Source organism: Stegostoma tigrinum, unplaced genomic scaffold (assembly GCF_030684315.1).
Source record: "Stegostoma tigrinum isolate sSteTig4 unplaced genomic scaffold, sSteTig4.hap1 scaffold_53, whole genome shotgun sequence".
Classification (NCBI taxonomy): Eukaryota; Metazoa; Chordata; class Chondrichthyes; order Orectolobiformes; family Stegostomatidae; genus Stegostoma; species Stegostoma tigrinum.
Window position 1 is genome coordinate 2,737,188 of NW_026728461.1, and position 60,246 is coordinate 2,797,433.

The 60,246-nt window shown below is 42.8% G+C and overlaps 2 long non-coding RNA genes and 1 other non-coding gene across 3 annotated transcripts; 2 read left to right on the top strand and 1 right to left on the bottom strand.

Moving 5' to 3' along the window:
• Positions 1–10,599: 10,599 nt before the first annotated feature.
• LOC132208767 (U2 spliceosomal RNA) lies at positions 10,600–10,791 on the top strand. The gene has a single exon (XR_009444916.1). It is a non-coding gene; the product is annotated as a U2 spliceosomal RNA (small nuclear RNA).
• Positions 10,792–13,116: 2,325 nt separating this feature from the next.
• Positions 13,117–30,461, bottom strand: LOC132208741 (uncharacterized). Its single transcript, XR_009444872.1, has 4 exons — positions 30,281–30,461; positions 26,477–26,630; positions 20,469–20,568; positions 13,117–14,835 (listed from the first exon to the last, which is right to left on the bottom strand). It is a non-coding gene; the product is annotated as an uncharacterized LOC132208741 (long non-coding RNA).
• Positions 30,462–39,376: 8,915 nt separating this feature from the next.
• Positions 39,377–45,498, top strand: LOC132208761 (uncharacterized). The gene is made up of 3 exons (XR_009444905.1): positions 39,377–39,878; positions 41,237–41,310; positions 45,305–45,498. It is a non-coding gene; the product is annotated as an uncharacterized LOC132208761 (long non-coding RNA).
• The last annotated feature ends 14,748 nt before the right edge of the window (positions 45,499–60,246 follow it).

Here is a 60,246-nt window from a genome sequence, read left to right on the forward strand (position 1 = left end):
ATGTCACATGAGTTCACACATCCAACTGTTCCTTAGGAACCCAGGGTGGATCAATTCAGCATTTGGCCCTGCTCTACAGCCCCTTGAGCCCCCTACATATTGAAAGGAGAAGGCCATTGAGACCCTACAGTCACTTACATGAAAACAGACTGAGGTAACATGACAAGCAAATGGAGCTAGGCTGTACAGATAGTCTGCTTCACGCTGTTCAACGTGCCTCCATTGTTCATGGTACACATGCAGTACTTTAATGCAGCTTTACAGTTGTGTGGTGGGAAGCCTAATGCTTTGTGCAAAATCACAAGTGGCATCCTCTGAAAAGACATGCTTGCGTTCTCTATGGAGATCAGAATCTGGTTGGTCTGGGTAATGTCACAAAGAGGGTATTATGGCTGCTGTCAGGATTGTGAACAACATGGCGTTCAGTGTAGGGTCACAGATTAATGTGGGGAGAGTTCATTCAGAGCCTGCGCTTCTCTCTGAATCACTGTGGGGCTCTATGTCATTTTACATGTAAAATCCACATGTATTTACATGGGTCACGTATGGGATTTCTGACCCTATCAATTTCTTTTGTGGATATAAGAGTTCATCACCAACTTTGTAATTTTAATGCAGTAATCTCTGATTCTCTCACAGCACAACATATTAAACACTCACTTTCTTCACTCGCTCCTCATGGTACCATCATCTCAGGGATTAGACTGGTGATGACCATTTGTACCGTGTCTGTGGCAAGGAGTTCTTTCATTACAAAAGGGATCAAGCCTATGCACAGTGCCCATAAATAGTCTTTCATCAAGGCTGTACATGTGCAGACATATGGTTTTATTCATGTACATGAATCATCTTACAATGAAGGACAACATACCATTTACTTCTCTCATGACTGATACCCCTGCATGTACTAATTTTGGTGACCTATGATCAAGGACATACAGGCCCTTTCGTGACCACAACACATCCCAACCTCACATCATCTAATCATTACAAAATGAGATGTATGCTGTTGCTGGCCACATTCAAATTGTTTGTATGCCTTTTAAATTACTGTGGTCCAAACACTGATTCATGTGATACCCTAAATGTAGCAGCATTCAGCCTGGAAAAGGGCTCCATTCTCTGTAATGTCTCAACTAAACAATTCTCAATCCAGGTAGTATATTCCACCTTACCTCTCAACTCTAATTTTATTCACTCACCTCTGTGCAACCATATCAAAATTATTCTGTAAATTCAAATACACCACTCCCACTGGTTCTCATGTGTGGATGCTTCAACTGTTATATACATATTACTCAGTCGTACATGCACTGGGCAAAGGATCACAACACACAGGAATTGCCAAAACAAATAGGAAAGTACATCAACTTCAGTCGATAATCTAGTTTTCTCTATTTTTACATCTCATCACCCATATTCTCTCTCTCTCTTTCTCTCTATCTCATACATACATGACATAAATAAAGTTAATGAATACTCCAATCTTTCTCCATGTTTTATCTCTCAAAGCTCCCTCTTTCAGTTTAAATGTATTGTTTGCATTTGGATGTGACATGATGACAATTGAGTAATGAAACTAAAAAAAACATCATGAGGAAGGAACTGGCTAGAGTTAATAGGAATAGAATCTTAGGGAAGATGGTGGAGTAGCAATGGAAGACATTTCCGGGGATAATTTGGACACACATCTGAAATTTTTGGATGTTTCAATTAACATAAACTGCACAGGTTTACCAAAGATAACTTCCATTTCCTGAATCTAAGTTGACTCTGCCAAGTCATATCATGATTTCCCAAGTGTCTAGTTTTTACAGCCCTCAAAAAAGGTTCCATATTTTCCTCGTAACAGATATCAAGTTGTCCAAAATTTATTTTTATTTTGATTTCCCTCTCACTCCAGTTTTTTTTTTAATGTGCGTTACAACAGCTACTTCCATTCTGCAGGAACTGGCAATTCCTGAATCTGAAGAATTTTGAATGGTAATCAATAATTCTTTCTCGTAGTTACAAGTTTTAAATGACATTTGGACAAGTTCATGAACAGGAAACAGTTGGAGAGATATGGGTCAAGCCCAGGCAGATGGGACTAGGATAGTTTGGGATTATGTTTGACATGGACTGGTTGGGCTGAAGAGCTGTCTGACCCTGTAACTCCTTCACAAGCTTTTTCCCCACCTCCATGTATTCTCTGGGACATACCAGAGCAAAGTACCAAACTTCAGTTCAATTAGTTTTGAGCAATTCCTCTTTATTAATTCTAATCTCCCACAGTTTCTCATTTTCACAGTCACTGTCCTGTAGAATTTCTGAAAGATTTCCTATATCTTATTCTGTGGAGACAGAATTAATGTATTCACTCAGCAGTGGGTCAGTGGGGGTTGGGGTGAAGAGAGATGGCCTCTGTCAACAAGTGAACACATCAGAGCACTGCACTTAGGAGATGATGGACATGGCACCACTGCTACTTGGAAAGTTCTAGAATCTAAACAGTTCAAGGAAACTGTCATTTGATGGCCATCGACGGGTTATGCTGAAACCATTGACACAAAGCTGTGACCAGCTCATTTTAGAATCAAACTGGCTCCACACTTTACAACTGACATAGGTCGAGGTAGAGATAAGAATAAGTACACAATCAAAATTTTAGTAACTGCAAGTGTGGCCAGAAGAGAAATGCGACTGGAAAGGAGCAGATTATGCTTTAATCATAAACAGCACTGAGGCAGAAGTGAAGACTGGGAATATTATTGGTGATAAAGGGAATACTGTGATATAAATCAGCTCAGGACAAAATGGGCCAACGGTGTTTATGAACACTTTTATTCTTCCTCAGATGTTTGTTAAGCGAAGGTGAAAAAAACCCTCGAATAAGAATTGAGTTTGTAATTGAAAGTGAATACAATAGTTTCCTTCTTTGCCAAATACAGAGCTTAGAAATTGAGTCGCTGGTCACAGAATAAATGAATGGGCAGAGATAGAGAGACTTACCGGGAACACCAACAATAGCGAGGATGGGATAGTAACCAGCTTGAATAATCATCAGTACAGCTTCTATCGACAATGTTAAAGGCGCCCAATTGATAGAAAGATAGAAAAGGCCAGAGGATAAACTCCTGTCCATTGTTGGAACATTCCAATCTATTCCTCTCAGATTCTTATACATTGTTGTCACATTCCCGGCTGTGGTTCTGAGATTCTGATCCATAATTTGGAACATCCCAATCTGCTGGTCACAGATTCTGATCTCTCCACATCTCTGGAGCTGCTGATCCCAATTGTGTTGATTATGCCACAGCCACAGATACTGTGGGATAACGCATTGGGAGAAACCCCTTATTAATAGAAGAGGGAAACCCTCCAGTGACACAGTTAGTATCCATGGAGACTGACATTAATTCGAGTCACTGAACAAACAGCTCCCGTTAACCCCTTCCACTCTGACACTTTTAATGTAACAACAATACCTGGTTTGGGTGACATTGCCTGCTATTGGACTCAATGCCCATCTCCAATTCCTCTCACAATGATAGAGACAGAGGAGAAAGTTGATACTTTCTCTGCACAGGCTCAATGATTCTGCCGTGTTATCCACATGTGTGACGTATGTAACCATTTTCCTGAGAGCCAAATGAGAGGTTGTTATTTCACCAAAGTCTCCTCCACCACAACAACTGCCAATCTAAACACTGTCTCTGGCCACGACAACCTGGAGAAAGACAGGAAATGTGGGTTTTGCTGAACTTTCCTCTCACTGCTCTAATAAGGCAACATTTTATCTTTAACACAATATTTTCAATAATTTGCTTCTAAAGTTGCAAACAATTTTTTTGCAGTTTATACAGCCTTTCCTGACCAATTTTTTTAGCCTGAGCCCAAAAGTAAACATTACATTTCCAATAGCTTTGCTTATTGGGAGGAAAGGGTCAGAGACAATGTCTATGTGATTGATTAAGAAACAGTAAGGAAGAGGGGACAGTGGCTGTGCAGTCTGGACAGGATGAACTTGATATTGCCCATTAGGCAATTTCTTCTTCATAGATGGAATAAAACAAAATGCAGAGAAAGAGACAGAATAAATTTGGCTGAAGGAATGGCGACTGACAAGGTGAACAAAACACGATAGGTTGCAACGGAACGGAGGAGAAATGATTTTATATACACTGTTTAATCAGCGTATGTGTGTAGACATATAAGATTGTTCACATATGCTCAACACACTCAGGGTTATTAATGAAGATATGATGTACACAATATGGCATAGACGATGTGACCTTGTCTTGTTTGTGTCTTGTTAACATTGCATTCAGTTGAGGGAACCCATCTCCCCCATTCATAACTTTATTTACTCCCATTGTACATCTGCTTCTCTTTCAACACAATTAAAAGCCGATTTGTATTTTGCACGGCACCCCAACACCCTCTGTTTTCTGTTAGCCCTCCTCCACCTCTCGTAAGGTATTAAAAAGGCCACTTCCCGAACCTGTTCAGTTCTGAAAAAGGGTCTTGCTGGACTTAAAGCCTTAACCCTGTTTCTCTGTCTCCACCGATGCATCTCGACCTGCTGAATTTCTCCAGAAATGAATCAGCACTGACTGAATTTTCAACAAAACAAAGAACCATGCATGCTGGAAATCTGAAAAATGAAAAATTGCTGCAGAAACTGGAAGCTTTGAAAAGGCATCACTGGGTCCAACAGCTTAACTTTGCTTTCACTCTACAGACACTGCCAGACCTGCTGAGTTTCTTCAGCAAATTGTGTTTTTGAATAAATCCCAAAAACGTGTGTCAAAGTTGCTCAAACACCCTGTCCAACATGGATCACCAAACACTGAGAAGTGAGTGACAGTGCAAGGTGAAAAAATTACTTGGTTCTGAAACTACATAACTCTAGCCTCACTGACAGTACAGAGCTCTTAATCATGGTCAGGGAGAGAAACATTCACTTTAAAAACCTTCCGACAATGTGGAAACAAGCCCACCAGCCTAACAAATCCACACCGACTCTCACAGCATGCCATCCAGACCCAGCCCCCTATTACTCACCTAATCCACACAATGGGCACTTTAGCATGGGCAATTCACCGAGCCTGCACAGCTTAGGTCTGTGGGTGGAAAGTGGACCACCTGGAGGACACCCACGCAAACATGGGAGAACATGCAAACTCCACACAGTCACCTGAGGGTAGAATTGAGCCGACATCACAGGGGCTGTGAGGCAGCAGTGTTAACCACTGAGCCACTGTGCCACCCAAAGATGTTCCTACTGGAAAGGGAAAGGTTCAGATGAATATGTTAAAGGGTTTTGAGCAACGTGACAAATTGGAGATGTGACACCATGGAGAGACTGTCAGTAGAATGAGAATATTAAAATGTAAGTGTTACCACATCAGAAAATAGAGTAGGTCACTGCGTACAAGGGCAATGGGGACTCAGTCTGAACTGGGGAACATTACATTGCACTTATTGCAGCTCAAAACTGGGCATCCATGTCGTGATGGAAACCACAGCAGCAGCAGCAGAAGCAGAATTGTATTCCACCAGAATCTGTGACTCTTTGTCCCGGATAATCCCTCAGTCTATGATTCCCATGAAGCTGATCAATGGTTCAGTGACGAGTGCAGGCAAACATGCCGGGGTCAGAACCATGCGTACCTGAAACTGATGCCAACCCATTATAGCGACTGCATTCAACTGCTTGCATTACAAACAGCAGAACTAATGCATTACAGACAGGGTGGAAGGATTGCAACTATTCTGCTACAACCAGTCATGAATGGTGATGGGGGCAGCAGGAACTGCCGATGCTAGAATTTGAGATAACAAGCTGTGGAGTTGGATGAACACAGCAGGCCAGGCAGCATCAGAGGAGCAGGAAAGCTGATGTTTCAGGTCTGGACCCTTCTTCAGAAAAAAAGTAGGGGAACAGAGCTCTGAAATAGAGAGAGGGGGAGGCAGTGATAGAAGGTAGATAGTGGAGCAGATAGGTGGAGAGAGGATGGACAGGTCAAGGAGTTGGGGATAAAGCCAGTAAAGGTGAGGTAGGTAGGGAGATTTGACGGGGGTTGGTCAGTGAGGAGGGAGGGGCGAGTAGTGGGAGGGAAGACGGACAGGTCGAGGAGGCAGGAATGAGACTAGTAGAGGTGAGGTTAGTGTAGGTGGGAAGTGGGGGTGGGGGTTGGTCAGTGAGGGGGGAGTGTAGGTGCTCCACAAAGCAGTCTCCAAGCATTCGAGATAACACGGTGTGAAGCTGGATGAACACAGCAGGCCAAGCAGATTCAGGGGAGCAGGAAATTTTGACGTTTCAGATCGGGACCCTTATTCAAAAATGGGTGAGAGGAAGGGGATTCTGAAATAAATAGGGAGACAGGGAGGCGGATAGAAGGTGGACAAAGGAGAAGATAGGGTGAAAGGAGACAGACAGGTCAAAGAGTTGGGGTTCAAACCAGTGAAGGTGACTGTAGGTGTGGAGTTAAGGGGAGATAGGTCAGTCCAGGGAGGATGGATAGGTTGGGAGGGTGTTGCGTGAGGATAGTGGATAGGGGATGGGGGTGGGGCTTGAGAAGGGAGGAATGGTTAGGGAGGCAGGGACTAGCTGGGCTGGTTTTGGCATGTGGTCGAGGGAAGGGAGATTTTGAAGCTTGTGAAATCCACATTGATACCCTTGGGCTGCAGGGTTCCCAAGCGAAATATGAGATGCAGTTCCTGCATCTTTCGGGTGGCATCATTGTGGCAATGCAGGAGGCCCAGGATGGACATGCCATCCGAGGAGTTGGGGGGGTTGGAAATTGAAATGGTTCGCAATTGGGAGGTGTAGTTGTTTGTTGCGAACAGAGGATAGGTGTTCCACAAAGCGGTCCCCAAGCCTCCGTATAGTTTCCTCAATGTAGAGGAGGCCACAACGGGAACAGCGGATACAGTGTATAACATTGACAGATGTGCAGGTGAACATCTGTTTGATGTGAAAAGTCTTCCTCGGGCCTGGGATGGGGGTGAAGGGGGAGATATAGGGGCAGGCATGGCACTTGCTTCGGTTGCAGGGAAACATGCCCGGGGTGGTGGGGCTGGAGGGGAGTGTGGAGCGGACAAGGGAGTCACAGAGAGAGCGGTCCTTCCGGAAAGCAGATAAGGGCAGGAACGGAAAAATGTCTTTGGTGGTGGGGTCGGATTGCAGATGGCAGAAATGTCAGACGAAGATGCGTTGGATTTGGAGGTTGGTCATGTGGTATGTAAGGATAATGGGTATTCAATTTTGGTTATTATTGCGAATAGGGGGTGTGAGGGATGAGTTGCGGGAAATGCGGGAGACATGGTCGAGGGTATTTTTGATCACTGTGGAGGGGAAGTTGCGGTTTTTGAAAAAAGAGGACATCTGGGATGTTTGGGAGTATCATAGGCCGAGACATCTTTGTCAAAGATCATCAGTCTCCTTCGCTTTGTGCAGAACATCTTCAGTTTCACCAACCTGACCTTACAATTAATATCCCTCAGTTCCTGAATCATTCTGATCAATCTCCTTTCAATCACTCCACAGACCCTCACTTCCTTGGTGCACACCACCTGTTTGTGCAGACCCGAATGCTCTGTGTTCAAGTGGGTGATGTTATCACACACGGGCAATTGCTCAGTGACATCACCCTGAATCCTGGGCATTTCATGAACTGTGGGTTTCCTCTGATCCCAGTGGCTCTGATATCTTTTGAGCTGCAGACTCCAGCATTTGATTTTAAAGTTGAAGACAATGAAATTATTTCATTATTTTCAACCAGTAATGTACACATTTTGTATCAGAGATAATAGGAACTGCAGATGCTGGAGAATCCGAGATAACAAAGTGTGGAGCTGGATGAACACAGCAGGCGAAGCAACATCTTAGGAGCACAAAAGCTGACGTTTCGGGCTTGGATCCTTCATCAGAAAAGCGGAATGGGGAGAGGGTTCTGATATAAATAGGGAGTGAGGGAGAGGCGGATCAAAGATGGATTGAGGAGAAGATAGCTGGAGAGGCAAAGGTGGCAGAAAAACTGCTCAATGTCCTAACGTGACTGTCATTCGTGGATGTGTGGGTGAATGAGGACAAAGGTGAGCCCCTTACTGAGGACTAACCGTTTGACCTCAGTCAGTGGGAGGTCTGGGGGATGGTGAAAATTCGGCAGAGCTCAGCGTGGCTGTCTCCTCTGGGGCTGCTGGCTGTGGAGGCTCTGGGCTGTTTGGCCTGCTGTATTCATCCAGCTCCACATTTTGTTATCTCATGTACACATTTTGCTTCACATACTGTTCCCAGTCATCTGACTCTGGTGTTGGTGTGATGTAAATCATGTCCCACTAACATGAGGATTTTGCAGAGGTGACAAAGAAGGTTGGTGAAGACAGAGCGGGTAAAAACTGTTTGGATGCACTTTGGAAAGGTGTTTGAAAAGGTTCCTCATGGTAGACTGGTTAGATCACATGGAATCCAGTGGAAGCTAATGGTTTGGATCCAAGACTGGCTTGAAGGCAGGAGGCACAGAGTGATGGCGGAGTATTATATTTCAGACTGGAGACCTGTGACCTGTGGTGTGTCACAAGAATCAGTGCTGGGACACTGCTTAGCCATAACTTTATATAAATGATTTAGATGGAAGCATAGGAGGGATGGTTAGTAAGTTTGCCGATGGCCCCAAAATTCATGTTGTTGTGGATAGTGAAGAATGTTATCTCAGAGTACAACGGGACCTTGATCAGATGGGCCTGAGTGACAGATAGAGTTCAGATAAATGTGATGTGATGCGATTTGGTAAGGCAAACTAGGGCAGGACTTACAAGTTAATGGTAAGGCCTTGGGGAGTGTCACCAAACAGAGACATTGGGGTGCAGATGCAAAATTCCTTGAAAGCGGAGCCACAGTTAGACAGGGTGGTGAAGAAGGCATTTGGCACGCTTGCTTTTATTGATCAATGTATTGAGTATCGGAGTTTGGACGTTATAATGCAGGTGTACAGAACATTGCCACTTTTCGAATACTGCATTCAGTTATAATATCCCTGCTACAGGAAAATTGTTTAACTGAAAGGTTTCAGGAAAAAAAAATTTACAAGAGTGGTGCTTGGATTGAATAGTTTGAGCGACAGGAAGAGGTGGCTGAATAGGCCGGAGCTGATTCCCTGTAACGTCATAGGCTGAGGCGTGACCTTACAGAGGTTTATAAAATCATGAGGGGCTTGGATGGGGTGAATTGTCAATATCTTTTTCTCAAGGAAAGGAATCCAAACCTGAGAGCATGGTTTAAGTTGACAGGCGAAAGGTTTAAAAGGGACCTGAGGGACAGTTTTACATGTAGAGAATGCTGCATGTACGGAGGAGGTGGTACAATCCCAGCTCTTAAACAGCATCAGGATTGGTAAATGAATAGGAAGGGGACGGAGGGATAGGGGCCAAATGTTGGCAAATGGGACTAAAATAACTTAGGATATCTGGTTCGAATAGACAAGTTGCAGCAATCAGTCTGTTTCCATCCTTTATATCTCTGCAGCTCTTGGATCTTAATTTGCAATTCTAAATTACCAGATTGTAATTGGAATGTTTGGAGTCGAAGCCAAACCATTTGTGACTTTTCAAGGTACTGAACTTAATATCCAGCAGCATCACGCTGCTCATTTCCGTGAAGGGCGGGGAGTGACGTTAGGGATGTTGGAGTGGTTTGGGGACCAGAGTTCATATATTCCAGGTCAGATGGATTAGTCTAAGAAATTCTGTTTGTAACTGTGACCCAGTACTTCCTGACAGGGATATTACTTGATCAGAATTAGAATTTGTTTCAAGTATTTGATTTGATTTGGGAAGAGGCAGGCATTTTTATGCATTGCTAACAGTTCAGTTTGCTTAGTGCACAGAATAGAATGGCATAAAAATCAGACCCTTTTAGCAACTGCAGGCACATTGACACTGCAGGCAGTTACACATTCCAAAGAAACAGACGGGGTGGGATGGATTTGGAGGGAGGGGATAGTGATTCGCCTTTTTTTTGTAACAAAGAGTCACATTTATCAAGGGAGGGGGACCCACCATCTTCAGCGAGTGGTTCCTGCCGGCTGTGCACTGTCTGAGAGGGCGCTGGAAGCAGAATTATTCATGGCCCTCAGGAGAGAGTTGAATGATGAGAGATTTACAGGGCATCGGGAAGGACTGGTGAAGTTACCCGTACAGACAGCTGATGCAGAGAGTGACAGGCTGAAGCACCTTCCTCTGTGCTGGGACATTCTCTGAGCGTGCCGTTCTCTGCCGATTGTTGCTGCAATCTCACTGACCCGCTGCTAGTCATGGAGCTGGTTGATGAGGCTTGTTGGTGACGTCAGCTCTGCCCTACCTCATCTGATTGGTACATTTTCGATGATCTACATTCACTACGAAGATGTTTTCTAGAAAAGTGATGAAAAAGCACTGGTGCAAACTGACTTCTTTGCCCTGGTTAAGAAACCCAGGAGTTTGGGAACAACAGTAAAAACTGTCAGCAGTGATTTACAAGTCTTTGCACACAGTCAGGCTGGTGGAAAATAGGATCAAGTGTTTATTATACCAAGTGTTCACAGTTGGTGGCTATCTCATGTGTGGAAACATGGCCTTGCTTTTAGTGGTTTTGGTGTGAAGACAACACCACAGAAAAAGCATTTGTCCCTATCAGCTTTAATATCTGATATGTCCTTTGCCTAAGGACCCTATATTAAACTGATTTTTGGAGCAGGGAGTTGGAATATGAACTTTCTCCATGCATTATTGTGGTATTGCAGTGTTCCCAGGAATGATGAAGTCTTATTAAACCAATTTTAAAAGCAGACTGATCAAAACTTGAAAAATCCTAGGTCCAAACACCTTGTTATCTCAGATTCTCCAGCATTTGAAGTTCCTACTATCCTCGATATGCTGGGATATGCTCAATGCTCTGGAACCATAATCATGGAATTCCTACAGTGTGGAAACAGGCCCTTCAGCCCAACAAGTCCACACCAAACCTCACAGCATCCCAGCCAGATCTATAACCCTCCTAATGTACCCCTCCCTGAATACAACAGGCAATTTAGCACAGCCAATCGACCTAACCTGCACATCTTTGGACTGTGGGAGTAAACTCACACAGACATGGGGAGAATGTGCAAACTCCACACAGGCAGTCGCCCAAGGCTGGAATCGAACCCGGGTCCGAGTGCTGTGAGGCAGCAGTGCTAACCACTGAGCCACCGTGCCACTAAAATGCTTTCTCTCAGTACTTTCACCCAACTTTCTCTAAATATGCTTGTTCCAAGGTAAACGTTAATCTCTCCTTTTCTGCATGTTCAGCACTTACTCTGAATATTATTGCCTCATCCCTGGTACATGCTGCACCTTCCCACCAACACCATCCCTGAATATTCACACATGGCATCAGAAGTAAAAGAAAATCACCTGCCAACACTACCTCATTACAAATAGCATTTCAGAAAAAAATGCTATCAAAGTATTCACTAATTTTGAACTTGATGATGATGACTTGGATGTATTGAATGAGAGATTTTGGGAACACTGTGAGCCAGGAAAGGATATGGTGTATACAACGCACATTTTTCATTTGAGTGCAAAGGCAACCAATCAAACAGATGTGCATGTGGCTGCTTTATTTTTCGCAAGTCGAGGCCTGTGAGTTTAATCAGATTACTGACTCACTGATGTGGGACACAACTGTGAATGACCAAGTCAGTGGCATATTACGCCGAAAGCCATTTCTCACATTAGCCAGACCAATAGATATTTGCGGATCTAGCAAAATGAGCCAGAGTGAAATAAAAATGCTCCATCAAGATGCAGAATTGCCTGCCCACAAAGTACATTGTTGCTGTCAGAACTCTACATGCTTTTCAGCACCTGAGGCATGTTCTGCTCAGGGCCTGGCACAATATCTCTGCCTTTCCCTGGCATTTTTGCACTTTGATGTCTCAACTCGGACCTAATGTCCCACAGTGCTCCTGTCTTGCCTGGTTGCTTATCACAGGCATAAGCCAGGCAGCTTAGCATTGTTATTACCAGCAGTCAGTCAAGGGCTGATCAGCAGCTGTGGCAACTAATGCATTTTTTTCAACCAAATGGTCACGTCTACAAGTCTCAGGGAAACAGTTCTCAGTCAGGGCAAGGGAGACAGGATTCAGTCAGGGGATCCTGACACAGCATGTCCAAGGAATCATTTGATATCAGCCCAGGGACCTTGACAGTGTCAGTCAGCCATTGGGGCAATCAGGATCAGGGAATCTGTATCACTACAGTACAGAGAGGCGGCCACACTCACTACTAATTACATTCTCAAAATGCTGCAATAGACTTGTTGAGCCTGAATTATGTTCATCAATCCAAGCTGACCCTGTCCATTCCTGCCATTGGAAGTCAGTTTGATGAAATGCTCAAGGTTTTCGGGAGTTTGGGAGGTTCAAGTCCATAGCTCCCTGAAGTAGCAGCACAAGTAGATAAGATGGTGAAGAATTTCGCTTTCATGGTAAACAGCCTCAGGATATGGTCAACGTGGATGTCTGGTTCCTAAGTGGCATGTCAGAGCATGCACTATTTGTACGAGAATTACTATGGTTTCAACCACGAAATGGCCACAACTTGATCAAAAGAGAAAGTGACCATCAAGCAGTTTGAACCATCAGCTGTCAAATAAATTAAGACAGAGTTAAACGTATTGGCAGGAGTTTTTTTTACATTTTTTAAAAAAAAATTCATTCATGGGATGATCACATCACTGGATAGGAATGGCAGTTTCCTTCCCTAAAGGCCGTTGGTGAACAGATGGGTTTTTTCCAACAAAGACAATGGATTCACAGTCATCATCAAATTCTTATTTCCAGATGGATTCACACCTAGGTCCCCAGAACTGTATCTCAGCCTCTAGGGAAGTGATGGACAGAAGACTAAATAGAAAATATGTACTAGAAATCATACAATGTCTTGGTTTATGTTTCCATCATGAGATCCATCGCTGCTATGGACACCAGGTAAAGAGCTGAAGAGACTGCAATGCCCCCAGGCAGAGTCACAGCGGTCACCAGGTTTCATAGCTGACTGGGAAAATGCAATCAGGGATTATAGGACATGACTCAGCCCAATCCTATGTTTGGATTTAAAACTTTCCTTTGATTTTTATCCACAAAATGAAAGATTACATTGTTTCCAATAAACAAATGTCTGTGGAGAGCAACAGAATCCGTCATTGTAAAGGTGTGCAGACCTATCTAACAAATAAAGGGCCATCGAGATCATCACAGAATTCCTACAGTGTGGAAGATGGCCATTCAGTCAATATCAACCCTGCAAAGAGCATCCCACCCAGTCTCACACCCTACCCAATGCCTGCATTTTGCACACAAGATACTATGGGCAATTTAGCATAGTCAATCTACATAATTTGCACAGTTTTGGACTGTGGGAGGAAACCAGAGCATCTGGAGGAAACTCACGCAGACAGTGTCTGGGTAAGACACTCTTTGTCAGGTCAGTGCGGACATGATGGGCTAAATGGTCTGCTCCCACACTGGAGGGATTCTATGATCTCCAGCAACAAGCCCAAAACACATGGTTTTTGAATCTACTATAACAATGTGTGGAGCTGGATGAACACAACAGGTCAAGCAGCATCTCAGGAGCACAAAAGCTGACGTTTCAGGCCTTGACCCTTCTCTAGGCCCGAAAAGTCAGCTTTTGTGCTCCTGAGATGCTGCTTGGCCTGCTGTGTTCATCCAGCTCCACACTTCGTTGTCTTGGATTCTCCAGCATCTGCAGTTCCCATTATCACTGATACTATTTTTGATTCTACTGTTAGCTATATTCAAACCAATCAACTTATTCAGAAATTTGCTAGCAGTTAACCAGTCCTGATGAACCAGCAAGTCCCTTTTCACATATCATGCAGGTGGATAGTCTTTAGTCAGTGCGAATGTGTCGACGTGTTGTGACAACGTGACTATTTCCAAGCTCTACCTTACACAACTGTTAGTGTGACATTTTATTCACAATACCAGCACCTTTAATTGAGCAGGGATCGGTAACATCTGTACAAACAGCCCAAAACCATGGTTCATTTGATAGTGAGAGTGACAGCAAAGTTCTTCAACTGTTGTTGTCTGTGAACTCGCTGGTGTGTTAACAGTTTGGATGACAATGAATCCCTTCCCACACTCAGAGCTCATGAAAGGTCTCTCCCCAGAGTGAACTCGCTGGTGTATCAGCGGGGAATTCGAATCAGCAAAGCCTTTCCCTCATGCAGAACAGGTCAATGGTCTCTCTCCAGTGTGACTCTGGTGGTCAGTTTCTAGCTGGGATGGATGAAGAAATTCCTTCCTGCAATCTGCACATTTCCACACTGTCTCCCAGTGTCACTGCACTGGTGTTCGGACATTTCAGATGAATCTTCACAGACTCTTCAACACACACACCATGTGCATTTCTCCCCAATGTGAGTGCTGCGTTTTCCTTCATTGTTCAAAACCCTGAGATAATTGGGTTGTGATAAACAAAGTGACCGTCAGACCTGGATGTGGACCTGTTAAAATTCTCCAACTGCAGACTATACTTTCAAACAGAAAGTTAAGTGTAGCGAGTAAGAAACCAGAAGGACACAGATTGTGAAACTGAGAAATTCTCTGGGCATGTGTGGAGCGATACTTGGGGAAAATACTGGATCACCATTAGAACAAATTCATTCATAAATATCCTCCAGGTAAGGGATCCAGTCAGTGTTTGCATAAAACTACCAAAAGAGAGGTGGGGGAAGCCAGCGAGGAAGGACAGTCATTGTATAGATCTGTAACTCAACCTTTCGATCCCTCTGAAAGACTAAGAATAGTGCAGAAGTAAAATTGCGGGAATCTGAAATGAAAACAAAAAATGCTTCATCAGCATTGTACAGCACAAAACAATCCCTTTGGTCCCAGTTGTCCATGCTGACTAGATATCCCAAATTAATCTAATCCCATTTGCAAGCATTTGACCTATACTCTGCGACACCCTTCCTATTCACATCCAACATTTAAAAGGTATCTGGATGGGTAACTGTACCAGCTTCCACCAGTTCCTCTGGCAGCTCATTCTACACAGGCACCACCCACTTTCCCTTTTAAAAAAAACAAATTCGCTGGAAAAGCTCAGCAGGCCTGTAGCATCTGTTAAGGAGGAAAAAAAGTTAACATTTCAGGACCGGTGACCCTTCCTCAGAACCCGAAACTCTTCTCTCCTCCACAGATGCTGCCAAACCTGCTAGGCTTTTCCAGCAAATTTGTTTTTTTTTAGATTTAAGGCATCTGCAGTTCTTTTGGTTCCCTTTTCAGACTTTCCCTCTCGGCTAAAGCCAATGTTTTAGTTCTAGTCTCCCCTAACCTGGGAAAACAATCTTGGCCATTCACCCTACGCCCACCATAATTTTAACAACCTCTATAAGGTCACCCCTCAGCCTTCAATGCTCCAGGGAAAATAGACCCAGCATATTCAACTTCTCCCTACAGCTCAAAATTCCACCTCTTGCAACATCCTTGTAAATCTTTTCTGCACCCTGCCAAGTTCAACAGCATCATTCCTATAGCAGGGAGACCAGAACTGAACACAGTATTCCAAAAGCAGCATAATCAATGCCTTGTTCAGCCTATAACATTGACCTCCCAACTCCTACGCTCAATGCACTGACCAATAAATGCAAGCAGAGCAAATATCATCTTCACTACCTTCTGTACCTGCAATTCACCTTCAAGGAACTGTGCACATGCACCCCAAGGAGTCCCTGTTGCATAACAGTCCCCAGGGCCTCATCATTAACTGTTTAAGTCCTGCGCTGATTTGCATTACCATAATGCAATCGCTCACATTTATCTGAACTAAACTTATTTCTATCACTCCTTGGCACATCAACCCATGTGATTATGTTCCCATTGTGCTTGGGAAGTAAACGCCTTTGCTGTCTACTACAACAACAATTTTAGTGTCATCTGCAAACTTACTAACCATTCCTCCAATATTCATTCCGCATGATTTGCATCAATGATTAAAAAAAAGCAGTGGACCCAGCACCGATCCTTGCAGCACACTGCTGTTCATAGTCATCTAGACTGAATCCACTCTCCCCCAGCTGACCATGATCTTGTCTCCTACCTTCAAGCCAATTTTGTTTCAAATAGCTAACTCTCCCTGGGTTCCATTTGATCTAATCTTGCTAACCAATCTGTCATGTGGAGCTTTGGTGAATGCCTTGCTGAAGTCCATAATAGACAATGTCCACTGCTTTGCCTTCTTCAATCTTCTTTGTCACTTCTTCAAAAAACTCAATCAAGTTAATGAGACAAGATTTCCTACTCACAAAGCCATGTTGACTATCCCTAATCAGTCTTTGCTTCTCTAAACACATGCAAATCCTGTCCCTCAGAATCCCCACCAGCAACTTACCCACCACTGACATCAGGCTCAACGGTCGATGGTCCCGTGGCTTTTCCTTAAAGAATGACACCACATTAGCCACCCGGCCTTCTGGCACTTCACTAGTGTCAGTGATACAAATACCTCAGCAAGGGGCCAGCAATTACTTCCCCAGCTTCTCCCAGAGTTTGTCGGTAACACCTGATCAGGTGCCAGGAACCTATCCACCTTTATGCATTTTAAGACATCCAGCACCTAGATCTCTGTAATATAGACACTTCTCACGACTCACTATTTATGTTTCCAAGCTCTCTCACTTCCATATCCTTCTCTGCAGTAAATACTAATGCGAAATACTCATTCACTATCTCAGCCTGCAGTTCCACACAGACAGCCTTGTTGATCTTTAAAGGGGCCCTATTTTCTCCCTAGTTGCTTTTTTGTCCCAAATGAAGTTTCAGAATCTCTTGGGATTCCCCTTAACTTGATTTGCCAAAGATAGCTCATGTCTCCTTTTTGCCGTCCTGATTTCTCAAGTATAATCCTACTGCCCTTGTACTTCGAGGGATTGACCTAATTCCTGCTGTCAATACCCGACATGTGCTGCCGCCTTTTTCTTGACCACAGCCTCAATTTCTCCAGTCAGCCAGTATCCCCTAAATTTACCAGCCTTGCCCTTCACATGAACAGGAACATATTGTGTCTGGGCTCTCCTTATTTTAGTTTTGAAGACCTCCCACTTTCCAAGCATTCCTTGACCTGCATATTACCTCTCTGGATCATCTTTTGCAAGTTCTTGCCCAACAATGTCAAAGTTGGCCTTACTCCAATTTAGAATTTTGAAATGTATATTAAATAAATAAGTTTTATTTTAAACTGATCACATCTGCCTGCATCTGGCATATACTCCTCTAAACCTCTCTTGTCTATGTCCTAATTCAAATGTCTTTTAAACAAACAACGTGGCTGTACCTGTATCTGCCACTTCCTCTGAAAGTTTGTTCCACACATGGAAAACTCCGTAAAAATAAAAGTTTCCCTCATGTCTTTTTAAATATGTCTTTCTCCTCTCACCTTACACACATGTCCGCTTGTCTTGAAATCAGCCAACCTTGTGAATAAACCCTTGCTATTTGCATAATCTGTGCCCTCATGATTTTATGAACCTCCAAGGCCACTCGTTAACCCATTATGCTGCAGTAAGAAAAGTGCCAGCTTTGGCCGTCTATTTGATAATCAAGCCCTCCATTCCTGGCAACATCCCAGCAAGTCTATTCTGAACTGTCTCCAGTTTAATAATAATGTCCTTCCTGTAACAGGGCGACCAGAGCTGCACACAATACCTCAAATGAAGCCAAAACAATGTCCTGTACAACCTCAACATAACATCCCAACTCTGAGACTCTAAGGTCTGAGCAATGAAAGCAAGTGAGCTAAACAACTTATTAATCACTCTGTCTACTTGTCTACATAAACTTCAAAGAATTATGCACTTGAATCTCAGCATTTCTCTGTTCCACAACACTACCCTGGGTGCAACCATCAATTGTGCAAGTCCTACCCTGTTCATTTTACCAAAATACAATGTCTCACATTTATTCAAATTGAACTTCATCCTCCACTCCTCAACCCATTGACATAATTGATCAAGATCTTGCTGTCATCTTCGATAACCTTCACAGACCACTATACCAACATTTCATACCACTAATTCTAGTATCATCTGCAAACTTACTAATCTTGTCCCTTAAATTCTCATCCAAATCATTAATATAAATGAGAAACAAAAGTGGACCCTGTGCCAAATGCTGTGGAACATGCTGGTCACAGAACTCCACTCTGAAAAATCCTCCAGCACCACCGTCTCTCCTCCAACTGAGCCAATTCCGCTTCCAATTAGCAAGCTCTTCCTGAATCACATGTGATCTAACTTTACGTATCAGTCTACCATGTGGAATCGTGTCAAAGGCTTCACTCTCACTCTGGGAGGTGCTGCAAAACTGAAACAATTCCCCCACCATTTGCCCATCATTCCTTGAAAAGTTAAATCCAAACTCTTTTTTGAGAATAACTGCTAAATCTGCATCCAGCTGCCATTCAGACTGTTCCAGATCCTGGGAACTTGCTGAGTCAAACACTCTTCACATTTTCACTCTGCATTTTTTGCCAATTATCTGAATGTTGTACTCCACGGTTACCAAACATTGCTACAATGGAGAATTACCTGAGCTTCTGTTCACTCTCTCCAAACCAGAGACACATCAATTTTAATTGACTTATGGGACGTGGCCTTTGCTGCACAGGCAAATATTGATTTCCACTTTTATTCGATTTGGAGAAAGTGGTACTTTCTATTACTGCTGCACTCCATCTGCTGTAAGTACACCACTGTGCTGTTATGATGATAATCCACCCTGGAGCCTCACTACCCTCCCTACTGCAGGAATCATACCTCAGACCTCACTACCCTCCAGATCATGCCCTCAAGCCTCGCTACCTGCATTGTTGCAGGCATCATTCTCGAGTCTCAACACCCTTCACATCTGTGGAACCCCTCTCCAGCCTCATGACCTGCCTATCGTTGGAATCCCCCTCCAGCCTCAACTCACACCATCTATCTAGATTCCTCCAGTCTCACAGACCACCTTATCTGTCATCTCCTCCAGCCCACAAACTTCTTTAGCTCTATAATTGTCTTTACCGTCACAAACTCCCTCTGTCTGGTCTCCTCCAGCCTCACAATCTTCCCCATTTCTGTAATCTCCTCCAAGCTCACTTTTCTCTATTTTTGTAGTCTTCTCCAGTCTCAGAACCCTTCCTGTCTCTCATATCACCCAGCCTCACAGATCAGTGATACAAGAACGATATTTCTTTCCTCTAATACAATCCTTATTTTTATTCATCCACATGATGGCGGCACTTTCAATTTCCTGGGCTTCAGGCCCCAGAATTGAAGTCAACCGCTTTCCCTCTATACCTCACTTTACTCCCGAAAACACTGACCAATCATGAGTCATTTAGTCTAATATCTCATTTTCTGAAATAACTTAAAATATTGCTGGGCATCTTCCTATGTGAAGAGTCTCGGAGGTCTACAGTACAGAAAAAGGCTTTGTGGCCCATACAGCCTGGGCTGGTTAAAAACCACACCCTAACTATTCTCATCTAATTTTCCAGCACTTGGCCCATACACTTGTCTGTGTTGGCATCACAAGTGTGCATCGAAATATGCCTTAAACGCTATGAGGATCTCGGTGCCTATCACCCTCACAGAGAGTGAGGCTCAGTGCCATTGTCACAGCGTGATGACATCACAGACAGGAACAGAGACGAGCTGAGTCTGTGCAAACCAAAGATCCCCCCCACCACACACCGTGAAGGATGGGAGGGTCCCTGATAGGGGGCAGAGGAGATTTAACAGAATGGTTTGTACGAAGAGGGTTTTTAGTTGCATGGATAGGGTTTTTTTTTAAAAAGTTATAATTTCATGTGACTTAGGTATTGCTGGTACATATTGAGAATATCCATCGACAATAGATGGACTCTCATTCTCAACCTCTCCCCTTGCCTGGGGTGTGGTAATCTTCAGGTTAAACCAGCCCTATGGTCAGGTAGGACAATGGTGACTTTACCTTAGGCACAGTGATGCCACTTTGCTCAGTGGTGTAGAGGGGAATGTTGAATGTGGTGGATGGGACACCACTCCGACACTGCTTCATCTGGAGGATGTTAACTTCCTTTAATATTGTTGGGGCTGTACTCATGCAGGGAAGTGGAAATGAAAAGTGGATGAGTGCCTTACACACAAGAAGCAAACTGTCATTGGGTAATCAGGTGCTTGGGGAAACTGAGATTGATCTCCTTGTAACAAAGGATTTTGAGGGGACCTTTGATAGGAGGTGTTTACAAAAGATAAACATTAGAATGGTAAAACGTACACTCAACTGGCCATAAAAAGGACTACAGGACATATATTGAAAGTTGTAGGAAAGATCTATTGAGAGAATGGAGTAATAAGAGAGAAATTTTACATGGCAAATGGGAATGAGCAGGAACACAATACTCACACACAATGCGAATATCCAGGTCCTGATGAATTGAGTAATTCTGTCAGAGTTTGGTGTTACAATTATTGAGCTTCCTACCTGAAAGTCCACTTGTAATATCCTGTAACACAAATTCATAAAATCCATCACTGTCAGAGTAGAAATCCACAACATCCCCTCCTCCTGGCCGAGGATAACTGTGCATTGTTCCTGCTGCACATTATTCCTTGTGGGAGTCAGCAGCTGATTCGAGGGATTTCTATTTGGGTTTCTAGGAATTTCCACATTGGGAAATCACGTCACTGAACAGAACAACAGGTGTTTGACACAAGGCAAAGAATGGCCAAGATTTAGTGAGATGCAGGCAGCAGGATTTGCTTCCTTTTCTTTCCTTCTGTGCTGCTGCACTGCCACAATGAGACATCAGCTTTTCCGGCCCAATGCAACTTGATGAACAAGTTGTCTCGATTCTGAGAAATGGGCAGGAAGCTTCTCCCAGTCATTTGAAAAAACGCCCCTTAAAAAGGCAGCAATGACATATGTGTCATGTTGCCCAGTGCTCCCAACAAAAAGATGAGAAGAATGAGGGAGGATCTCATAAAAAGGGATAACAGTCAAGTTCCATGAGGGTTAGAGTTTATGGAGAGATATTGATAAATGGGCAACAAGTCGGCAAATGGAGTATAATTTGGGAAAACGAGAAGTTGCTATTTTTTGAGGAGATGACCGAAGAACAGTGTTATTTAAAAATGTAAAAACTGTGGAAAACTGCAACACAAAAGGGATTCAGGAATAATTGTGCAGGAAGCATGAAGCGAGCACACAGTTGCAACAGGTAATCGGGAAGGGTCATGGGATGTTATCCTTATGTCAAGGTGTTTGCAGTAGAAGAGTTTGGAATACATGTCTTAGGACAAATATACAACTTGCTGGCAAGACCACATCTGGAAGAATGTGAGCAGCTTTTTTGGTCCACTTATTCGAGCAAGTATATCACTTCACTGGAGGCATTTCAAAGAAGTTGAACTAAGATGATCATTGGTTTGGAGGGATTATGTTTTAAGCTAAGACTAAACAGGTCTGGAATATACTAACTAGATTTTTTTGAAGAATGAGAGATGTTCTAATTAAAAATAGAGGATTCTCAAGGGAGTTGACAGGATAAATGCTGAGGAAATATTTCTCATCGTGCGAGCAGATTCTTGATAAGGCAGAGAAGAGAGGGTTCTCTTTTGGAATTGTCAAGCTTCAGGCAACACAGACATGGGTAAGGGGTTTCAGTCGCAAATGAGCTGGAGTGAGGTGGAGAGAAGGAGCATTTTAGAGATTGAAATTTCTGGCATTTGTGATTGAAATGTACGGTAAGATGTTCATCTTGAGACCAGATATGAGAGCATTATTGAGAAGGGTGCAGTTCAGCCTCAGACAGTTCCCAATGAGAGGGATGGATTCAGTACAATAGTAAGGAAAAATAATTTGTAATAATAACTGAAGGCAATGTGTTTTACTATCACAAAGTGTCATTGGAGGAAATTTCAGCTAATCAAGTAGTGGAAGCATGAAAAGCAGTTTTATAATTGAGTAACAGTGGAGCAAAGTGATGGAGACGAGTTAGATCTGAACATTGTAGAATACATGTGAAAGTTAACACAGTGCTTGTGGAAGATCTCACCTCCTGGAAGTATGTTGGTGAGAAACAGCATGGGCCAAGGATAGATCCTTGAGGGACATTTACTACATGGATTTCAGACAGGAAAGAGAGATGGAGTGGGATTTTCCAATGACGGTGAGGTCGAACATTGGTTTTAAACAGAATGGGTGAGAAGGACATAACCAGAAAAGAGAAACAGACAGAACAAGTAACAATATCTGTGAATTGGCATGGGGGAAGAGGCAGGGAGGAGGAGGAGAAATAAGAGTTGGAATATTTGTAGTTTAGTGAGAATAGGGCAAAGGGTTAAGATGAGCTCTGATAAGGCTTGACATGAAACTGGACAAAGATGCAAGTTTAAGCCTAAAACGAGGAGCAACATGCTAGGCAATTTGGTTTGGTGGGCTTGTGGAAGAGAGGGAAGCAGCAGAGGCAGCTGATTGGATTGTCTCAATCTTAGTGACATAGAAACTGCATGTGTCTCCTTCACTTGCTGTTGGAGCGGAGGATGGAGGAGACAGGATGATGGACAGTGTTTTGCAAAGAAACAATGCCTGTGTTAGTGATATTTAAAAATGAGTGAACAAACCTGATGACTAACTTTTATCCAGAATGTTAAAATGTACAACAGAAGTCCAGGTTCAAATCCTATCTCAGCAGATGGTGGAATTTGAATTCAATTAAAAAAACTGGAAGAATCAACTGGTTGCCATGGCAACAATTGCTGATGACAGAGTGAAAAAAAAATCTAATGTCCTTTGGGGAAAGAAATTTGCCAACCTCAGCAAGCCACTCAGTTGCAAATCACTGCAAAGTTTCAACAAAGGAATGAAGCTTGGTGGCCCATTTGGCATCTACCAGGGAACTAGGAAAGACAACTGCAGAATCAGCCCTATCGGCCCCCCAAACTCCTGCTTAATAATATCTGGGGGCTAGTGGCAAAATTTGGAGAGCCGCTTCAAAGACGAGTCAAGGAACAGTGTCAGACTCATGGAAACATACCTGGCAAACAATGACACACACCACTATCATTGTCCTTAGTGAAGCCCTGTCCCAGCAGACGTGACAGCACAGTGCTATTCTGACCAGATTATTTGACCTGGGAGTACTCAACTTTGACTCTGACGCCTGGAAGTCTCACGGCTCCTGCTGATTTCCATGTACCATCCTCCCTTGGTTGATAAATCAGCAGTAGTATTATCGCTAGATTATTAATCCAGAGACCCAGGTAACATTCTGGGGACCTGGGTTCGCATCCTGCCATGGCAGATCGTGAAACATGAATTAAATAATGATCTGGAACTAAGATTCTAATGATGACCATGAAATCATTGCCAATTATCAGGAAAGACCCATCTGGTTCACTTCTGCCCTTTCCGGAAATGTGCCATCCTTACCTGGTCTGGATGACATGTGACTCCAAACCCATAGTGATGTGCTTGACTCTTAACTGCCTTCCAGGTAATAAACGCTGGTCCAGCCAGCGATTTCCACATCCCAAGAGTGAATTTTAAGAAACAAAAAACTCCATCATGTTGAACAGCACTTGGAGGAAGCACTGCGAGTGTGAATAGCACTAAATGTACTCAATGTCCACATCAGGAGTAGTTTGCAGGAGGATTACCAATCAGGCTGGTCGGGTCCTGAAGGACAAAGCTGCTTGGCTGGGACTGCAGCAGGTGCTGACGCACCAAACGGGGAAAATATAGCTGATCTCATCATCACCAATTTCCCAGCTGCAGAGGCATCTGTCCATGACAGGATTGTTAACAGCAACCACCGCACAGTCCTGTGGAGACAAAGCCTCATCTTAAACTTGAGAATACCCCCCATTGCATTGGGTGGCACTAACTTCGGCTAAAAGGGACAGACTTGGAACAGACACAGGAGCTCAAAACCAGATATCTATGAGGCTTTGAGAGAGACTGCAACAGTAGCAGACCTTCTCCAGCACAATCTGTAACCTCATGGCCCAGCATATCCTAGAGACACCCATTGCCATTGATCCAGGGGACCAACACTGCTTGAACGGAGAGTATTGGAGGGCATGCCAAGGGCAGCACCAGGCATACCTAAAAATAAGGTGCCAACCTGGTAAAACCACCAAACAGGACTATCTGCATGCAAAATAGCATAAGCAGCAAGAGTTAGAGCTAAGCCACCCCATAACCAATAGATCAGATGCAAGCTCTGCAGTTCTACCACACCCAGTCGTGAACAGTGATGGACAATTAAACAACTCACTGGAGGAAGAATGCCAAAAATCCCCATCTTTACCCGACACAGGAGCCCAACCTCTCCTTGCAAAAGACAAGTCTGCAGCAATCTTCAGCCAGAAGTGCCAACTGGATGATCCATCTCAGCCTTCTCCAGAGGTCCCCAACATCAGAGATGTGAGTTTTCATCCAATTTGATTCATTTCACATAATATTAAAGAAATGAATGAACAGTGCAAAGGTTATGGGCCCTGGCAACACTCTGACAATAGTAGCGATGACTAGTGCTCTAGAGCTTGATGGCATCCAAGCCAAACTATTTCAGTCCTGCTACGGCGCTGGCATCTCCTAACAATTTGGAAAACTGCCCAGGTCTGTTCAGCACAAAAACATTGAAAATCCAACCCGACCAATTTCCCCTCAAGCAATCTACTCTCTATCATCAGTAAAGTACTGGAAGGTGTTGTCAACAGCAGTATTAAACAGCACTTACTCAGCAGTAACCTGCTCAGTGACACCCAGCATGGGCCATGGTGGGCACTCAGTTCCTGATCTTATTACAGACTTGATCCGCAAATTCACAAACAGCTGAATTCCTGAGGTGAGGTGAGGGTAAACAGCAGAGCCCTGCACAAAAACCACGTACTTCCACTTCAGTGACAATGACTGACAGTGACACCTTAGTTTCAGCTCATCTGCTGAACCTCTCATCTATTCCTGTGTTACCTCTAGGCTTAACTATCCAAACTCACTGCCAGTCGGCCTCCCACATTCAATGTCCCTGTAACCTCAAGAATACCTAAAGTTCTGCTGCACACAAGTACATTTGTACCAAGACCTGTTCACCCATCACTGCTGTGCTCCCTGACCCACAAAGGCTCCTGTTTATAAGCAACAATTTAAAATTCTCAGATAATAAAATGTGAGGCTGGATGAACACAGCAGGCCAAGCAGCATCTCAGGAGCACATTGGCCTGCTGTGAAGCTTTTGTGCTCCTGAGATGCTGCTTGGCCTGCTGTGAGCTTTTGTGCTCCTGAGATGCTGCTTGGCCTGCTGTGAGCTTTTGTGCTCCTGAGATGCTGCTTGGCCTGCTGTGAGCTTTTGTGCTCCTGAGATGCTGCTTGGCCTGCTGTGAGCTTTTGTGCTCCTGAGATGCTGCTTGGCCTGCTGTGAGCTTTTGTGCTCCTGAGATGCTGCTTGGCCTGCTGTGAGCTTTTGTGCTCCTGAGATGCTGCTTGGCCTGCTGTGAGCTTTTGTGCTCCTGAGATGCTGCTTGGCCTGCTGTGAGCTTTTGTGCTCCTGAGATGCTGCTTGGCCTGCTGTGAGCTTTTGTGCTCCTGAGATGCTGCTTGGCCTGCTGTGAGCTTTTGTGCTCCTGAGATGCTGCTTGGCCTGCTGTGAGCTTTTGTGCTCCTGAGATGCTGCTTGGCCTGCTGTGAGCTTTTGTGCTCCTGAGATGCTGCTTGGCCTGCTGTGAGCTTTTGTGCTCCTGAGATGCTGCTTGGCCTGCTGTGAGCTTTTGTGCTCCTGAGATGCTGCTTGGCCTGCTGTGAGCTTTTGTGCTCCTGAGATGCTGCTTGGCCTGCTGTGAGCTTTTGTGCTCCTGAGATGCTGCTTGGCCTGCTGTGAGCTTTTGTGCTCCTGAGATGCTGCTTGGCCTGCTGTGAGCTTTTGTGCTCCTGAGATGCTGCTTGGCCTGCTGTGAGCTTTTGTGCTCCTGAGATGCTGCTTGGCCTGCTGTGTTCATCCAGCCTCACATTTTATTATCTTGGAATCTCCAGCATCTGCAGTTCCCATTATCTCTGATACTAATTTAAAATTCTCACCCGTGATTTAATTCCTGGCTGTGACGAGCCCTATCTCCCTGCACACACAACCTTCAAGAGTTCGATAACTCATTTAGTTCCAGACTCCAACAATGTGTTTAATCATCCCTTCACTATTGGAGGCTGTTTCTACAGTTGCCAGAAAACGTGATCTGGAATTCCCCTGATAAACCTCTTAGGTTTGCTTTCCTTGAGAGAGTCAGGAAAACCTGTAGATATGGTAACTTTTTGGTCACCTGACCTAATATGGCCTTACGTCAAAAGTTTGTTGATAATATTTTTGTGAAATTATAAAACATGATAAAAATACAAATAGTTTGTTGATTTGGACATACACCATTAGCTCTTCAGTATCGCTAGATGAATGATCTGTAACTTCTCAAATGGAGCATTGTGAGAGCACCTTTATCATACAAACTGAAGCAGCACACGAAAGTTAAACATCACCTTCTCCACAGGGAACAGGGCTTTGGCAACGATCGCTGGTATCTGTGGAAGGAGAAACACACAGCAAATGTTGCAGAAGTGCAAAATGAATGACAGATAAAAACGCTGTAGAATTTGGTGGTCTGAAATGGAAGAAAAATACACTCTCTTTCTGGGAAAATATTTCCTGACTGTGAAAGATACCATTCAAAAATTAATCTGGTAAGAGAGCAGCACATGGTCAGGGGGTGGGCAGCAGTGGAAAATTTATTTACAAAAAAGGTACAAGGAAATTACAGTAAAATACTACAGAGATCAAATCTATCCATCATTAGAGACTGAAGAGATTAGACACCGACAAAGGTGATCAGGGAGCACAGAAGTGAGCAAGAGCAGTGTGAGCTGCTATGATCCAACAGTCTGGGAAAAAAAATCCATAAGAAACAAACATTTCTCTTGGATAAGAGATAATAGGAACTGCAGATGCTGGAGAATCCAAGATAACAAGGTGTGGAGCTGGATGAACACAGCAGGCCAAGGAGCATCTTCGGAGCAGGAAAGCTGACGTTTTGGGCCTGGACACCACTTCAGAAATGGGGGAGGGGAAGAGGATTCTGAACGAAATAGGGAGAGGGGGGAGACAGATCAAAGATGGAGAGAAAAGATATTTGGAGAGGAGACAGACAAGTTAAAGAGGCGGGCATGGAGCAGGTAAAGATGAGGAGAGGTGGGGAGGTAGGGAGGTGATAGGTCAGTCCAGGGAGGACAGACAGGTCAAGGGGGTGGGATGAAGTTAGTAAGCAGGAAATAGGGGTGCAGCTTGAGGTGGGAGGAGGCGATAGGAGAGAGGAAGAACAGGTTAGGGAGGCAGGGACAAGCTGGGCTAGTTTTGGGAGGCAGTTGGGGGAGGGGAGATTTTGAGGCTTCTGAAATCCACATGGACACCATTGGGCTGCAGGGTTCCCAGGCAGAATATGTGTTGCTATTCCTGCAACCCTTGGGTGGCATCATTGTGGCACTGCAGGTGGCCCAGGATGGACATGTCATCTGAGGAATGGGATGGGGAGTTGAAATGGTTCGCAACTGGGAGGTGCAGTTGTTTCTTGCGAACTGAGCGTAGGTGTTCTGCAAAGCAGTCCCCAAGCCTCCGCTTGGTTTCCGCAATGTAGAGGAGGCCACAACGGGTACAGGGGATGCAGTATACAACATTGGCAGATGTGCAGGTGAACATCTGCTCGATGTAGAAAGTCTTCTTGGGGCCTGGGATGGGGGGGGGGGGGGGTGGGGGGGGGAAAGAGGAGAGGGAGGAGGTGTGGAGGCAAGTGTAGCACTTCCTTTGGTTGCAGGGGAAGGTGCTGGGAGTAGTGGGGTTGGAGGGCAGCGTGGAGCGGACAAGGGAGTCACGGAGAGACTGGTCTCTCCGGCAGGCAAGCAAGGGTGGGGAGGGAAAAATGTCTTTGATGGTGAGGTCGGATTGCTGATGGCGGAAGTGTCAGAGGATGACGTGTTCGATCCGGAGATTGGTGGAGTGGTATGTGAGGATGAGGGGGATTCTTTTTCAGTTGTTATTGCAGGGATAGGGTGCGAGGGAGGAGTTGTAGAAAAATGCAGGAGACACGGTCAAGGGTGTTCTTGACCACTCCGGTGGGGAGGTGGGGAGTGGAGTTGCGGTCCTTGAAAAACAAGGACATCATAGATGTACGGGAGTGGAATCCTGGGAGCAGATGCGGCAGAGGTGAAGCAATTGGGAATAGGAGATGGCACTTTTGCAGGACGGTGGGTGGGTGTGAGATGTTAATGTGATAACATCCCATTAATTTAAAGAAGTATAGAAATCAAAGTCTTTCATCTGCATTTGATTCCTATACAGAGACTTTGACTTATAGAAGTAAAGTCTTTTATCTACTCACATCGGTATGCAGACACTGCCCTGAAGCTTCCTGCCCAGCTAGGAATTCAGTGTAAAGCTTTTGTAACTCATCTTCTCACACATCGGCATGCAGACACTGTCTTACGTTTCCTGACTGAACTGAAATTAGAATCAATCTGTATCAAATAGGGTTAGGTGGGGAAATTTTGTAAAGGTGTGAAACCTCTAAAGCATGTAACTTCTGTCGCTGACTAAGGGGCCAGGGCACTGACTTTGTCCTAGCCAGACACACTGGCAACTTGAAATCACAATCTGTCCCGGACAACAACTCAAAATCACCTCCTGCCATGAGCAGCTACTTCACAAGCAATCGATACTATATCCTGGTCTTTTATGTTGTCCATGTAATAATTGCTTGGTATCCTGTTTTTGTCTGTTGTAGTAATTGTTTTATGTATCATGTCATTGGAGGTTGTGAAATCGTTTTCTGTATCATGTCTTTTGTAAAGTATAAAAAGCAGGGACTGTCCGGGGAGAACTCCTTGTGAGACTTTGCACTGTGTGCCGGGTTGAGTACAGTGATTCTTCACAGCTTGTACTTGCTTGGTAAGAAAATGATTTGTGTTTTTCTAAACAGGTCAGTGTCTTGTTATTGCAGCACGTCCGTGAGGGTCTCCGAAAACAAACTTGACAGGTGGGAGGAGGTGTATTCTTGGTAGCTGTGGGAGTCAGTGGGCTTGAAATATATATCGGTTTTGAGATTGTTCCCCAAGATGGAAATAGAGGACCAGGAAGGTGAGAGAGGTGGTTAGAGATGGTCCAGGTGAACTTAAGGTTGGGGTGGAAGGTGTTGGTGAAGTGGGCAAACTGTTCGAGCTCCTCATAGGAGCACGAGGCAGCGCCGATACAGTCATCCATGTACTGGAGGAAGAGGTACGGAAGAGGGATTGTTCCAACAAAGAGACAGGCAAAGCTTGGGCCCATGCAGGTACCCATGGCCACCCCCTTTGTCTGTAGGCAGTGGGACGAGTTCACCGAAGCACATAATGGGGTCAGTGGAGGGGAACTGGTCAGACCTGCAGGACAGGAAATAGCGTAGGGCTTTGAGGCCATCTGTATGGGGTATGCAGGTGCTAATGTGGTATACTGCACCGCTGCACCCGTTCTGGCCTCCTCTCTATCAGGGAAACCAAGCAGAGGCTTGGGGACCACTTTACAGAACACCTACACTCAGTTCGCAATAAACAATTGCTCATCCCCACCTCCCTAACCTACTCTTCCTCTCACCTATCCCCTCCTCCCATCTCAAGCCACACCCCCATTTCCTACTTGCTAACCTCATCCCACCCCTTTGACTTGTTGGTCCTCCATAGACTGACCCATCCCCTCCCCACCTACACTCACCTTTACCTGCTCCATCCTCACCTCTTTAACTTGTCTGTCTCCTCTCCACTTGTCTCCCACTCTCTCCCTGTTTGTTTCAGCATCCCCTTCCCCTCCCCCATTTCTGAAGGGTGTGGGCCCGAATACGTCAGTTTTCCTGTTTCTCTGATGCTGCCTGTCCTGTTGTGTTCCTCCAGCTTCACCCCCGGCCCTTTTAAAGTTTCAAAGCTGTCGCGCATGCGCCCCGCGGATCACTGCCCCCAATAAAGATGGTGACGGTCACACGGGCCTATCGCCATCTGAGGCGTTGATTTGTTTTCTGCAAACGTGAGTCTGGGAGTTTCAAATGGGTGTGTTTTCCGACGTGCACTAACTGTTTGTAAAACTTCCAAACCCATACGAATATCACTTCCCTCCAGCTTTCTACCGTTTTGCTTTCTTTACTGTGGCCTGCTCTTACCTCAATTGCACAAATCTTGGTCTCAGCGAAGGATCTAGGCCCGAAACGTCAGCTTTCCTGCTTGACCTGCTGTGTACATCCAGCTGCACACCGTGTTATCTCGGATTCTCCAGCATCTGCAGTTCCGGTTATCTCAGCGACTCTGCACCGCACTCGTGGATGATCACGTGGTTTTCACTGATCCCGCCCTCCCTTCATTTCGATTGGGCGACATCCGTCCGGTCATGCACGGCACACCTGTGCTCCTATTGGTCGCGCACTGACATCAATCAGCCAGACTTCACTGTGAGCTGGAGCATGCGCAGTGCTTTGTGTTATTGTTGGAAGCAAATGAACGTCGTCGCAATGTTGCATTTTGAGACGAATGAGACTGAAAACTGGATCTGTCTTTTTACCTTCACAGATGCTGCCAGACCTGCTGAGCTTTTCCAGCAACTTTGTTTTTGTTCCTGATTGACAACATCCCAGTTCTTTTGTTATTTTTTAATAAGTCGCGATTGAAAAGGCTTCCGGCAGCTCAAAGCGAAAGGTACTCTTGATACCGCTCTGTCAGCCAATAGAGAAATAGCGGTGAAATAAGGGGAATAAATACAGGTCTAGCAGTCCTCAGGTAAGATGTAAAGGGAATAATTATGAATATGAAGAACATCACGTGGTGAAGTGAGGTGAGTGTTGTTCATATGAACTGTGATTGGACAGAGAGGGAGGTTAATCAAAAAAGAACAAGCAGAAAAGAGATTCTCAAGAAAGGTCTGTGCAATGGAAAGCAACGAGAATCAGAAGATAAAAGCCCAACACAAGAAAAAGTTTGAAGACCGCGGCTGCAGAAACTCCAATAAGTTGTTTCACTGCTCTACTGCCTAGTTATTGACTTAAGCAGTATAATCCACGTTCAACTGTAAGTAGCTGTCTGAGTTTGTCACTGTAGTTTACTTCATAACAGATAAACTCCACACTTTGTCTCAATAAAGCTGACAGTTGGTTCACCAATTAGTTCTGCTGCCAAGTCCGTTCTTGTTTGAAAAGGGGTATAGATCACATTTAAATAGACAATGAAAAATGTCAATCCAGGCTGGGAGCAAAATTCTACTCCCTCGCCACTGACTCCATCCCTGCCCCGGGTAACTGGCAGGTAACACACTGGTCACAGTCAGGGTGCAATATTTGACCCCAAGATGAGCTTCTAACCACATTACTCACCCCCACACTCATTATCACAAAGACCACATACAATTTCAACCTCAACAGCATCTCAGGTCATCTGCTGCTGAAACTCTCATCCATTCCTTTGCTACCTCTCGACTTAACTCCCCAAACACACTCCTGGCCGGCTTCTTAATACTACTTCCCTGAAATCTTGAACTGATCCAAAAATCTGCTGCCCATGTGTTTATTCTCACCGATTTTAACATCTTCAAGTTTTGCCATTCTGTGCTCACTAACATAAACATTTTCTCAGTGGCAAAGCACCAAGGTTTTGAAATTCATATCCTTATTTTGAAATTTTGGCATCACACCACTTTCGTTTGATAGTCCCTCCAGCTGCAAACCCCTCTGAGATATATCTGAAGAAGGGTCACTGGACACAAAACAGTAATGCTGCTCTCTCTCTCCACAAGCACTGCCAGATAAGCTGAGTTTTACATCAATTTCTGCTTGTGTTACAACTTTCAAGCATCTACTGTCCTTTTGCTTTTTCCTTCAAGACATTTGTTCTCCCTGACTTCCAACCTCCTGTGGATTTCTGGTTTTAACTCCCACCTTTTTCATGTTTTCAGTTCCTAAGGCCATAAGCTCTTGAATTTACTCCCTAAACATCCGTGGTTTTCAAAGTCCCTTGTTTGTTCAGGATATTCCTTGAAACCTACTTCTTTGGCCAGTTTTGGGTCACTTGTCCTAATAAGTACCTGGTATCAAATATTGTTTTGTGACAACCTTGTGTAATATGTCAGATCATTGGATTGAATCAAAAATGTGAAAACATTTAAATTGTTCTTTTGGAAAACATCACTAATCCTTCACGATCATTTGGGAACTCGTTACCTAATATCATTGCAAGTGCGACTTCACCACATGACCTGCACTGGTTCAGAAAGGTCAAACATCAAGTTCTCCAGATGTAACTGAGGATTGGCAATAGTTACTGATACCTTTGGAGAGTGATCCAACGTTCATGTATCTGGATATGGTGAATGAATAGACAATAGGCGCTGGAGTAGGCCGTTCGACCCTTCGAGCCAGCACCACCATTCATTACGATCATGGCTGATCATCCACAATCAGTATCCTGTTCCTGCCTTATCCTCATAACCCTTGATTCCACTATCTTTAAGTGCTCTATCTATCTCTTTCTTGAAAGTATCCAGAGAGTTGGCCTCCACTGCCTTCTGGGGCAGTGCATTCCATATATCCATCGCTCTCTGGGTGAAGAAGTTTTTCCTCAACTCTGCTCTAAATGGCCTACCCCTTATTTTTAAACTGTGTCTTCTGTTCTGGACTCACCCATCAGCGGAAACATGCTTCCTGCCTCCAGAGTGTCCAATCCCTTAATAATCTTATACGCCTCAATCAGATCCCCTCTCATCCTTGTAAACTCAAGTGTATACAAGCCCAGTCGCTCCAATCTTTCAACATATGATAGTCCCGGACGCCATTCCAGGAATTGAGCTCGTGAACCTACGCTGCACTCCCTGAATAGCCAGAATGTCCTTCCTCAAATTTGGAGACCAAAGCAGCACACAATACTCCAGGTGCGGTCTCACCAGGGCCCTGTACAGCTGCAGAAGGTCCTCTTTGCTCCTGTACTCAATTCCTCTTGTTATGAGGCCAGCATGCTATTAGCTTTCTTCACTGCTTGCTGTACATGCATGCTTGCTTTCATTGACTGATGTACAAGAACACCTAGATCTCGTTGTACTTCCCTTTTACCGAACTTGACTGCATTGAGATAGTAATCTGCCTTCCTGTTCTTGCCACCAAAGTGTATAACCACACATTTATCCACATTAAACTGCATCTGCCACGTATCCGTCCACTCACCTAGCTTGTCCAACTCACCCTGTATTCTCATAACATCCTCCTCACATTTCACACTGCCACCCAATTTTGTGTCATCAGCAAATTTGCTAATATTACTTCTAATGCCTTCGTCTATATCATTAATATATATCGTAAACAGCTGCGGTCCCAGCACTGAACCTTGTGGTACCCCACTGGCCACTGCCTGCCATTCTGAAAGGGACCCGTTTATCACTACATTTTGCTTCCTGTCAGCCAGCCAATTTTCAATCCAACTCAGTATTTTGCCCCCAGTACCATGTGCCCTAATTTTATTCACCAATCTCCTATGTGGGACTTTATCAAAGGCTTTCTGAAAGTCCAGGTACACTACATCCACTGGTTCTCCCTTATCCATCTTCATATGGACATGTTGCAGAACCTGTTGGGTAGGAGAAGTTCAGAAACAGAACAGCGATGGCTTCCTTCTGACTCGAGAGGGTCTAACTTTACTTTTTAATTGAAAAATCTTCAGGTTCATTTATAGTTCTTCACGGAGTATGAATTGTTGAACTTATTCAGCTGCATGTGTCCAATAAATTTCTTCAGATGTGAGGTCAAAGAAATTCAAAACTATTCCTCATCCTCCCACAGACTTTCTCTCACTGTTAAGGTGCCTACTCATGGACTTAGGGGATCCAGGTACATGATTATTTGAAGTTTACATCCCATTTAGACAGTGGTTAAACAGTCTTTTGGCACGGCAGCCTTCATTGCTCAATTGTTTCAGTTTAGGAGTTGGGAAGTCATATTGAGGTTGCACAGGATGTTGATGAGACCTCTTCTGGAATACAATGTGCGGTTTCTGTCACACAATTACAGGAGGCATATCATGAAGCTGGTGAGCGTTAAGAAGAGGTTTACCAGGATGTTGCCTGGTATGGAAGCTTTGATTTATAAAGAAAGGTTGGATAGACTTTGACTTTTCTTGCTGGTGCTTAGGAGGTTGAGAGGCGGCCTGTTAGAAGTTCATAAAATAATGAGACATGTAGATAGTATGAATTGTGGTCGTCATTTCCCAAGGATGGGAGATTTCAAGACTAGGGAATGTCTTTAAGTTGGGAGGAGATAATTTAATAAAAAAAATATGCAAGGCAGAACTTTGCAGTGACTGTGAACAAAGCAATGGCAAGTTCCAGCAGAGAAACGGGTGGCAAAGAAACAGGTGACAGTGAACCAGGCATGTGAGGGCTAATGTGTTTCGTTTGCCAGTGACATTCACCGCTTCACAAAGTGGAGAACGTTGAAGTACAGCAGCGACGGTGATTATTTTGCAGGATATTCACCTTGCAAATGGGTTTTCCGCCAGTATCCCTGATTACATCGCAATCGACAGGATGAAAGCTGCAGCAAGACGTGTGGAGCCAGTGGTGTAATTGATACGGCATCTGATTTTGAATTGGAAGTTTGGAATATTGTATCCTCTCTCACTCGAGTGAAGTTGACAGCTTTTCTACCCTTGCAAATTGACAGACACTCCCGAAGAGGAATGTCTGGCCAACGCTGTTTTTGTCAGGTTCCCAGCAGCTTAAGTGAATGGATTGCTGGGTTTTGGAAATTGAAAATTGAAATTAAAAGGTAAATGAGTAACTTGAGTGTGGGGCTACTTCAGCTCATTGTATATTTCATATCCCAGCTCATGGCAACAGTACCCATTGTCAGGAGAAACTGCATGTGTTCCACACAAAGCTGCCTTTTGCTGGGAAACCTTGTGTACAGCAGGAGAAGCGGGTAGAACACTGTGTGTATAAGACTGACACTGAGCCACACATTAAACGGTAAAGATAACAAATAAAGTTGTAAACTTGCTCACCCAGCTGGCTTGTTTTCGTTCAGACTTTTCGTCACCACGCAAGGTAACGTCATGAGTGAGACTTCCGAAGAAGCGATGTTGTTCTCCTCCACTTGAAATTTATACTGCCCGGTCTGTTCCGGCAACTTCTGTCATTTCGCATTCTGTTCTGTATGGGTTGCATATGGGGTCCAATTCTATATGTTTGCCGACTGCATTATGGATTGAGAACCATGCCTCTAGGAATTCCCATGTGTGGCTATGTTTGGATTGCACTACTACGGTTATGTTGTCCCAGTTAAACTGATGGCCTTCATTATCCGGGTGTACTGATATTAGGGAAAGTTTGTCATGTCATTTTGCTGCCGGCTGATGTTCATGTACACTGACGGCTAGTTTCCTTCCTGTCTGTCTGATATAATGTTTGTGGCAATCGTTGCACAGTATTTTGTAAACACTGTCAGTTCTGCATGTCGTGGGTATGGTGTCTTTAATCCTTGAGAATGTTTGTCGTAGCATGGCTTTGGGCTTGTGTGCTACCGTAATTCCTAGTGGTCATAGGAGTTGTCAGTTCTGATATGTTCTTGATGTGTGGCAGTGTGTCCAGTGTGTTAGGGCATAATGTGTCCTCTTCGTGTTGCTGTTTAGTCAGTACCTGTGGATGAAATTGCAGGGATAGCCATTCAAAGCGAAGATTTTGTATTGGTGTTCTTCCTCTTTCTGCATAGTTCTGGGTCATTGCAATGAGTGGTGACCCATTTAAATAGTGTCCCGACACAGCTTAGTTTGTGCACCACTGACCTGAGTTAGTTGCCAAATTAAAAATATCCGAGCCCCTCAAGGCACTGACCCGAGTTGTGATGTGCAAAGGACAACACACAAAGGAGGATCCTTGTGTGATTGATCCAATGTGATCTGTATGCCAGGGTAACAGTGAAGACTGGTCTTTAACACCCACATTGAACCTGGCTCCACTTGGCCTCCAGTCACCTCTCACAAACTACCATTGCCCTTCACTTTTCCTGACCTCCCCTCTATTCTTGTTTTAAACTGATTGCATGCCAGGCAGTTTCAGCTGGCATTGCTGCTGTGGAACTGTCACATGGAGTGAATCGATTTTGACTGATCAATGACATAATTCTGCTTCTCAAGATCAGTCAATATTTCAGATTTATTACTTTAAATGATAACCATGAACAGGCTACGACAGTGAAGGCACTGAATCGTAATCTCTGGACCAGCAGGAAAGATCAGTTTATGGCACTCAGGACACTGTCTGATTCAGCCTTGCATTCTCCCAACCTTCTGCACATGATGCCCCTCTGCTCTGTTTCGGTTTTGTTACGTCTTGATATATAATAGTCTCCAGTTATCTATTCTTTTGCCATTTCCAATACATGAGACCCTCTTTCCATGCCTTGTGCCTGGCTGCACAGCTCAGTGGTCAGAGCACTGGTCTCAGAAACTAGTGGTTGTGAGTTCGAGCCTGTGATAGTGTTTGTACACCCCCTGCTTCAATGGTCAAAAAGAGCCCTTTAAAAATTATCTGAAATTATAACAGTATCATTTCCTCCACAGACCAGAAATATGTGTGAATTTCCACATTGCTGTTTGTCCTTCCACTTGAGGAGGAGCATTTGGAATGGCAGGAAGCAGCTGGCATCAGTGATGTTTGGCTGGAAGTACAAGGTGAAGCAGGAAAACTGTAGGTGAGCAATGGGGGAGGAGCACAAACCCAGGGCATCCATCAAATACTTCCATTTGTTGCTGTAAATAGGTTCTAGTTTTGGAGTCTGGAATGGGACAGTAGAGCCAAGTGAGTGAAGTTCTGCTTTCTGGGGGTTGCTCTCTCCGAAAGCCTCTGGCACTCTCGGTGGAAGGTGTCCTTGTTAGTTTCCTTCTGTGGGTGAAAATGAGGTTCACTTCCCCGAGGGGGCATGAGCACAGTCTTCCCACCTCAAACTTCAGTTTTGCTTGTTGGTTCCTCAAAGTGTTGATCCAGAAACCCGCACAGCACACACTTCATTGGGGAGACAATGGCCTGAGGTTGTTATCACTGGACACTTAATCCAGATACCCAGATAGTACTTTGGCGACTTGTGTTTGAATCCAGTTGCAGCAGACGGCGGAATTTGAATTCAATACAAACCTGGAATTAAGCGTCTAATGATGAGCATGAATCTGTTGTCCTTTAAGGGAAGTAAATTGGCATTCTTGCTTACATGTAACTCCTGACCCACAGCAATGTGGTTGACTCTTAACTGCTCTCTGGACATTTAGGAATGTGTAATAAATGTTACCCTAGCCAGTGATGCCCTCATCCCGTGAATGAATTTAAAAAGTACGTCAGGAATTCCTCCTGTATGCAATGATAACTGATTTGCTTTGCCCAATCTTTATGCAGACTGAAGTCACCTGACTCTTGAAGTCAGTGACCTTTCATCATAGTTAGAGCTCTCTCTTTCTGCTGGTGTCTTCAATTTCCTTTTTAGTGCCTTCTGCTAAAAGTACCACGCGAGTTGACTGGGGTGTATATACATCGACCACTGTCAATTTCTGTCCCTTGATGTTTCTAAACTGTACCCAGACTCCATTTCACCAGAACTAATATCCATTGTCATTACCATATTAATTTTATTCCGTAACCAGCAAAGCTGACCTACCTCCTCCTTCTTGTCAGTCCTTCCAAGAAACTGAATACCCCTGGAGCCCAGCTTCAGACATCGTAGATATTTTGGTTTCTGGTTTACCAAAACATCCTGGATTCTGGAAAAGTCTGAGTTCAGTAGAAATTAGCAGTTGTAACACTGCTATGTAAGAAAGAAGGAGGAGCAAAAATAAGGAATAAAGCCAGTTAACATGATTTCAATCAGTTGGGAAAGTGCTTAATAATGTCTCTTCATTAAGTATGTTTCAGCAATGCTTTTAAAACAAAAATCGTATCATCTGATTAAATCAACGTGGTCAATCCAGAAGAAGACTTTCCATGATGGAGACAGGGCAGTTGCAGGTAAGTTCAAGGTCACCCTGGGGCCAGGCATGTTTGACAATTTCATTCCTTTTTGATAGTCAAACAAGTGAGGTCGCAAAGAGGAAACCAACAGCTGCATAACACCTGGATTCCCAAGAGGCATTTTGTAGGGTGTCACACTGGTGGCTAATAGATAAGGGAAGGGCTCTGGAACTGAAGGTAATGTATGAGCATGAATAGAGAGTTGGTGAACATGCAGGACATAACAGGAAGTGTTGTTGTGACTGTGATGAGAGGAGTGCAAAGGATTCGAAGGTGAATATAAAGGTTAAATTAACTTCAGGGATGTTTTTAAGGGACTTTCAGGACAGATGAGACCATCCATCCTCTTGACAGCTCACCAGCCAGTCTGGCCACCAAATAAATTAATAGACGTATTGGTCACATGTGGGCAGGCCTCCTGGTGCCTTCACCCCCATGGGCAATATACCAGGAAGACTGTCAAGGGAAGATGGCGGAGATGGGAAACTGCATCCATGACATGATGCCCACGTTTACAAACAAGCCCTCCCCACATGACAACTGCGTACATGGAGATGAAGTGGAAAACAGCAGGTAACTGCTGGAACAGGTTTTGTGTTCTTTCTCAGGAAGGTTTTCTTTTAAAAAAGAATAAGCCCAGTGACATCACAATGGTTTGCCTGTGATGTCATAAACACAAACAAGAATAAACAATAACTGCTGTGTGTCTTCACTTCATGTTGAAACAACGTGAGGTGAACATTGCAGACTTGTAGCTCTGCAGTTTCAAGTGCGCATCGCTTATTTCTTTTCTCTCCCTCGTCAGTGTAATTAGAACTAACACTAATTGAAGCGGAGGGAAAGGAGCAATACATTCGTGGTATCACTCTTGGTTGTGAGAAGAGTTTTGAGGTAATTTGAATTCAATATATACTGGACACTATTTGTAAAGAAATTGGATTTTAGTACGAATTTCAAAGACGGGAAAACTGGAAAAATGATGTGAATGTGGGGTAACCCGATTGAATTGATGCGTGTATGTTGTGGGTCACAATGGTTCCAGTACTTGCTAAAACCAAAATTATATTGGCCACATTTTTGTGTCCACTCTTTGATGGAGCAAAATGTTTCTTCTGGTCTTTGCTGAAGGTGATATTAGCAGGGAAAATGTTCATCTCGGATGACCACAAGATCCCATTATCACAACAATTTGCAAAAAAAACAAGAATGGAATTCTCCCGTATAAATCATCTACTATTTATCCCTCAGTGAATGTTGTTTCAATGGAGAAACTAGTCATTACCAATTGTTATTCATGAAAACGTGCTTTCTGCACATTAACCAGTGCCTTTCCTACATTACAGCAGCCAAAAAATAGTATTTGGATGAAAAAGGCCCTTTGGGAAATCATTCCAAATGTTCAAGGAGTTGAATTAGAGCAAAGCTTCGTTGAGTTTCATTTTGAACTGAAGTATCTGAAGGGTGATGTCCTGGCTGCTCAGTTGACAAGTTAAAATGTTAAATTGTTGAAGGAAGACCAAGTAGACAGTGAAGAGGCAAATGAATATTTGACATATATAATGAGGCTGAAGTCAGCAGTTGATATTTTTTGGTCTAGTATTTAAGTGTGATCGTACTCTTTCTCTTTTCATGTTGAATTTGGCTTTTACTTTTATGGTGTTTTCATTTGTCTTTTAGGTTTGACGATACTTCACCTTTCTCATTCCTCAGACTCCAACCCACTTTGATTCTGAAAGGTATGAGTTATCATTAATTTTTCACAAAGCACAAGCTTCAATCCAGTTCCTTGTCTCCCTGTGTTCAGTCAGGCATTGACTCACTTATTCCAGACTTCACATGGAAATTTGCCTTTCGAGTCAATGGGGACTGCAGATGCTGGAGAATCCAAGATAACAAAGTGTGGAGCTGGATGAACACAGCAGGGAACTGCAGCAGCTTGGCCTGCTGTGTTCATCCAGCCCCACACTTTGTTATCTTGGAAATATTCCTGCTCCTTTGTTCCATTTGCTCATACTCATCTCTGACATATTAAATTAGATTAGATTCCCTACGGTGTGGAAACAGGCCCTTCAGCCCAACAAGTCCAAACCGCCCCTTGAAGCATCCCACCCAGACCTATCTTCCTTTCACCCACACACCCTTCAACACTACGGGCAAATTAGCATGGCCGATCCACCTAGCCTACACATCTTTGGACTGTGGGAGCACCCAGGGGAAACCCATGCAGACACGGGGAGAATATGCAAACTCCACACAGTCAGCCTGAGCCTGGAATCGAGCCCGGGTTCCTGGCACTGTGAAGCTGCAGTGCTAATCACTAAGCCACCGTGCCTCCCATATCCGACGAGATTAAAACAGCAGCGGTCCATTGACACCTCTGAAAAGTAATAGTTGTCAGCCTTGCATCAATGACAGCAGCCTGACCCTGGAGTCAGACATTTCTCAGTGTAATATCACTGAGCACAATGAGGACTGATGTGGCAGCCCCCTTGAGCGACCTTGACAGACTGAGCAATAGGTGACCCGACATCTAACTGATGTCTCTACAGTTTCCCAGCTGTTTTCTCCCCACTCCCCACACTGGGTTCAGTCTCCCACTGGGCTGACTGAGTCCCACTCACTGGACTGCAGAGGTGTGGACTCTGAGAAGCTGACTGCCTCGGGTGTCCATCTGGCAGTGCCCATTACCCTGTATTAATGCCAGAGACTGCTCTTGGTGAACCTATCCTGCATGAAGGCAGCCTACCTTGCCTCGACTGTGGGTTACTCCCTTTAGATTCTGAGACAGTGCTTCCAGGGTGTGTAGAGTGATTTTTATTTATATATTGATGTGAAAGCTTTGTTGATTTTTATTTTGAGTGGCCTAAAAAGTCTGAAACCTGACGTCCGTGTTGGCTTAGTTAGGATTTTAGAGTTGTGTTTTCTAAGCAAGAGCAATGTGATATCAGAAGAGCAAACAGATCATGGACAGATGTAACTACACTGAAGTCAGCATTTTATCTTTTTTGGTCCAGTATTTAATTTTTATGGCAGTCTTTCTCTTTACATGTTTAATTTTGTTTTGTCTGTCATGATGGTTTCATTTATCTTATAGATTTGACTGTTATTTCCGGTCAGTCAGCTTGCCGAAGCAGTCAGATTTCCGTCATACTACTCTGAATAAAAATGGTTTGTACTATCCTTGGTTTTTTACACATGACAAATTCCAATCCCCTGATTACTTATTCTTCATATTCCTATATACCATCCAACACTCACTCACTCGCACGTTCTTCCACGATGTGCAAGATGTTTTATATATTTGGTCACAGGTTTGTCCCATTTCATTCTGAGGGAGCTGAAATATTTGAAGGCTGATGCTCTCGTCTGCTCACTTGGCCTTTTAAAGTTTCAATTGTTCTAAGGAAGAGCAAGATGATATTGAAAGAGTAAACAACATTTGTGTTGACCATGAGGGATTGTCCTTCTCAACTTCTCCCTGTGCCTGACATGCTGGTTAAACAACCACCAGCTGTCTCTCTCTCTCACTCATGTGAGCACAGCCCTATGATGTGGTGTGATAATGGTGACTTTTTTTTTCGAAAGGTGCGTCACTTTGAAACAGACAAGCGGGTTTTTCTTGTGATAATCACTGACTGTTTATGTCAGGAAATATCTATTGCTGCACTTTTCAAATCGAAGCGATGTCCGTTGGGTGTGAAATCTGGCGACAGACGTTTTTCCAAAAATGTTGTCCGTTGGAGCTTCTGAAGTTGGAGTCTGTTGGGTTCATTCAGAACTTCAAGACTGCCATTTATGTTATGCCAGTGTATTCACGGTAAATGGATAAATGGTGGATAAATGGAGTTAAGAGAGAAACACATCATGATGTGATACAATGGAGCAAGCTCAAGAAACCTTATTCCTATGAATTCAGAAAATATCGTTTAAGTTCTGAGATATTCAGCAAGCAAACTGTAAGACAAATGGAGTAACAAAAGTATGCTGTGTACTAGGATAGAGATCTGTTCAACTTTTCTAATTGGTATTAGTTAAGTAAGCGACGTGCAAATTCTTCTTTTCAATTTAAGACTGAGATAGAATAGTCACCCAATTTACATTCATGATGAACATAGAACAACGACATAATCATGAAGAGGAATTGTGTCCCTTGATGTAGTGTAGTGGGGGTGGTGAACGTAACTGTCATGTTTTTCGTAAATTTTTGACAATCATCATGACTAGAACTAACTTATAGCCACAAACTGGAGTGTGTTAATAGGAGTTAAGTGTGGACATGAGATGGTGTTTCAATCACTGGCCACATTCCACTGCTCTGCCACATGCTGTGCCTGGCAACCTTCAGTTAACAAAGTCCAAATTTGAACCAGATTTGCAAACCAGTTCCTGAATTTGAAACAAGAAGAGAACATGTCATCTGTCAGGCAAGCTAGTGTGTTGTGGCATTTTCACTACGAGAGGTAAATAAAACAATGTTCATGCGGAACTCTACTTAATATTTGAAACCTGAATGTGCACACTTCAGTTGATTCTCTCCGCTGCATAATTGACTTCAACTCTTCCATCCTGCTTTTATTGACATGTTAATATCTGCTTGAGAGATTTCCTCCATGCCTGTTGATTGCTTACTAATTGCATATGTTCAATATGCTGTGAAAATGCACCAGTTTTGAATTATCGCCGCAAAAACTGTGCGTTGAGGGACTGTGATTTACTGTGCTCGATTATTTTTTTTTCCTTTTTGCTGGCATTGTGAAAACTTAGAACACTGAAGGGCACATCCTTCCATAGATATCCTGCCCTTTCTTCTGTTACACCGTGCGATGAATGGGAAGGAAAGGAGCGGGTAGAATGATTATGAAGTAAATTTGAGTAGGGGAGCTGATAGCCTGGTACCACAACAGCAGAACAGATGGAAGGAATGAGAAGTAGGGTGAGAGAGGAAGGAACAGAGATTTCACCATTAAAAATGGTGAAAGCAATGTATTGACAGCTGGTAGCCTTTATTTTAGTAACGTATTGCAACCATTCAATAGTTTTGCTCTTGTAATATTTAAACATGGACATTACGTAATTTCTCTTGCTGAGATTGTCAGCATGGTCATAAAACATCAATTTATTTTTAATGTTATTTGTCTTACTGGATCAAAATATGGTGACACATAAACAATTTGAGCTTCAAAATCTCCCCTTCCCCTACCGCATCCCAATACCAGCCCAACTCGTCCCCGCTTCCCTAATCTGTTCTTCCTCTCACCTATCCCCTCCTCCCACCCCAAGCCACACACCCATTTCCTTCTGTCTAACCTCATCCCGCCCCCTTGACCTATCCGACCTCCCCAGCCTGACCTATCCCCCCCACCTCCCCACCTACACTCACCTTTACTGGCTCCATTCCTGCCTCGAAACTTGTCTGTCTCCTCCCCACTGAACTTCTCCTCTATCCATCTTCGATCTGCCTCCCCCTCTCTCCCCATTTATTTCAGAACCCTCTCCCCCTCCCCCTTTTCTGATGGAGGGTCTAGGCCCGAAACATCAGCTTTTGTGCTCCTAAGATGCTGCATGGCCTCCTGTGTTCACCCAGCTCCACACTTTGTTAGAGATAATGGGAACTGCAGATGCTGGAGAATTCCAAGATAGTAAAATGTGAGGCTGGATGAACACAGCAGGCCAAGCAGCATCTTGTGCTCCTAAGATGCTGCTTGGCCTGCTGTGTTCATCCAGCCTCACATTTTATTATCCACACTTTGTTATCTTTGTTTGAAGGTTATACTTTTCTTCAGTCATGCTTTTTTATACTTGTGTGGGGTAAAGTTCTTAAAACGACAACTTCATTTAATTGAAACACATTTTGTACAATTTTCTATTACTTGGAACAAGTCTTGGAAATACATTTCCTGTGATTACAGACAATTCATCATTCTGACTGAACCGGCCAGCTACTCTGGCAAAGTTGAGAGGTTCACATTGGATTTCAAATTTCAAATCAGGCTCCTTAAAGAGTGCTCCAATTCCCTCCTTTGCTGACATGCTCCACCCTGACCCCTGCCCAATCCCAAAGGTATATTCATCTGCTGACATGAAGGAAACTGAATTTGATATAGGGGTGCTTGATGCGATTTGAACAATGAAGTTCTTTGTGAGAGTTCTTAATTTCTTTTGCACACTCCACAGTATCAAGTATGATAACCCTTAGGCAGCACATTGGAAGAGACCTTGCATAGCACGAGCTGTGGAACAAAAAAAAACAGAGGTTTCCTTTTTCTTCAGTTTCTCCCTCCTTCTATTTTCCGCCAAGTCAGCAAACATTTTACACCTCTCTGTTTTCCTACCAGTTATGTAAGCTTGCTTTCAAGAGTAATTAGATTCCTAAAAACAATATTGTTCAGAAATGTGAAGTCAGTGATATTGTTAGCAGAGAATTCAAACAGGATTGAAGCCAGACTGTCCTGTTTCCGGTAGCTTGCTGTGGCCTCGAGCTGTAGACAGAAGTTGCTGTACATAATTCCACATTTACTCTGTTGTGGAAACTTTCTGGCCCATCTGATGACTGGATTGAAGTAGAAATTGAGAAATAGTGGGTGGTCAGCTGAAGGGATTTAATATTAAATGTTTATTTACTTAAAATGATGGTTTAATATTCTTGAGATCGATACAAAATAACTCCAAGGCTCAAATTTCTGTTTTATATGAATCTAGCTGGCCATGTTTCTGTGATGTTTTGATTTTAACTTTGTATTTTCTTTGAATGGTTCAAGTAATACATGAAGTGACCAGCTGCTTTATCATTGGATTGAACATATTGTATCTCCTCATCAATGGTATTCGCCTCCAGCCCTTCAATGCTCATATCTTTGCACTTCTAATTCCGGCCACTTTGATCTTGCCTGCATGCTTGATCTTCTTTATTCTGTCATTGGTGTGTTCAGCTACCCAGTTCTGCGACACTCTTCCAAAACATCTCCTCTTTGTCCTCAAAACCAATCTTTCTGACCAAGCTTTTGGTGGCCTGTCCTAGTTTTAGCTTCATGAATCTTGGAGTGATTTTTAAATGATGATGTAAATGTGAAGCATTTTGAAATGTTTCTACCATGTCAGAGATCTATACAAATAAACGTTGTTCCTGCATCACATTTACTTTTTAAATTCGTACTCTCTGTAGGCATCAGGAGATGAGCTTCCATCACATCTCACTGTCGATACCTCCAACGTTCAAATTCTTAACTCTGAGACCTCAAAAAGACTCGTCGAAAATTTTGTAATCGCTCTCATGAACAAGGAGCGTTTCTACATCCGCACATTCTTTTCGACATACAAAGCATATACCACTGCTGAAAGTGTGTTGTACATCCTCCTGGACAAGTGAGCATAAATCTAATGAGCATCTCCTTTGTTTAATGGTAATGATAGAAAAGTATGTTCTGTCGAGTAATTTTTGTTATTAATCCTTCTGGCAATGAATCGCTGAAACTAGCCATATGGAAACAAACTCTCAGTAAACTGAGAATCTCCATCCAACCCTCAGTAAGGGAGACGATTTTTTGTTCATTGAAGACATGAACTTACCTGCACCCCAATCCCTCGGACATTAAGCTCTGCAAATTTGGGCTTTAACTTTCATCCAGTTTCATCAGAAAAGTCCACATTTTTTAAAGTATTCTGGAGGATTTTATCCTCCACACAGATGGTTTTATCCTACACCTTCTGCCCAAAAGGTCCAGATTCAAATTCTATCTCCTATGTCATGTGTCATAATAAGTTTGAATAACTTGATTAAAAGTAATTAGACTTGAAGTCCTTCATAAAGAGAGACTGCAGTGGGACTGATGAGCTTGTTTGTTTACAACAAGGCAAAGCAGTCCTTCAGCCCTCCTGTTTTGTGCCCCCATCGCTTTCCAATATCCCTGATCCCAAATGGTGGCACAAATCATGTTTAAGCACCCGGCTAGTGATTTGGGACAGAAGTGAATAAAACATACTCACAAAACATAATGCTGAGACAGGTGCCAATGTATTTTTGATTATTTTTTTCGCAATAATGAAGCGATCGAGAACCAGTACAATACAACGATTAAAAAGTGTGGTGAATGTATTAGGACAATGTCTAGACCTTGGTATTAAAGATAAACAGTGACGTTGACTTCCTTCAATGCTTTTTATGTAGTTTGGGGCTTCCTACAACTATGTTTGGAATGTTTAAGTTTCTGCATGTAGTGAATGGAAAAATGTTATTTTAATTGAAAGAAGCCTATCAATTGTCTGTAATAACAAAGTGTGGAGCTGGATGAACACAGCAGGCTAAGCAGCATCTTAGGAGCACACACGCTGAGTGTCAGGCCGAGACCCAGCTTTTGTGCTCCAAAGATGCTGCTTGGCCTGCTGTGTTCATCCAGCTCCACACTTTGTTAATTCGATTCTCCAGAATCTGCAGTTCCCATTATCTCTGATCAATTGTCTGTAAGTCTGTGTTGGGCATAACAATCAAAGTTTGGAAGCTGAGTCCAGGGTGAGGAACCTTCATTGCAAAACTGAAATGTTGGTCAAATGAATGTCTGCTTCCAACTGAAATATGCAGGAATACCGCAATTCTGTAATAATGGGTGAAATGTTTTTCAAATGACATCAGTGATGGTTTCTCTCGTCACCTCAGTTTTTATACATTAGTTTTTTGCACGTTGGGTGAGCATTGAACAGTTTATGTACTTCACAAATGGTGTTTTGGGGTAACTTATCAAAGCTCAGTTCGGGTACAAAGCGATTCTCACCACTGCTGACCTTCAATTGATGTACCTCTGACATTAGAGGGATATCCCTGGGTAGGAGAAGTTTCCCAAATGTGCTATGGTTATAAAATTTGAGAAAATCAGCAAATAACCAGAGATGATTAGATTTTTCTTCAAAGCAGTAAGCTAATGAGCTGGCTTTCATGAACCCAATGGGTTGCAGAAATCGATCCAGCTGGACCTTTCAAAAGTGAATTTGGGTTTCTCTTTTTGCCTGTTGCCAAAATATTCTCTTTCTTTGCCCAACTAAATAAATGTTCCAGCAGAATAATTCCAGCAATAAGCTTCTGAGTTTTTAAAAAAGGGTGACCCATTCTTGCCGTAGAATTTGAAACATCACAGCTCACTCATGTGTCTCATGTTATCTCTCAGAGGTGAGATCGTGGACAACGATTCTTCGCAGGTTATTACTTTCTTATTTGCTTTTGTGTTAGGCCGGTGGTCATCTTAGATGATGGTATTCTTTTAAAGGTAAAGCGAAAATTCCGTAAAACCAAGGAATCTCAGCAAACTGTGGTTTGTTGAAATTTGAGGAGTTTGGTTCTCATTAAACTCTAAGGTAGCTGCGGTTAAGACAATCATCTGTTATATTTACTGTCTCCTCCTTTCACAATGTAGCTGTTTATTACTTTGGCTGCTTTGATCTCTAACTTGTCCATTGTCTTTTGGTGAAAGTCTCCATCTGCAGGGAGATTCTTGGAGTTTTTAAAAAGTCAACAACAAAATGGCTTCCATGCCATTCAAATTTCAAACCCATTTTACCAATTGGACAGATTTTGTGTTTAAGATTAGTGTTTGAGTCAACCATTTTAATTCGGCTAAAAGATCGTCATAATTCAACGGATGTTTATAGCATCCGTTCACCTTACACGCACCCTACATTTCAAAATTTTCCTTTATCCGTGGTGAAAGGGAGAAACAGTCTGACTAGATGCTACAGTTATTTTGGTGTTCTGTACTTAGATCCAGGGAATTCATCTCTTTTTACTTGAGTGTTTTCATTCACTGAGGTTTTTATTTGAGACAGAGAATTAACTTGAGTTCAAAATGGTTAGGATTGAATAGTATGAGTATAATTTTAAAAATCTGTTCCTGCCCAAGTTTTCCAAGTGTTGACGATCAGTCCATGACTTCTGAAGGAATGAATTTGTGACTGACAGATTTGGTGACGTGACAAAGATGCGCTAAAAAATTAACCTTAGAGGACTTCGGAATACTGCAGAGAAATATAGGTTTAGCAAGTCGTCAACGATCTGACAAATAGAGTTGTATATGGTAAATTTGAAGTCCATTTTGGCAGAAAGAATAGCAGTTTTGTTTTTATTGAGGGAGATTGCATTGCTCTGAGATACAGTGGAATCTGGGTATCCTCGTGCATGAATCACAAAATGATCGTGTACAGACATGTTAAGTAATTTGGAAAGCAATTAAATGCAGAGCAGAGCTCTGGAATATTGTAAATGCAAAGATAAACAGATACTTGTTGAGGGAGAGGAGGTGAAAGGTCATTAGGAGAGGCAGGAATGTAGATTTGAAGTTACGATCAGATGAGACAGAACCACATTGAATGCTTTACTCTTCCCTCCTTGTATGGGAAGTGGCAGGTATGCTGTAAAATGCCAAATTGGAGTTTCAATGCAAAGTATGAACAAACTCGGTAATCAAGGCTTCAAATGCCGAAATCCTGAACCTTCAGATGTTTTTCAGTGGCTGAATGCAAATTGTAGATTCAAGCTTGTTTAAAATCACTTCGTTTGTGCTGTCTGACCAATTGCAGATATGGAAGCTTTGACACCTCAGAGGCAGAAGAGATTCCAGTAATCGATTCAGTGAGCACAAAGTAAGATTTAATCTTATGTGTGACATAATTAAGTTTCATCCAAAATACAACAATGTTAAAAAACCTGCTGGCACTTCCTGTAAGATCTATGGAGGGCCTTCCTCCCACAGCAATGCAGCAAACACGAGACAGCAGCAGTCACATTAACAAAGTTGCTTGATTGTATCAAAAATCTACACAGATTTTGTTTGTTTAAAAAGAAAAGTTGTATCAACAGAAAAGATCCAAAAGTGTTCAGTGAAAAATTGCTCATCCATTCACTATTCAGATCTCCATTTGTCGCCAAACATTTAGATAGCTGAGCTCTGAATTAAGGATACAACATGTCGAAGAATTGAGGTTCCTACCTTCTCCCCTCCCCTCAGTCTGCCTGTGGTGTCTTTCAAATCTCCTGTGAAGGTTTTGAAGAAAAACCTACTCGCAGTACATCTGGAGGGTGATCTATTTTATAAAAACAGTTGACCAAGAATGAAATAGAGGCAGAGCTGCAATCTTTTCTTTGCTGTCATTACGGTTGGTATTGCTGAGCTTATACAAAAGAGATCTGCAGGCCAATGTCCACTGTAGGAGTTGAGGAGCTCCAATATTTGCCAGAGAGACAGACATGTGCAGCTCTCAGCTGGTGACTTAATTCATGCCCAGTGCGTCGTTAAGCCGGCTACTTTGCCCACCGCTGACAATACAGTACAATGGTGCAGAAGAGAGTTCAGCTTTCCTCCTGAACTCCCCTCCACTTTGCCAAGAATGTCATGTCTCAGGCCAAGGCCAGTTGACTTGGGACATTCAGCCCTGTATGAACAGACAGTATCTGAAGTTCTTCATTGGAAAGTTGGTTGCCCTTCTATATTTGGGCCAGGAGCTCTTTGTTTGAGATATTTTTAGACTTTGCAACAAATATAAAATGTTGAAGATATGAATCTGTTACATCCTTCTGTCCCTCTCTCTGTCTTTACAACCACACTCCAGTCTCACGGTCTTATCCTGTAAACTATCGTTCAGGGTTTTGGGGAGACCAATCACCATATTCTGTAGTTGCGTCTTGACCCGTTGTTAGAAAATTAGCTCTCAATGGCACGAAATGCCGACTCAATGTCTTTCAGGTGTATGGAGATAATTTTCTTGTGGATGTGGATGTTTCCTCAAATTTACTTGATAACACTTTTAGGACCATTTGCAGATCACCTGACGGTGCAAACTACAAGGTAGATGGGAAACCATGCTCTCTAAAATCTGTCATGAAAGAGTAAATTTGAATACAATATGTGGTTAAGGTTTGCTTTATTCAGAGCACAAGGAATACAAAGGAAACTACCGATGAGCTAAGAATTACTGGGTACAAGTGTTTGTTTAAAATGACATTCTTCACAACTAATTTCAGCAGCGGAAACAATGCTAACATTCCGAGCTGTGAGGAGCTTGAAAATCCAATTCCTCTAGAGACAGTTGCTGAGATCAGAAAGTAAGTATTGATCCAATGTATGAGGAAATGATGCTTTAATCAGAATACAACTATGTGAAGGGCAACCTCTGGAGGCCGCCATTTTCAGGAACATTATTTAGAGACTTTCTCCTGAAACTTAGCAGCATCTGTGGTGAGAAAACAAAGTGGGCATTTTGAGTTGAGGTTCCCATGTTCAGAACTTCGCATCTCTGAAGACGTGTCACTTGGCTCAACTTGAACTCTGTTTTCTGTCTGTAGATGCTGCAAAACCTGTTGAGTTTCTCCAGCAATGTCTGCTTTTCTTTCAGCTTGTCGGCTTCTGTAGTTTGTTCTTTTACATTAAAGAAACAGTTGGCTGTTGTTCTAATATTTGCTCTGTTCTTAGTGTTGTAAAAAGAAATTTTAGATGGAAGATTGTGGTTCATGCTGCAGGCCTTCTGCTGGAACTGCAACCTGGAGGCCTTGGCTGATTCTAGCGGTGACCAACAAAGAGATCATTGCCGGGTTACTCACCAGTTGACGGTTTGGCTCAGTTTTGACAGCTGCTAGTCCAGTGAAAGGGATGGCAGATCAGCACCTTTCTCAGCCCTACTGTTAATGCTGATTGTCACTGAGGTTGTGTAAGTGGGCGGAAAGTGAGGGAGGCAGTCCTTAGATGTCAGGGAGAGCCCAGGTGAAAAAGAGAACTGGCCCATGTCACATAGCTTTGCAATGTGTAGGTGGTAAACTCCCTCCCTGCCATTTTCCTAATCCTCCCACCTCCAATTTAATTGTCAGCGAATGATTGGCCATGCATTAACACACAGTCTTTAATGGAATATTTCTTTTCCAAACATTGGACTGTGCACTGCCGGTAAATATATTGAAAAACTTGACTCTCTAACTCTGTTTGCAGTGTTATTACATGTCCCACCTCCCCGCATCGCCCAAAAAAATCCAGACTATTGTGCTTTGAGAACTTGTGTGAAAGTTGAAATCCCTTCTTCCTTGCAACTCCCCCAGCTCCTCTTCCAGACTCAACTCCTGTCACTTGCAAACCACCTGTTAGAGCTTGGAAGGGAAAAACAAATCTCGATCTATTGTAGTTACATACATCAGAAATGTTGCCTGTTTAACAAATCCAGTTGAATAGGACTTGAAAACTTGAGAGGGCTTGTCATCTGAAGAGTGGTTGAGGGTTTTGGTTCAGTTTAGGATGGAGTTTAGAAGGATGGGAGGGAATTTTATTGGCACTTACAGAATACTGAGAGGCCTGGAAGGATTGTACATGGAACAGAGAAGATGTTTCCACTAGGAGGAGAGATTAGGACATGCGGGCACAGTCGCGGAGTGAAGAGGCCAACCTTTAGAACTAAGGTAAGAAAGAATTTCTTCAGACAGGGAGTGGTTAATCTGAGGAAAACATTGCAGGAAGCCGACGTCATTCGGACTATTTAAGATAGAGAGAGAGATGGGTTCTTGATTAATAAGGGGATCAAGGCTTTCAGAAGAAGGCTGGCGATTGGGCTTCAGAAACATCACAGCCAGAATTGAATGGCAAAGCAGACTGAGGAGGTTGAATGAGCTAATTCTGCCCCTATATCTTATGGTCTTATGGATTTGACACTAAATATTTCATTGGTCCTTTTGTGATGAAGCCACTTCTGGGTGCAAGTGTTTTTTTAAAATGTCTTTAGTTTTTGCCTTATATAGTCAGGAAGGCAAATGTAATGTTGGCATTTATTGTGAAAAGATATGAATCTAAAAACAGGGCTGTACCTCTGAGGCTTTATAAGGCTCTGGTCTGGCCGTACTTGGAGTACTGCGTGCAGACTTGGGCCCATATCTCAGGAAGGATGTACTGTCCCTGGAACGTGTTCAGAGGAGGTTCACGAGAATGGTCCAGGGAATGGAAACCTTAAAATATGAGGAACGGTTGATGACTCTGAGACTATACTCATTTGGAGTTTAGAAGGATGAGGGGTGATCTAATTGAAACTTTCAGAACACTGAATGGCCTCGACAGAATGGTTGTTGGGAAGATGCTTCCATTGGTAGGAGAGACGAGGCCCCGAGGGCACAGCCTTAGAATGAAGACAAGACCTTTTAAATTGGAGATTTGCAGAAACTTCTTCAGCCAGAGAGTTTTAAATCTGTGAAATTCACTGCCACAGAATGCTGTGGAGGCCAGGAAATTTAAAACTGAGACAGATAGGTGCCTGATTATCAAGGGGATCAAGGGCTATGGGGAGAAAGCAGGAGAATGGGGTTGAGGAACTTATCAGCCATGACTAAATGGCAGAACAGACTCAATGGGCCGAATGGCCTAATTTCTGCACCTATGTCTTACGGTTTTGTGGTCTTAAATAATTGCAGGTCTAAAACCTTTGACAGCCCAAACTCTGAGAAAGATGAAGAACCAAGTTCACCAAAAGAGACAGCAACAATTTCAAAGTAAGTTTCATCCTTCTGTGCTTCATTCATAATACATACCATGAAAAGAAATTGCAGTGAATATAGTAGCTCTTGAAAGATTATATCGCCGTTCGAGACAATAAAAATCACATCAAAGAAACAGCTTTAATCCCTCCGAGGCCATTGCCAGTAATTAAATCAGTGACACATTTCAGCCTTTGATCGATAGAAAACATTTAAAAATGTTCAGTGAAAATTTGATTGGCCCTCAACATCCAGACCTTGTGGTCTAACTTGCAACAATGCTAAACTGCGAAACCTCCCACCTCCCCTCAAATGCACAAGCCGATGTAACTGGAGTGTCCTACATATTTTCTCTGAAAATTTGGAAAGCAAACCATCTAGTGTAGTCATTCATCTGGACTTTGACCAAATGAGGACTTGAAATACAGAGCATTTTGGGATTCAAAATTTATTTTCAATGTTTACAAGTCATTTGTAGATGCAAATCCTTTCCTTAATTTGTGCTTCATGAGCACTTGCAGCTGCAGATATTTTGGCCGTATAGATTGTCGGGTGGGTGGGAATCAAAGTTTGCCAGGCATCTGTGTAACCATGAGGAAGCAAGTTTGATCAGAAGTACTTTTGATGTGTTTTAATTCTGCAATTTGGAATGCAGCAGTGTGAAAAGGGAATGATGGAGTATCATTGATTTCAAAACTTTTTGTGCAATGTCATGAATGCCACTCCAGACTATGGCAGTCACATTAAAGTGTCTGCTGGACTGCTTTCCTAGAAAATTCATGGTAGAGATATTTACCTTAAATGATAGCATCACCATTGAAGCATCCAAAACACTTAGATGGGAAATTGTTCTCAGATCAATATTGAGGTTATATTTCTGGACAATGTGGCTCTGGTAAAATTGCTAAAGAAATGAGTTAATCTCCTCTACCCCACCTCAGCACTTCTCTGTGTTCCTCCTTCCTGCTTCAGCTGCACCCTCCCCACAAACTTCCTCCAAGTTCATTGAAGTGTCCTTCAAACGTCTGTGACATTTGTAGAAATATGTTATCAATTAAGAATGTGACCTGCTCCCCGTGTCCGAGCCTTGGTATTTCTCCCATACAATATTGCCATTGAATAATTTGCATTTTGAATTATCTAAGTTGGCCATTTGCCATGTGTATCCATGGAGTCAGGCAGAGACCTGGAATTAATCCTGAGTTTATTCAGTCCAGGTCTTTAAGGAAACTCAGAACTGTTAAAAGAGCAGGAAAGAAAAATGATTTTTTTTCAGCAAAACAGCCACTGGTGACTAATCTGACCTTAAGCTTCAGTGAATTTGAGCAATGACAAATTCCTACATCAGTGCTCCGAATCAAACTATGAGTTACAAGCTGTGCTTGTGAGGGTTGAATTGTCAATAGTCTGTAAAGAGCTTGAGTTTCTTTGCCAGAGATGAGGAAGTTAAACTTAAATCCTCTCTTTTGGGATGTTTATTGTCTGTCCCAGTGTAGAGGTTCTTTATTTGACCTCTTTACTCCTCATCTACCCACTGGCTCCCCCTCACAGCCAAAATAAGATAAGAGTGCCAGAAATTAAAAATGTGATCATGTGCACAAGTAAAATGATTTATTTGGTGTTTTGTGACCAGTTGCAGCTGTGAAAATGTTGACATGTCACACTGTGTAGTGGGTGGAAACCTAAGTTTGTCAGAAACTGAAGGAGTAATTGACAAGTAAATTTGATGTGATGACAGATTAAACCTGTTGTTCAGTATTTGGGATCTAATACTGTGAAAGGGAACTGTTGGGATTTGCTGTAGGATTATGTCAGGGTTGCCTCAGGAAGATACCCCAACTGGCAGTGCAGTGAGCACCAATCCAGACAACAGCAATCACATGAAGCAACTGCTTCACTGCTTCTGCAATGTTTGGCTTATTTTAAGAGATGGAATAATGTTGAATTAGCATAAAGCATTCAAAGCTTTTCAATGGTAGACTGAAATTTGCTTGTCTTTCAGTATCAAGTTCTTGCACAGCGCAGGAACGGCTTTCAACAAGGGTGAAATACTGAAGAAATGGTTTTCTCTCCTTATTGCCCTGCTCTGTCTCTTCCAACCCACACCCCAGCACTGCCTCAGTATGAAGGCCTGTGGGCATCCTGTGGAAGTCAAAAGGACCCCTCTCTCAACACTGTGATTTTTTGTTGTTGAATTGGGTTGGATTTAATTCTGGACGTGTTTGCCTGTTCTAAATGACTTAATTTGTTCTCTTCGATCAATTGCAGTTCTGGAAATGTTGACAGTGCAAATGGTGAGGAAAATGGAAGTTGTGTTTCTTCAGGATCCAGCGAAATAATTGCTGAGTAAGTTTAATTGCATGCATGACAAAGTGAATCATTATTCAGAATATGACAAAGCGGTAGGAAATAGCTGGGGAGCTAGCAGTTTGTGCAATGTTATACAGCCATCAAATGGTAATAGCCCAGAGACAATGATTTGATGTTTGTACCAGCTCTCAAAGAGGGACTTGCCTACGTTCACTCCTAAGTCCTTTTACTGTGTAATACTGCGAAACCTCTCCTTTCGAAAATTGTAGTTCACTTTTGAAGACCGCAATTGAAGCTGCATCCACCACACTATTCGGCAGAGCTTTCCAGTTCCTGAATAGGCTATTGAAAAAAAAAATTCCTTGTCACCATTGGTTCTTTTTGCTGATCATCTTAAATCAGTGTCCTTTTCTCCTTAAGCCTTCTGTCACAAGGCACCGATTGTTCTTATCCATTCTAACCAAATCCCTTATGATTTTGAACACTTTTACAATCACTTCTTAGTTTTCTCCAAGAGCAGCCTGAGCTTCTTCAGGCTCTCCACAGGGCTGTCTAGTTTGTCATCTCTGGTAATATTTTTTGGGAATGTTTTGTGCACCCTGTCAAATCCCTTCCTGAAGTGTGGTTGGTAAATACCAGAGTTGAGGGCATATCAGGAGTTTTTTTTTATAATGATTTGTCAGAACATATTTGTTTTTCATACAATGCTCCAATTTTTAAAGTTCAGAATCCTGATGATATCTTCAACCTGCACTACCACTTCTATAATTATTGTGCACACACATACACACACACTATATATCGAATATCAGACATGGATCATTTCAGGAAGCACCATATCATAAGATATTTATTTTGGCTCCAGAAGAGAGGAAGGAACAATCCAGAATAATTTTGATTTGGAGGAGGTCCAACTTCAAAAGGAGCAAGAAGGCGTTTGCAGCAAGTAAATTTCAACACAAGTTTTGGCAAAACTGCAATGAAACAGCAGTCTGTCTTACAGCAGGAGGTTGTTTAGTGACAATCTCAGAGTGTTCCCACAAGCAGGAGAGAGTGGCAAATGGTACAAATGATGAGGATTATTGATGACCCCAATGTGTACAGAGTGAAATATAGGTACTTCAGAAGGGAAGTGTAGAAGGAAAGGAGACTGGCAAACATTTTCAGGTGCCTTGCAGCATTCAGTAATCTCTTGCTAAATGTGGATTTGCATGCATAAGAGATTTAAAGGACCCACAAAATATTGTGCCATATTAATGCAGTCAGAATGATTTCACGGGCAATACACACATGTTCTAATTTTCAAAATGAAAAGAAAAGAGATGTGGAAATCCAGTGTGTGATGTTCATTCTGCTTCCCCGACATTTACATTAGATTTTCTTTTCTCAAAGATGAACTTGTAACTATTTTGGGCTCTCCTATTTCCTGCAGGAATCCTTGACAACATCCTGTGATGAACTTGTTTGTTTACAACAAGGCAAAGCAGTCCTTCAGTTCTCCTGTTCTGTGCCCCTATCCCCTTCCAATATCCCTGATCCCAAATGGTGGCACAAATCATGATTAAGCACCCCGCTAGTGGTTTGGGACAAAAGTGAATAAAACATACTCACAAAACATAATACAGAGACAGGTGGCAAAGTATTTTTGATTAATTTTTCGCAATAATGAAGTGATTTTGACCCAGTACAACACAAAGTTTAATAAGTGCGGTGAATGTGTTAGGACAATGACTAGAACTTGAGATTAAGGATAAAATGTAACATTGACTTCCTTCAATGCTTTTTATGTAGTTTGGAGCTTCCTGAAACAATGTTTGGGATGTCTAAGTTTCTGCATGTAGTGAATGGAAGAGTGCTATTTTAATTGAACAAAATCTATCAATTTCTGTAAGTCTGTGTTGGGCATAACAATAAAAGTTTGGAAGCTGAATGCAGTATGAGGAGCCTTTTTGCAAAACTGAAATGTTGGTCAAATGGTGGTCTGTTTACCACTGAAATATGCAGGAGTACCGCAATTCTGTCATAATGGGTTGCATATTTTTCAAATGACATCAGTGATGGTTTCTCTTGTCACCTCAGTTTTTTTTAATACATTAGTTTTCTGAATGTCGGTGAGTATTTAACAGTTTATGCAATTCACAAATGGTTTTTTGGGGTAACTGATCAAAACTCAGTTCAGAGACAAAGCGATTCTCACCACTGCTGACCTTCAATTGATGTGCCTCTGACATTATAGGGACACCCCGGGGATGAAAAGTTTCACAAATGTGCTATGCTTATAAAATTTGAGAAGATCAGCAAATAACCAGAGGTGATTAGATTTTTCTTCAAAGCAGTAAGCTAATGAGCTGGCTTTCATGAACCCAATGGATTGCAGAAATGATCCAGCTGGTCCTTTCAAAAGGGAATTTGGGTTTCTCTTTTTTCCTGTGGCCAAAATATTCTCTTTCTTTGCCCAAGTAAATAAATGTTCCAGCAGAATAATTCCAGCAATAAGCTTTTGAGTTTTAAAGAAAAAGATGACCTATACTTGCCCTCAAATTTTAAACATGACAGCTCACTCATGTGTCTCACATTATCTCTCAGAGGTTCAATAGTGCATAAAGATTCTTCGCAGGTTATTACTTTCTTATTTGCTTTTGTATTGTGCCTGTAGTCATCTTAGATGATGGTATTCTTTTAAAGGTCAAGCGAAAAATTTGTAAAACGAAGGAATCTCAGCAAAATGTGGTTTGTTGAAATTTGAGGAGGTTGGTTCTCATTAAGCTCTGAGATCGTTCTGGTTAAGACAATCATCTGTTATATTTACTATCTCCTCCTTTCACAGTGTAACTGTTTATTACATTGGCTGCTTAGATCACTGACTTGTCTATTGTCTTTTGGTGAATGTTTCCATTTGCAGGGAGATGCTTGCGAGATTTTAAAAAGTCAACAACAAAATGGCTTCCATGCCATTCGAAAGTTCAAATCCATTTTACTAATTGGACAGATGTTGTGTTTAAGATTCGTGTTTGAGTCAACCATTTGAATTCAGCTAAAAGATCATCATAATTCAATGGATGCTAATAGTATCCATTCACCTTACACACATCCTACATTTCAAGATTTTCCTATATCCATAGTGAAAGGGAGAAACAGGCTGACTAGATGCTACAGTTATTTTGGTTTTCTGTAATTAGATCCAAGGAATTCATCCCTTTTTGCATGAGTGTTCTCATTTACTTAGGTGTTTATTTGAGACAGAGAATTAACTGGAGCTCAAAATTGTTCGGATCACATAATTCCAATATAATTTTAATAATCTGTTTCTGGCCAAGTTTTCGAAGTATTGACGAACAGTCGATGACTTACGAAGGAATGAATTTATGGCTGACAGATGTGCTGAAGAGACAAAAATGCATTAAAAATTAACCTCAGAGGACATTGGAATACTGCAGAGAAAGAGAGGTTGAGCAAGTCGTCAAAGATCTGACAAAGACAGTTGTACATGGGTAAATTTGAAGTCCATTTTGGCAGGAAGCATAGCAGTTTTTTTGTTGAAGGAGATTGCATAGCTCTGAGATACAGTGGATTCTGGGTATCCTCGTGCATGAATCACAAATTGCTTATGTACAGATACATTAAGTAATTAGGAAAGCAAATAAATGTTTTCATTTTATCATGAAGGAACTTAAACACAAAATTAGGGATCACTGGTGAGCCCATATCTTGAATGTTTTTCTTTGTGGTGGTCAGCCTTATTTAAAGATGGAAGTAAATATATGAGAGGCAGTTCAGAACAGGTTTACCAGAATAATACCGAGCCTAAGTGACTTGCCTCACAAGGAAAATTTGTACAGACAAGGCTTGCATCAGTCGGTGTTTAGGGCGGAAGGCGCAATGTGATTGAAAGAAAAAAACCTGAGCATTTGTACAGGGTAGATATGCAGACGGTGTTTCCTCTTACAGAAGAGACTAGAATGAAGGGCGAGTGTCTAAAATTCAGTGGTTGTCAACTTAAAACAGTGGTTTTTTAAATATCTCAAAATGTGGGTATTCTTTTAAGTTTTCTTCCTGAAAAGATGGTAAAAGCAGAGCGCTGGAATACTGTAAATGGAAAGATAAATAGATACTTGTTGAGAGCAAGGGAGTGAAAGGTCACTCAGATAGGCAGGAATGTAGATTTGAAGTTACGATCAGATGAGACAGAACCACATTGAATGTTTTACTCTTCTCTGTTGTATGGGATGTGGCAGGTATGCTGTAAAATGCCAAATTGGAGTTTCAGTGTAATGTTTTAACAAACTCGGTAATCAAGGCTTCAAATGCCGAAATCCCGAACCTTCAGATGTTTTTCAGTGGCTGAATGCAAATTGTAGATTCAAGCTTGTTTAAAATCACTTAGTTTGTGCTGTCTGACCAATTGCAGATATGGAAGCTTTGACACCTCAGAGGCAGAAGAGATTCCAGTAATCGATTCAGTGAACACAGAGTAAGCTTTAGTCTAATGTGTGACTTAATTTAGTTTCATCCAAAATACAACAATGTTAAAAAACCTGCTGGCACTTCCTGTAAGATCTGTGGAGGGCCTTCCTCCCACAGCAATGCAGCAAACACTAGACAGCAGCAGTCACATTAACAAAGTTGCTTGATTGTATCAAAAATCTACACAGATTTTGTTTGTTTAAAAAGAAAAGCTGTATTAACAGAAAAGATCCAAAAGTGTTCAGTGAAAAAAATTGCTCATCCATTCACTATTCAGATCTTCATTTGTCGCCAAACATTTAGATAGCTGAGCTCTGAATTAAGGATACCACATGTTGAAGAATTGAGGTTCCTACCTCATCCCCTCCCCTCAGTCTGCCTGTGGTGTCTTTCAAATCTCCTGTGAAGGTTTTGAAGAAAAACCTGCTGCTGTCCATGAACACACTAAATCTGGAGGGTGATCTTTTTTCATAAAAACAGTTGACAAAAGGATGAAATAGGGGCAGAGCTGCAATCTTTACAATTGTCATTGCCGAGCTTATAGAAAAGAGATTTGCAGGCCAATGTCCACTGCGGGAGTTGAGGAACTCTAATATTTACCAGAGAGACAGACAGACACAAGTGGCTGTCAGCTGGTGACGTGATTCATGCCCAGTGAGTCATTAAACCACCTACTTTGCCCACCTCTGACAATACAGTATAATGGTGCAGAAGAGAGTTCAGCTTTCCTCCTGAACTCCCCTCCACTTTGCCAAGAATTTCATGTCTCAGGCCGAGGCCAGTTGACTTGGGACATTCAGCCCTGAATGTAGAGACGCTATCTGAAGTTCTTCACTGGAAAGTTGGTT